Source organism: Macaca mulatta, chromosome 11 (genome assembly GCF_049350105.2).
Source record: "Macaca mulatta isolate MMU2019108-1 chromosome 11, T2T-MMU8v2.0, whole genome shotgun sequence".
Lineage (NCBI taxonomy): Eukaryota > Metazoa > Chordata > Mammalia > Primates > Cercopithecidae > Macaca > Macaca mulatta.
Window position 1 is genome coordinate 135,477,580 of NC_133416.1, and position 72,089 is coordinate 135,549,668.

A 72,089-nucleotide genomic window follows, 5' to 3' on the forward strand; every position below is an offset into this window, starting at 1 on the left:
CTTGGTTTGGCAACTAGAACACAAGCTAGATTTCATTTCCACTTACCCCTTGAGCTGAGAACTCTTGTGCAGTGCACAACCTTCACAACTGTATGTAGCAGCCCTTTTCTTATGTTCACTTGGATCCAGGTTGAGCGGGTTCCTGTATCTATTCCAGACCCCAAAGAATCCCACATAGGGACCCTTCTGAGGTCTTTTGAAATAAAAAAATGATCAAGAAATGAGGTTTATTTGTCTCACAGTCCTCTAGGCTGTATAAACCTGGCAACAGCATCTGCTTCCGGTGAAGACTTAAGGAAGCTCCTAACCGTGGTGGAAGGCAAAGGGGGAGCAGGCACGTCAGATAGCGAGAGAGGCCCTTCTGAGGTCTGGCTCAGGCAAAGGGGGAGCAGGCATGTCTGATAGCGAGAGAGGCCCTTCTGAGGTCTGGCTCAGTCTCTGTGGTGGGGCACAGAAGAGTCCTGGGTGTTCTAGGCACATCAAGCTTAAGCCCTGGCTTCTCTATATGCGTCTCCGGCTAGCTCACTCCCCAATTTCCTTCCAGGCACTCCTCTCTCTGCCAACCCTCACCAGCATAGTGACATCACCTCTTCAACAAACCAGCACTCCATCAAAATGGAAAGGTTATGTTTTTTGTTTGTTTGTTTTTTGTTTGTTTGTTTGTTTGAGACAGAGTCTCTCTCTGTCACCCAGGCTGGAGAGCAGTAGTGCAATTTCAGCTCACTGCAACCTCTGCCTCCCAGGTTCACGCCGTTCTCCTGCCTCGGCCTCCCTAGTAGCTGGGACTACAGGCACCCGCCACCACACCCAGCTTATTTTTGTATTTTTAGTGGAGATGGGTTTTCACTGTGTTAAGCCAGGATGGTTCAATCTCCTGACCTCGTGATCCACCCACCTCAGCCTCCCAAAGTGCTGGGATTGCAGGCGTGAGCCACCACGCCTGGCAGAAAGGTTATGTGTTTAAGACAATTCTTTATCCCAGAAAATTTCCTTATCAAGGAAATGAAGGAGGCTTGAAGTTGGCAAGAAGCATAAGGTCCCAGGAGAGCCAGCGAGTCAACATTTCTTGGAATTACTTGACCACATCAAAATGCGTCTTGGATCTCTTATTTGCTTTTTGCTTTGGCGTATCACATTCAGCAAAACCAGGGAGGCTGGACTGGAATTCCAGGAAATATCAGTCCCTCAATAGAAAATAAATGCACCCAGTGGCTGACAACAGGAAGATGTCACCCAGCATCAGGCTAGTTCCTTAACTATGTCACATTTCATGTGCAATAGCTGTGCTCACCTGTCCTTGCACTGGTTCTGAGGATGGCATCCTGGTGCACATTGGGAGTGACGGTGCATGTTAATGAATCCTGCTTCATTCATTCCTGCTTTCCCGCTTGCTGGCCATGTGACCCTCTGCAGCCTGCTTCATTCATTCCTGCTTTCCTACTCACTGGCCGTGTGACCCTCTGCAAGTTATTGACCACTCTGTGACTCCCTGTCCTCATCTGCAAAGCAGGAGTAATAATATCACCCACCTGCTTGGGATGTTGGGAGGATCTGAATGAGTAAAAATGTATTAGCACCCTATGACAACAGGCTCTGCACCGAAGTGAGTTCAGAGCTAAAGTGATTTATGACTCATCACCATTGGATTCCAACAAGAACATGGCAGTGTTTTCTGTACATGTAAAATATTAAAAGGGATTTCAGGAGTGGCCAGCTTACTACAATTTTCAGACACACAGCTACTGATGTGGTTGTGTGTGACCCTCCCTCTGTTGATAATGTCTGCTCCACAAATCCAGTGCTTTGTGTCCTCTGCATGTGTTTACATTTGCTGGAAAAGCTCTGTGATCCCCATTATCTGGAACCAAGCCACTGGCTGAAGGAGTCCAGTGGAATTTACAAAGCTAATGGGGGTTTGTCCCGCCTGCCCACTGGAAACAACAAGCAGATGAAAATAGGGCATCGGTGGAGAATGGCCTTCAGATAGAAAGTCATAGTTCAGTGCTCGATGCAGCCGCGAATGCCTCCCGGGACCTGGAAAATCCCCTCGTGTTCTAACTGGGCTCCTGTACGTCATTTCAGAGAGCAGAAAGCAGCATTAGGAAGGTGCTTTTTGTACCAGTTCAAATCTTCCATCCTCTTCATTATTCACAGAAAGGCCTGGGACACTGGACTACTTCCAGCTTGGGGTTTTACACATAAAGCTTCTGTGAGCAATTGTGCACAGGTTTTTGTGTAGCTCAATATGGTTTTAGTTAATGTTTTTTTCTCTACTTTGTTGCTAAACCCGGGATGCAATCTCTTGTTTCTGTGCTGCACATGCAGATGGGTGGGAACTGAAGGGGTCTGTTTGTTGACTGATGATTGGTGTTTTTCTCTTCTTTCTTTTTTTTGAGACAGAGTCTTGCTCTGTCACCCAGGCTGGAGTATAGTGGTGTGATCTTGGCTCACTGCAACCTCCACCTCCCGGGTTCAAGTGATTCTCCTGCCTCAGCTTCCTGTGTAGCTGGGATTACAGGTGCATACCACCACACCCAGCTAATTTTTGTATTTTTAGTAGAGACAGGGTTTCACCATGTTGGCCAGGCTGGTCTCGAACTCCTGACCTCGTGATCTGCCCACCTCGGCCTCCCGAAGTACTGGGATTACAGGCGTGAGCCACCGCGCCCGGCCAACTGGTGTTTCTTCACTAGGCTGGTTTCTGTCACTGCACGACGCCTGACTACGACGGCAGGCTGGGTAATGTTTTTCCAAACTGGAGCAGCCCAGGTGTTCTTCAACAGATGAGTAGTTACGCAAACTGTGGTATCCCCTCCATGAAATTCGACTTAGCGATGAAAAGGATGGAACTCTTGGCACAACAGCTTGGATGGATCTCAAAGGCATTAGGCTGAGTGAAAACAGCCAGTCCCCGAAGGTCACACCCTGAGTGATTCACTGATACGACGTTCTTGAAAGCATAGAGAGGGACAGGTGAGTGGCTGCCAGGAGTCCAGAACGATGGGGAGCAGGAGAGACGTGAGGACAGCTTTGTGTGCGTGATTCAGTGCTGTGTCCTGGATGTGGTGCTGGTTACATGAACTCACATGCAGGGAATGTAAGCCAAAATTAAAATGCAAAGGCCCCTCAAGCAATTGACTAAATCCCTTCTCTCAGCCAAGGGTGTTCCTAAGTCAACCCTTGTTCCTAAGTTAACATCAATATTAATATTTCTTAATGTTCCCAAGTTAATCTTAATATTGCATATTGATGTTTGTGAGTTAAGTGCTGCTGATTTGCTTAGTACGAAGTTAAGTTATACATACTTTCAAATATGCCATGGCCACCAGGATTGAGAATGAGCTCAACCAAATTTTTGAAACACTAATTCAGGCCATGATGGGAATTAGGGGGTCAGACTCACCTCACTAAACCCTCCTCCCTTTGGAATTCAGGCACAGCTGATTGGCATTAACTTTAAAACACACCTTCAGACTGACAAAGCAGACTCTTTGTGGCAATAAAATACCCACATGACAGATAGCAAGCCCTAAAAGAAAGCAAAATATTGCACCCCAAAATAGATTTATTTGACGTATTTTGAAATGGCCCTGCAAAGCTGTCTCTTGCGGGAAAAAATCTACATTTTGTAGAGAATCCCCTTCCCTTTCCAGGACTTTTTCCTGATCCAGGAGAGAATCAGCTAAGATTCTGGTACCTTTGTAAGTCTGATAATAAACTTTTAAATCTGCTCTCTCTGAAGCCTGCTACCTGGAGGCAGCATCTACACCACAAGAACCTTGGCCTCCACAACCCCTTATCTGAACCCAGATGTTCCTTTCTATCGATTCCAGGTCTTTAGATAAACAATTTCAACCAACTACCAGTCAGAAAATCTTTGAATCCACTTATGACCTGGAACACCGCCGCCTCCCACTTTGAGCTGTCCTGAATTTTTGGTGGGAACTGATGTACATCTTACACATATTGGTTGATGTCTTGCGTCTCCCTAAAATATTTAAAACCAAAAGCTGTAGCCCAACCACCTTGGACACATGTTCTCAGGACCTCCTGAGGCTGTCACGGGTATATCCTCAACCTTGGCAAAATAAACTTCTAAACTGATTAAGACCAGTCTCAGACACTTTCTGGTTTACAGATAAAATGACTGAACTTCACACACACGTTGCATCAATGCCAGTTTCCTTGCATTGATATCATACTATCATTCCGGAAGATGGAACCCCCTGGGAACCAGAGTAATGGGTACACAGGACCTCTCTCTACCACTTTGCAACTTCCTGTAAATCTATCGTTATTGACCGGGCGCGGTGGCTCAAGCCTGTAATCCCAGCACTTTGGGAGGCCGAGACGGGCGGATCACGAGGTCAGCAGATCGAGACCATCCTGGCTAACCCGGTGAAACCCCGTCTCTACTAAAAAATACAAAAAACTAGCCGGGCGAGGTGGCGGGCGCCTGTAGTCCCAGCTACTCGGGAGGCTGAGGCAGGAGAATGGCGTAAACCCGGGAGGCTGAGCTTGCAGTGAACTGAGATCCGGCCACTGCACTCCAGCCTGGGCGACATAGCGAGACTCTGTCTCAAAAAAAAAAAAATCTATCGTTATTTTTAAGTATTAATAAAAAGCTTTTTAAAAAAGAACATATTGAACTACTCCAAATATCCTCAACCATATTTTTTTTCTTTTTTCTTTTCTTTTCTTTTTTTTTTTTTTTTTTGAGATGCAGTCTCATTCTATCACCCTGGCTGGAGTGCAGTGGTGCGGTCTCAGCTCACTGCAACCTCTGCCTCCTGGGTTCAAGCGATTCTCCTTCCTCAGCCTCCCAAGTAGCTGGGACTACAGGTGCACGCCACCACACCCGGCTAATTTTTGTATTTTTAGTAGAGACAGGGTTTCATCATATTGGCCAGGATGTTCTCGATCTCTTGACCTCGTGATTCCACCACCTCAGCCTCCCAAAGTGCTGAGATTACAGGCATGAGCCACCATGCCAGGCCCCTCAACCGTATTTCTTTGGCATGCCAAAGGACTTTAGACTCTTAGCAGGTTTATCACTAATGCTAGTGTTGTGTAATTTTGTAACAACTTAGCATACTGTTGTTAGCAAGAATGACAACCTCTAATGTCCACAGCAGCCCAGCCTGGCAACATAAATAAGTGAAGTAGCCTGCTCATGCAGTAACTGTAGCTTAGTGTTGACAGCCTGCGATATAGTCCAGATAATCCCAATATTTAGATTCTTCATTAACACAAAAACTCATACATTAATGGAAAATCTCCCATTAAAAACACTTGCCACATGTGACTCAAATAAAGCATGGTCATTGGCTGTATCTTGTCCACAAACCAACAGAGGTGATTCCATTTGACCAGCAACTTCTGCCAGAAAGAATACATGCAAGGCTGCCGAGTTGCAGGTCCCAGTGTAGAAGAGATGCAACTTGCTACCTGCAAGAGGTTGGAGACGTTGGTAAATAAAGTCAGGATAGCACAATAGAAGGATTGTTTCTTTCCTGGACCATGACAAGCCTTGACCTCCTGAGAAGTAAAGAACAAGGCTAGGGAAGTCTCCCGTTCAACTGAAACAGGTAGCAACATGAGCAAAGCGGGAGGTGGTAATGCTTATAGAGACGCCGTGAGACATTAATACTCCCTAGTGATGTTTATTAGGTAAGAGCTGCAGATTTGCTTAGTGTGAATTTAAGTTACACATACGTTCAAATATGTCATGGCCTGTAAGGTTGAAGATGAGCTCAATCAGATTTTTTAACAGACACACACACACACACTCACAATATGATACTATTGAAACTGCCTTGGCAAAATTATGACAGACTCAGTGAAAGAGATCTAACTTAACCGACCCCATCTTGCTTCCAACCTCCAAGCTGTCCTTGTTCATTCCTGGGCATAGGCTGAACTAACTTGGGGAGAAACTTAATTTATAGGACTTAACAGTCCTTTCTCAAAGCAGACCTCCTTCTTGCCTGAGGACTAGATTGCTTTTGTAGGACTCACATTAGCCACAAGATTAGAAATTATGGTTTAGGAATCATGCAGCTGGAGGCTACAAGATTCGGACCCTCCCTAAACTGCCCCTAAGGTCGGTGCTTGAGACATTTTGCAGACCCTGCACTTGATGGATCAGCTGGCACCACCCAGATTGATAAACTGGCTCATCTGATCTTGTGACCCCCACCCAGGAACTGACTCAGCCCAAGAAGACAGCTCCGACTCCCTGTGATTTCATCCCTGACCAATCAGCACTCCTGGCTCATTGTGATTTCATCCCTGACCAGTCAGCACTCCTGGCTCACTGTGATTTCATCCCCGACCAATCAGCACTCCTGGCTCACTGTGATTTCATCCCTGACCAATCAGCACTCCTGGCTCACTGGCTTCCCCCCACCCACCAAGTTATCCTTAAAAACTCTACTCCCTGAATACCTGGGGAGTAATACTGATCTGAGCAATAATACAACTTAGGTCTCCACACAGCTGGCTCTGCATGAATTACTCTTTCTCTATTGTAATTCCCCTGTCTTGATGAATCAGCTCTGTCTAGGCAAGGTGGACCCCTTGGGTGGTTACACTATGATACAGTACTGTTATGCATTATTATAGATCTATCTAAAATATTACCTTATGTGGATATGCTCCGGTCATAAGAAAGTAGCTTTATGTTCTGTGGAGAGTTTTCCTCAATACTCTGTATATACAAGGTCACTTGGAGATCGTCAAGAGTCTCAATGTGAAGCCATTTATAAGTGACCTTGTCTGTAATGAATGCTAGGTTCCCAAATATGCGTAGGTTCCTGGATAAGTCAAACCACAAAAAAGAATATGAAAGAACACCAGGGCTACACAATCCTTTTAGGGCAATCCTACCTGTTGTTATTATTTTTTCCTTGAAACTTTACAGACCAAGATACGTGTCCTATCACCCATCACCTGCTTCATTGCAACCATAAAGCATTTGATTGCAGGCCAGGCACGGTGGCTCATGCCTGAAATCTGAGGCAGGCAGATCACCTGAGGTCAGGAGTTCAAGACCAGCCTGGCCAACATGGTGAAACCCCATCTCTACTAAAAATGCAAAAATTAGCCAGGCATGGTGGTGCAAGCCTGTAATTCCAGCTACTCAGGAGGCTCAGGCAGGCGATTTGCTTGAATCTGGGAGGGGGAGGTTGCAATAAGCCGAGATCACATCGCTACACTACAGCCTGGATAGCAGAGTGAGACTCTGTCTCAAAAAAAAAAAAAAAAAAAAAAAAAAAAAAAAAATTTATTGCATTTCTTAATGCCTGCTCTCAGCTGACTAAATTCTTTCCTTAGATTAAAAAATCAGAAACAACAAAACTAAAGAAAAAACAACAGAAAAACCCACCTCCTTTGAGATAGAGGAGTAAAAAGTTGCTCAGAATTTATCAGTTCTATTAAATAATCAGACCTCACCCTTCTGTTTCCATTATCTATTTGCAATGCTAAGTTAAAGCATTCAGTGCCCTTTTACCTGGGCTTTCAAAAACCTTAAGGTACTGAGAAAATGGTATTTTTTTAACCATATATGTATATATTTTTTCAAGATGGAGTCTCGCTCTGTCGCCCAGGCTGAAGTGCAGTGGCATGATCTCAGCTCACTGCAAGCTCCACCTCCCGGGTTCACACCATTCTCCTGCCTCAGCCTCCTGAGTAGCTGGGACTACAGGCACCTGCCAGCACGCCCGGCTAACTTTTTGTATTTTTAGTAGAGACAGGGTTTCACCATGTTAGCCAGGATGATCTCGATCTCCTGACCTCGTGATCTCCCCACCTTGGCCTCCCAAAGTGCTGGGATCACAGGCATGAGACACCGCGCCCAGCCTAACCTTCTATATTAACCCTAAAGCAACTACATTTAAAAAATAACAGGTAACTAAATTGGAATACCAATTTCTTTAATCACAGATCAGGTACATACCTTTATGGGAACATTTCCTTCAAAGCGTGACAAGGAAGACTGGTCTGATCCTGTATTTTATTTATGAATTTATTTCTTGAATTAACTGAACATGAATCTATGTCAAAGTCAAACTTGTATCTGAAAGAATCCAAATAATGAGCAGCTTTCTTTCTATACTTTTTCCCTTAAGAATAAAAAGGTTGGGCAAAATGCGTTTCCAACGACAATCTGCAAACAAGATGAGAAGAGTCTGGGTGAATACATTTTTAAACGACTGCCTGGATCAATTGGAATTGTCATTGGTTTCTTTATTTACTGTTATTTTACCATCATCTATAATAATCTTGTTCAATAATATTTTGTAAATAAATATGTGAATGAATCAAGAAGTAAGTAGAAAATGTGTCTAGGAGATACTTCATTGGGAAACAAAGCTGATTAAAAGGATTAAGTATTCATGATTCCATTTTTGTAAGATACCTGCATGCATCTGTGTGTAGATGATTTGATCAGAAAGAATTGTTTTGCTGTGTTAACAAACAAACTCAAAGTTTTAGAGTCAAAAATGGAAATAAATCTCCCTTTTTTATATAGCCAGAAAGATGCAATTCATCACATTCATATTAATTGTCTTTATCCAAAGCCGGGACTGGGGAGAATCGGGGGCAGGCAGGAGATTGCATTTTTGTGAAAAGCAGGAAGTTACTTCTGGCAGCCATGCACCTAGGTCAATACCCTCAGATACCAGGACACAAGGTGACAGCTGTGAATGAATGTTCAGATCCCAAAAAGATGACCACAACCCCTCCAAGACTCATGCCTAGAATATTTAAATAAAGAGGCTCACTTGGCCTTTAAAAAGGTTGGCACACATCTCCAATAGGTAGGAAAATAATTTACAAATACTAGTTTTCTAAAAGAAATCCTGCAAGGGGTGGCGGGGTTGGGGGGAAATGGGTAGGCGTTCTCTTTCCCTCTGGCCACCAAAGAAAGTTTATTTTATTATTATTTCATTGATATTTATCCTCCCAGTGTTTATGTTCTTCCAGGCGTTGTGTCGGTGGAAAGGGATTCAGTGATGATGATGACATTCTGGGAGAATTTGGCGTAGATGAATTGGAATTAGCAGACCTCAGTCAATCAGGATCCCCTGTTGGGCGAATTCTGTTCAGGTCCAGCAGGTTGGGGCTCACCCAGTGAGGAAGACTTCCTGGGTGAGGAAGACTCCCTTAGGACTCCTTCCAACACTCCCTCTGAAAAGCCTTCCTTACGGGAGCCTCGCTGCCCTAGGAATAAACAAGGCAAGGGGAGGCATTTGCACCCTTTTCCTGGGGTCCTTTGGAACCCGTGCCTCTCAGTCATGCTCATCATATTCTCCCAATTCTTCTCACTGTCCTATTTTACTGTTACCTCCAACAGAATAAATTCTTTTCTATTTTTTTGAGGCAGGAATTGTGGCTCCTAATAAACATTTTTCTAGTGCTCTGACGATTCACTGTTCCTTCCCCAAATTTTAAAAATCAAAGAAACTCCTTTCTCTCTGCTGCAACGTTCCTGGCCTGAGTCAAAACACAGCATATGGCCAGCCCCTGGGATGAGAAAGGGTCCAGGTGAGATGGGATGAACGGGTGCAGATGAGAAACCAAACACCTTTCAACGTGTTGCATAAGCACAGCAGGCTCGCTCATGGCCTGGCAACAGCTCAGAGTGGAGGCAGGGCCTTACCAGCGGTAGGCAAATCCCCACTCAGGCTCCTTGGTTCCTGTCTCCTTTCTTCCCTCCCAGAATCATGTAAAATGCTGACTTCTAGGAGAAAGAAAAAGCAAGCCTCATCTTTCATCCTAAAGCAGCTCCTTAAAAACAAAGAATACACAAGAGTTATTTCAGCCACCTCCAGTATTTATCATCAAGTGATTTTGTATCATTCTCTCCACTTTGCAAAATCTTCATGCTCTGGAAAGGGCTGTTGGGGATAGAATCTCAGGTCAAGGTGGGGGCGGCAGGACTGAGCAAAAGGACCCTGATGCCTTCTTTGGATCTGCTGTTCTATGATTTTAGTAAATCGGAGTGAGGGTCCTCCGCCTCCCACTCACAGCTCCTGCTCTGTTTGTTGGTTGCTTGGTTGGTTTTCGTTAAAATTCTTCCCCAATCCATCTGACATGGTTAGGCTTTGTGTCCCCACCCAAATCTCATCTTGAATTGTAATCCCCAGGAGTTGCGGGAGAGACCTGGTGGGAGATTATATGATCACAGGGGCGGTTTCCCCCATGCTGTTCTTGTGAGACTGAGTGAGTTCTCACAAGATCTGATGGTTTTACAAGTGTTTGACAGTTCCTCCTTCATGCGTTTACTCTCTCTCTTTCTTTCTCTCTCTCTCACCTGCTGCCATGTAAGATGTGCCTGCTTCCCCTTCTTCCATGATTTTTAGTTTCCTGTGGCCTCCTCAGCCATGAAGAACTGCAAGTCAATTACACCTCCTTTGTTTATAAATTACCCAATATTGGATAGTATCTTTATAGTAGCAGGAGAACAGACTACTACACCATCCAATGGAACAACGTTACTCTCAACCAAATATAACTTAAGTACTTATGGCTCAACTGGAGAGAGAACTTAGAACAAGAAATACATAATTTCATTAATGCTCAGTCTTCTGCCCTGGGGAGTGGGATGAGACATCTACATTTGGCTGCAGTTTCTGGGGCCTCTCCTGCTGGTAGCATCATTCTCTGTATTGTGTTATTCTAATATTTAAAGATTTGTATTTTTCATACAGCATGTGCCCTCAACCTGTGCCTACAACAAACATTAGCAGCTGTGCATCCACCTGAGAAGGATGACTCTTCTGTTGGGTTTATTCAGTTTTATTCAGTTATTTTGACCATCTCAGTTTCTCCCTCTGTGCTGTTTGTAGAATCCAAACCCAACATCAGCTGTGACTCTAGTGATCCTTCCTCTGCATCCAAGATTCTCTGTCCATTGACCCCACCAGGAATGAAGCGTCCCTGAGGTCACTGTGAGATATGTCAGAGTCATTTGTGTTACTTTCCTTCCCGTTCCTGCAGATGCTGCATTTGCTTCTAAAGCGGAAATCCAGCCAGGGCAGTGTTGAGGGCAGGCAGCTGCCAATGGTGGGATGCCAGGCATCTGAGCATAAGCCTGAGCCCACAGGGATGAGGATGGCCTGTCGGGACGGTCAACTGCAGAAGACAGTGCTTCTTGGTCAAACAAAACAGTGGCAACTCTTCCTCTTTTTCCCAAAGTTCTTGGAAAGCCATAAACTCCCTGAGGAAGTAGTTTTGAATGTTCATTAATCTGGGAGGGGTTTACATTAAAAAAACAGAATTTAAGGAATCTCATCTAAAACCCAAAGGTCTTCTGAAGAGTCTTGTGTGGGCTCATCAAAAACCATACAATTGGCCAGGCACAGTGGCTCATGCCTGTCATCCCAGCATTCTGGGAGGTCAAGGTAGATGGATAAATGAGGCCAGAAGTTCAAGACCAGCCTGGACAACAGGGTGAAATCCACTCTCTACAACAAAATACAAAAATTAGCTGAGTATGGTGGTGCACGCCTGAAGTCCCAGCTACTCAGGAGACTGAAGTGTGAGGATCATTTGAGACAGGAGCTCGAGTCTCCAGTGAGCCATGATTGCACCACTGCACTTCAGCCTGGGCAACAGAGCAAGACCCTGTCCAAAAAAAAAAAAAAACACAAAGCTACACAATCAGCATAATATAAGTATCAGAGTCACGTGGAATGGCTGTGCTCCTCAGGCCTTTGCCTTGGGCGCCAGAAGCTGAGGGATGGAGGTTCCATGTGAATGTGGGCACAGGAGGGAGGGCTGAGTCCACACTGGAGGGGGGAACCTGGGTTTGGGGGGCTCTAAATGAGGGAATAGTGAAGGTAGCGGCCAACACTTGTTGTGTCAACTGCAGTCAACCCTTATCTCCAGACTCCATGCTCAGCAGCTGCGTGTGGACACTGTCTGTGAACATCCACCTTTCAGACCGGTCCCCTTTGTTGGGCCCTCACTGCCCTGGCTTCCTGTACTCCTGGGGCGGTCAAGGGACCTAAGGGTATAAACTGGACAGTTGCCAGGAAGCTTCTGGGAGAGAACTCCAGGAAACAGGGAAACCTATGGGTTCTCCCCCATTTCTTTTCTCTGTGTGACTCAGTTATGGTGAGGGGACTCTTCAGCCCCCTTGTGACTATGAGGCACCAGCCGTGAAGATGAAGGGCCCCTCCCCAGGGCCCCGAGAGAGTGGAAAAGGGAAGAGTGGTTGGTAAGGATGATAGGGATGTAAGGTGACACAAGAGAGATTTCATTTTAATCATTTTTTTTTAACCAGACAAATAGTTCATGTTACTGCCAAATCATTAGGAAATACTGAAAAAAAGAAAGGGAAAAAAAATACCCTATCCTTTGTAGTTTCACAATGTTCCTGCTCTCTCTCTCTCTCTCTCTCTCTCTCTCTCTCTCTCTCTCTCTCTCCCAAGACAGGGTCTCACTCTGTCACCCAGGCTGGAGTGCAGTGGCATGATCCCAGCTCAAGCAATCCTCCTACTTCAGCCTCCTGACCATAGTCACATACCACCATGCCCAGCTAATTTTTTTATTTTTTGTAGAGACAGGATCTCACCATGTTGCCCAGGCTGGTTGTAAACTCCTGCTCTCAAGAACTCCTCCCACCTCGGCCTCCCAAAGTGCTGGGATTACAGGCATGAGCCATCAAGAGAGAAGCCCAGCATGCTTCTCTCTTGATCCTTCAGATTTTACTTCTTACGAATTCCCTTCCCCAGCACTGAATCAGGGAACACATTTAGTTTTCACTCTCTCTCTCTCTCTCTTCTGTGTCTCTTAGCTTTCTAATTCCCAAATCAGAAAAACCATCAGCTCTGAATGACCTCAAGAGCTTAACTTCTAAGGCCTCCCCTGGGGCAGGCCTCCCATGCGTTGCATTTGTCCTGGTGGTTGCAGGCACCAAGTTACCCCATTGCCGTTGAAGGGATGAACACACAGAGCACTCCGATGTTATTGTTCCTCGGGAGCCTGGATGCAGGCAGCTCGTGTACACTCACAGAAAGTCACTTATTTGCTTATCGCTTCTTGAGTCTCAAGCACAATCTCTTTGGAGGATTGGTGGGCTGATGGGACAGCAATTTAATGCCAAGATAATCCAGCCACAATAACAGGCAAGCCTTCAGAAGCACTGAAATAATTGCATGGTCTAAGAGTTGGTTCCGAACAGTAATTAACACAGGAGCAGCAGCCTTTTCGGGGACCCTCACTGCCCGCACAAAAGAAACAGGCTCTGTGCTGATAAAGGAGTGTTTCCAGCCAGTGCAGCTGATAATTAAGTGGCCTCGTCAGAAGGCTTCGATGTTTACCGATTCAGTGGGAAGATGTGATTGAAAAAACACATCTAAAAGGAGAGGAAAAGAATATTAAGAATTGCCTTTAAAACCACTTTGATGTCAACAAACTTAAAAACATGCTGCAAAAATAAGACGCACAATCCTTTACTGAAGGCACCATTATAAAAATGTGGCTGAGCTTGACAGAAGCCTGAAGGGTACTTTTGTGGGATTTCTAATGCTTATGTATGTGCACTATTGAATTTTTAGGTATGTAAATCATGGCTTAGTGAGGATGGAGGTTGTTTATTTAACAAAGGCACAGACAGGGCTCTAATGCACTTAGAGTAAAGAGGCTCAGGCTTGGCCAGGATGCCTCCATGTCTATGACAAAATTGCTTTGCCATTAGACCAGATTGAGCCAGTGACAAGCAAAGTTAATGCACACACATCATCCTCTTCACAACGAATAATCCTAAGCAGCCTGGAATCAGCTCCTTGTTTATTACAAGCCACGCAACCTTTATCAGCACGCTCATTTATGCACACCATGATTACTAAACAGCAATCAATAGATTATGATTCCAGTATCCGATCAGGTGAATGGGGGTATCCGTCAGCAGCCGCCGGGTTATCTGGAGATGGGGCAGTGCCGTCCCTCAGAACTCCAGCTTCGATACAGGGTTGCCTGTGCTCAGGTCCTAGCTGGGCAGCTACTAGCTGTGCAAACTTGAGCAAGTTCCTTTCTCCCTCTCCGTGTCAATTTCATCTGCAGTATGAGGATGATAGGGTTGAAGACTGAATATAAAAATGGACAGTGGCAGGACCACATATGACATTAGAATGGTGACCCACTTCCTCTGCAAAGACCAGCCCAGGAAAGCAAGCTACAGTCTCAGCCATCAGTGCAGGATAGTCAGGACTTGGTCATGTTTGCCCTCACTTTCTACTCAAGATCAACCAGAGGCAGCACCCAAATATGGACCCCAGAATAATCCTGGAATATGTGCTGCTTCTAATTATATCCCACACCTAGCTTTGCAGGCTGGTAGCCTCCAATCTGGGCACGCCGGAAGTCTTCCTTTTTTTCTCTATAAATCTTTCCCTCTTGTCTGCCTGCCTTTGCATCTCTGCCCAACATGAACCATGGTGGCTGACTCCCTTGTTTTAGTGAGATCTGGATAAAGGACCTGTGTCTTTGGTCTTTGTCTACTTCCACATAGTAAGAGTACTTCTTTTAATGTTGTGAAAATGTGATTAGTTAATAAACATAAAGGGCTTAGAGCTGTGCCCAGCACTTTGCAAGTGTTGGCTACTCATATGGTTAAGGTCTCCTAAGCCCTAGACTGGGGGTGTCCAATATTTTGGCTTCTCAGGGGCGTAATGGAACGAGAATTTTTGGGGGCCACACATAACATATACAGTAACACCGACCATAGCCAATGAGCTAAAAAAAAAAAAAAAGTCATCGTGTTTTCAGAAAGTTTACGAATTTCTGTTGGGCCATGGGTTGGCTTAGCTTGCCCTAGACTCTTTAACCATGTTATTAAGAGTTGAAGGGCACCTCTGTTTTCCTCCCTGTTTCATAATCTCCTGAAGCAATGAACAGACAGCTGTGTTTCTGCTGCGATGAGGAGAAGGAAGATAGGCAATAAGACAATAACTAAAAGTTATTCCCCAGAGTATAATTTTAGTCATATACATGAAAACAGCCTGAAGCCATTTCTATTCAGGAGAGGGTTGGCCTGTTAGGACCGTCAACTGCAGAAGGCGGCTCTGCCTGGTGAATCAACAGTGATAACGTTTCCTGTTTTTCCCAAAGTTCTTGGAAAGCCAGAAACTCTCTGGGGAATTAGCTTTGAATGTTCATTTCTCCAGGAGGGGTGTTCTCAAGGTTAAAAAATATTAAGAAATCTCCTCTAAAACCCAAAGTTCTTCTGATAATATAGCCTATGTTGTCGGCTATATTATCGTCCACAAAACCCAACCTAATGGGAAAGAGTCTTACAGGACCTATTTTTGTATAGATGGAAAAGGGGAGACACGCTTCTGTTGGGCGTGCACAGAGGGACTGAGCAGTTCTTTGGGGACTCTTTGGCTGTTATCATTCAGTTCCCTCCAGAATCAGCCAGGCCTAGGATACTGCTAGACATGTCTATAAATAGATAGCCGCAAATGGATGCTTTGGCCCAAGAGATGATAAATTGAGTTGCTCCCCTCTGTGTAAACCAGAAATGGAAAGGAATGAAGCAAGCCCAGAGCAACATCATAGCACAGGAGTCTGGATGCCTTGCAGAGTTTGTGCTCATTTGAGAGATGGAGGTGGGGGCAGGGGGTGTCCTTAGTTCTCTATGCAGAGATAAGAACTAGGGTTTGTATCTCTACAGTTGCACAGAAGATACTAAGCATTCCTTTCTAATAACATGATCATCCAAACCTGCATTATTCTTCTATTAACTTGCATGTTCTTTGATATTTTAGGTTAAAAAAAGTGCGTACATATCACATTTTAAATCTTAAATCTATTCATCCGTAAGATATCTTTTTTCTTTTCTTTTTTTTTTTTTTTTTTTTTGAGACAGGATTTTACACCCAACAGCCAGGTTGGAGTACAATGGCACAATCTTAGCTCACTGCAACCTCCCCCTCCCAGACTCAAGCGGATTTCCTGCCTTGGCCTCTCAAGTAGCCGGTACTACAGGTGTGTGCCACCATGCCTGGCTAATTTTCTGTACTTACTGTAGAGACAGAGTTTAACCATGTTGGCCAGGCTGACCCTGAATTCCTGAGCTCAAGTGGTCCACCTGCCTTGGCCTCCCAAAGTGCTGGGATTACAGGCATGAGCCGCCATGCCCGGCCATATGGCATCATTGTTTTTAATAGGTAATACATTATTAAAGTAAATATCTATTTAAAGTCTTGCCATTTTAGGTAAAAGAAAAAAATAATCATTTGAGCTGGTTCCAGAGAATCCCTGAAAAGTCAAGCAAAAGAAGGCTTTCCCCTTAGCAAACAGCTGAAAAAATACTTCCCAAGTGTTTGATAAAAATTCTTTGACAGTGTAGATGCCAGGTCAATTTTTGATTAGCAGTATGCTGCGTAAGTGCCTACTCTGTTTCAACCCAGTGCTGGGATCCCGTGGCCAAAACCCAATGGAGATGATCACTTGAGACATAACACTCCCAAATGCCTCCCCACCACTGTGTCTGTTTGCGGCATCAGCGAGGGATAATGATTGAAATGTTTCTGGTGCTCCCGGCATCCCTTAATCATCCCACTGATCACTTTTTGGAACTGATAGGAGAAAACGTTAAGAAACAATTGGTGTGCTGGCCAAAAGAATCAAAGTCAGCAACTGAACTGAAAGAGTCTCTATTACAGCCGGATGCAGTGGCTCAAGCCTGTAATCACAGCATTTTGGGAGGCCAAGGTGGGCGGATCACGAGGTCAGGAGATCGAGACCATCTTGGCTAACACGGTGAAACCCTGTCTCTACTAAAAGACACAAAAAATTAGCCTGGTGGCAGGCGCCTGTAGTCCCAGCTATTCAGGAGGCTGAGGCAGGAGAATTGGTTGAACCCGGGAGGTGGAGCTTGCAGTGAGCCGAGATCGCGCCACTGCACTCCAGCCTGGGCAACAGAGCAAGACTCCGTCTCAAAAAAAAAAAAAAAGAGTCTCTATTACTTAGAAACCAAAGCCTTGGTTCCAATTCTGTAAAATGAGACAAACAATCAAAACCAGATATAGACATAGATATAGATATAGATATAGATATAGACATATAGATATAGATATAGACATAGATATAGATATATAGATATAGACATAGATATAGATATAGACATAGACATAGATATAGACATAGACATAGATATAGATATAGATATAGATATAGACATAGACATAGATATAGACATAGATATAGACATAGATATAGATATAGACATAGATATAGATATATAGATATAGATATAGATATAGACATAGACATAGATATAGACATAGACATAGATATAGATATAGATATAGACATAGATATAGACATAGACATAGACATAGATATAGACATAGACATAGATATAGATATAGACATAGATATAGATATAGACATAGACATAGATATAGACATAGATATAGATATAGACATAGATATAGACAGACATAGATATAGATATAGACATAGATATAGATATAGACAGACATAGATATAGATATAGATATAGACATAGATATAGATACAGACAGATATAGACATAGATATAGATATAGACAGACATAGATATAGATATAGATATAGACATAGATATAGATACAGACAGATATAGACATAGATATAGATATAGACATAGATATAGATATAGATATAGACATAGATATAGATATAGACATAGACATAGATATAGATATAGATATAGGCATAGATATAGACATAGATATAGATATAGACATAGATATAGACATAGACATAGATATAGACATAGACATACATATATAAATATAGACATAGACATAGATATAGATATATAGATATAGATATACATATACATATACATATACATATACATATACATATACATATATACATATATATATATGGTGGGAAGTTTATTTCCCACTGAGAAATTTCAAAGCCAATGCCCTTGGTGAATGGCTTTCCTCCAGGAGATATTTGGGGGACAGGCTCTCCCATCTTTGGCTCCTTCATTCTAACATATGGCTTCTGAGGTTCCAGGGTTGCTGGGCACTGAGCAAGTGGAGGAGGATGGAACACGCAGGATCATGGATGGGAGCTTCACACAGGTTGGTCTAGGATGGCAGTGCCACCGTGTCTGCTCCCCTGCCGCTGGCTGGAAACCAGTCCCATGACCACAGTGAACTTCATGGGGACTGGAAATAAAACATAACCAGGAAGGAAGGCAAGTGGGTTTGGGGAACAAGGATCCAGTCTGTGCTTCCATCTTTAAGAATCCATGCAGATTGCAGATTTAGCTAGGTGTGGTGGCACACTCCTATAGTCCCAGCTACTCAGGAGGCTGAGGCAGGGCAATCGCTTGAACCCAGGAGGCGGAGGTTGCAGTGAGCCGAGATCATGCCACTGCACTCCAGCCTGGACAACAGAGTGAGACTCTGTCTCAAAAAAAAAATAGAATCCATGCAAATACCTGTACCAAAATATCTCATGTACTCCATAACTATACATGCCTACTATGTATCCCCAAAAAATCAAGAACTAAAAATTAATAATGATAATAATACAGAATCCATCAGAGAGGCTTCCGGTATAACTAGGAGAGTGTTGTAATCTTCCAAAGACACAAAGGGTTAGGGCACAAACATCTTCTGCCTGTTTTCTTCCAAAAGTGAAGCAATTTGACATGATATGAGAAAGACTTAATTCATTCATCCATAATTTTAAAAATAAAATGTTCCATGTATCAAAATATATAAATGCCATGAAGTAGATGCCAATGTGTAGAATACAAAATAACCACTTTTTCCCCAATATGAAAGAGAATTGCAAAAATAGAACACAACAAAAACATAGGAGCTGATGGTTTATATACAAGTCTATTTCAGAGAGAAACTTTTGCTCTCCCTTTTATTTCATAGATATGGAAATCAGCAGGCTTTAGATTAGACCATCTTCATTTGAAACCATTTGCACCAGCAAAGACACAAAAAGAAAGCAACATTCTTAAGAACTCACTTGCCACTAGTGGGAAGTCACAGAGCTTACACACGTATTTGCATGGCCAGGCTAATGCCATATAATTGTAAAATAATAGTGAAAATATTAGACACGGTATCATCCATCATCTCACCTACAATAGTGCTTTAATTGAACAAAAACCCCATGAGATAGGTGCTATGAAGTATTTCGCTTTTACAGATGTGAAAATTTAATCACTCAAGATGGGATTTTCAGGCGTCGTTGGGGAGGTTTGTCTTAAAACATCCTCAGGCATAGTAAGATACTAGTTAATGCTAACCCAGGGAGAGAGAAAGAGCTGGCCTGTGTTTCAGGCATGAAACTCTTAGCACATTGTGTAAAATTTCAGTTAACAGGGGAGAGAAACAAAATGTAGTTGTTCACGATCCTATCCACAAATTTCTATCCCAGGATAGGCACAGCACCTCGTCCTCCCACTGACATGTCTACGATGAAGGATAAAGAGGCAGAAGGAGGGGAGAGGGTGCGCAGGTTTGATTCAAGGTGCAGGGATTCTGCAATTGGAGGATACATGTTCTAATGCCTATTAAGGGATCAAGGCAAAGCATGGGGGTGGTTTTCTCAGCGCTTTGAAGTCTTGGGTGGTTGACAGTTGCAGCTCATGTATGCCAGAGACACTGCCTTCACACCGGGAGAGCCTCCTGTTGCATTTTGGAAGCCCAGGTTCAATCACCATCCAACAGCTACGATGAGTCTCCATTTCTAAGATGCACATTGTGGTGCTGAGAGTTCCTTGTACAGAAAGTGGGAGAAAAGTGAAGCCAAAGGTATTGAAATATAAAGCTCTTTCCTTTAAAAACATATTACCTGTAAAACATATATATATATATATATATATGCACACACACATATATATATGTGTGTATATATATACACGCACACATATATATGGTGTTGGCCAGGCGTGGTGGCTCATGCCTGTAATCCAAGTACTTTGGAAGGCTGAGGAGGGCAAATCACCTGAGGTCAGGAGATCGAGACTAGCCTGACCAATATGGTGAAACCCTGTCTCTTCTAAAAATACTAAAAATACAAAAATTAGCCGGGCGTGGTGGCAGGTGCCTGTAATCCCAGCTACTTGGGAGGCTGAGGCAGGAGAATCACTTGAACCCAGGAGGCAGCCATTGCAATGAACCGAGATCACGCTACTGCACTCCAGCCTGGGCAACACAGCGAGACTCCATTTCAGGGAAAAAAAGGTGTCATATGGATGAATAAATTTAAAATATGATACGTATACTCAATATGTATACAATATGACACAGCCTTTAATAAAAGGGTATTATGTCATTTGTAACAACATGGATGGATGGAAAGAACATTATTTTAAGTGATATTAAGCCAGGCACAGAAAAACAAATACTGCCTCACTTACATGTGAAATCTAAAAAAGTCGATCTCATAAAGAGAGAGAAGAAAGATGGTTGCTGGAGGCTGGGGCAGGGCAGGAATGAAGAAAGGAGAGATGGTGATCTAAGGGTATGAGTTTCAGTTAGACTGGAAGAATAGATTTAATGGTCTATTACATTGCATGATGACCACAGATAATAATCATGCATATTTCAAAATTGTTAAAATAATAACTTTTCAATGTTCTCACCACAAAAAATTATAAGTTGATAATGTGATGGATATGTTCATGGGTTTGATTGAATCTTTCTACAATGTATACATAGATCAAACTTCACATTGTACTCCAAAACACATACAATTATTAGTTTTCAATTAAATCAATCAGTCAATAAAATAGGATGTCATGACAGCATACAATACAAAAAAATACTTGATAAGATGATATATTGATTGATCATAAATTCTTCTGGTTGCCTTTTTGCAAATTCACTTATTAGATCATCAAAATTTATACTTTTGGCAATTTCATTTTCCATCTATATAATTGAAAGAGATGTCAGTTGCTTTTGGAAAATGCAAATGATTTTTGATAATTTTTAATTTTGAGAAGGATCTTTCTGCTGATGCAGCCGTTACTGGAGCAATTAAGAATACTTTATAGGCTACAACAAATTTGAGATACATTTCTGGAAAATTATTGTGAAATATATGTTTTAGTACATCATGAGCTGATGATACTTGCAGAATGATTTTTCTAAAAAATTTAAATATTTATATACATCGATTTTGTGTCAGTCTGGATTTAATTTTAAATGAGAATTAACGCAATGGCATGTTAATGTTTCCTTAGACATCTCCTGTACCTTACAGGGATCTTAAAAAATGTGAAAAGTGGCTTCATGATTTGTTTATGATTCAAAACATATTCTACTGCTCCATTGTCAGTTAAAAAAACTTTATTTTAAATTGCTTCTTTGTTAATGACTGGTTCATCCAAAGCATCACATGAAAATAGAGTTATTTCCCACTGAATGCAATGATCTTTCAGTTCAATGTCTATATCTAACCTGTGGATATTTACTTTGCAATGTTTAACAGTTTTCAAAACAAGAGGTTCTAACTCAGAAGGCTCCTCTAAGTCCATAATATGCTTTAGTAAAATTTCCATGCAAAGGCTTTTATTTGGTAATAACTACAGATGAGGTTCTATCTTTGTACAGATGTCACAGAAATGGACTCTGTGGACTGACAGGCCAGCTGGCTGCCCATGGCTTGTCCACGTGCTGCTCACATGAGCCCTTTCTCTCTCTTGGGCAGCTGCTGCCTTCACGACTGTTCATCTTTCTGCCGCTGCTCCATCTGCCAATCTGGGCCCAGGTCCTGGACCTGCTGCCCTGTCAGAGCCTCCAGGTTCCCCAGCATGTGTGTGTGGGCAAGGTAGGCCAGCCAACGGCCCAGTACCCCTACTGCGCACTGCTGTAATCCAAACTACAAAGCTGTTTCCTTGGCTCATTTTTCTTCTAGCATTTGTTCAACATATCCCGGAAACCCAAAGAGTAATCCCCTTTTTCCCTTCTCCTTATTGATCACGCAAGTCATTGGTGGCCTTTGTGCATTCCAGAAAGTCTGGAAATGGTTCAGGAAGAAAAATACAACCCAAAATGTCACAGAATCTTTTCTCAGGTAATGACAAGGAGACTCAGAAAGCTCTTTTCCTTTTACAATTTTTAAGTGTGGTGACAGCTGTAAAAGAACCTATAAATGAATGGAATAAAGGTTGCATTAAGCACCTGGTCTCCACCCCATTAAATCAACGTGGCATCATTACTACCTGTGAAGGTCCCTGTGGGATTCCATTGTGATGTGACTCAGGATGAAGAGAATTTTATGTGCAGGGAGAGAAAAGGCTGTTTGCACAACCAAGGCATCACAACCTTTAGTTCACAAATAATACTGTTGATGGAAGACTACCCACTGTGCCTCCCTTCATGACCCCAATCATGATGCAGCTCCTTTTGTAAAATGCCAAACCCAATTTGCATTGAAGCCATGATTCTGAGGCTAAAACAACATGGGCTCTTTGCTCTGGAGAACATCATTCCAAGAAAGTTTTTTTTTTCTTTGCTCACTGTGCAAACTCTTAAGATGAAGAATTGTTCACACGGAACATGGCACTATCTCCCCTCCTCTGCATACGAATGGGAGATAGTCTAAGCCATTCCATCACATTGTGTCCGAATAAGCTGCCGTCTTTTCCATCTAAGTACAAAGGTAGGGAGTTCGGGGATATTGTAAAATGCCTTTCAATCTTGTTTTAAACTCAGGGCCCTGTCTGCTCTAAGCAATTTTTGAAAGGAGGCATCGTCTACACTGCAACTCCTGGAGCCCCAACACTTCCCAGGAGCTTTTTTGTTTCTGTACCTTTCTCCATTTATTTCATCCAAAACCATGCTTTGAGCCAGGCACAGAGCTGGCTGATTTAAAAACAAAAATTAAACATTGTCTCCTGCCATCATGAAATTCAGTCAATCTGGGAGATGATCAGGTAAAACTTTGAGTGTGATACAAATTCAAGGATGCCCTAAAGGAAAGAATACAATGACAGGTAAGTTTTGATTAGTTATCAGAGAATGTTAACAAAGACTTATTGATGTGATTGTGTTAAGTATCTATTGCTGTATTAAAAAATTACTCCAAGCTGGACATGGTGACTCATGCCTGTAATTCCAACACTTTTGTAGGCCAAAGCAGGAGGATCAATGGAGCACAGGAGTTGGAGAATAACCTGGGCCATATAGTGAGACCCCATCTTTAAAAAAAAAATTATCTGAGTGTGGTGGTACATGCCTGTAATCCCAGCTACTTGGGAAGCTGAGGAGACAGGAGGATTGCTTGAGCCCAGGAGTTGGATACTGAAATGAGCTATGATTACCATGGGAAGCAATGAGACTCCATCTCAATAAAAAAGTACCCCCAAAATTTGACAGCCCAAAACACACAATTTCTCTTCTTTTCTTTTCTTTTTTTTTTTTTTCTTGAGACAGAGTCTTACCCTGAAGCTCAGGCTGCAGTGCAGTGGCATGATCTCAGTTCAGACACCAAAATAGCTGGGATTACAGGCATGTACCACCACCAAGCATGGTTAATTTTTGTATCTTTAGTAGGGACGAGGTTTCACCATGTTGGCCAGGCTGGTCTCGAACTCCTGACCTCAATTGATCTGCCCACCTCGGCCTCCAAAGTGCTGGAATTACAGGCGTTAGCCACCATACCTGGCCACAACACTCAATTTCTGATGGCTAAGAATCTAAGGGCAGCAGAACTGGGTGGGCTGGCAGAGGGTATCTCGTGAGGTTCAGTCAGGTTGTGACTGAGGCTGCATCATCTGAAGGCTTGACTGGGGCTGGTTTACTCGTGCGGCTGGCAGTCTCGGCCCCTCCCCATGTGGGCCTCTCTGTAGGGCGGCCTGGGCTTCATGGCAGCTGCTTCCCCAGATTGATGGGGGTTGGGGAGAGAGACAGAAACCAAGATAGGCATCTTTCATGACCAAATCTCAGCAGGGACAGCCCAGCACTCCTACTGTATGATATTCCTCACACAGATCCGCCATGGCCCAGCGTGGCAGTCATCTACATGGGAGGTGACACTGGGGACAGGGACACTGGGGACCATCCTGCTGACTGCCTACTACAGGGACCTTCTTGAGAACATGAGCTCAAGCACATATTCCAGATAACTGTGACATTAAAGAAAAGTTTAGAAAGTGTCAACACGGGGAAAGTTGAGGTCTAAAAGGCCTGATGCCATCTTTAAAATCAGTTACTCTGCTGGATATGCCCCTTTAATCCCTGCATATTGCTCTGCTTCTTCTCCACCTGCTCTCTACCTAGAGAAGGAAACCAATGTAGCCACCACCAAGGCACAGGGTGCTTTCTGGCACTCAGTTGGGATGAACCACCCCAACTGGAGAACCCCAGGGGAAGAGTATGGATTCCTGGCTCCATCTGTGCAGGGTCACTGCAGGCTAGCTGGGATCCACCCCCAATTCACCACTCTTCCGAAGCTGTCCCTCCACCCAGCTGTCTCTCTAGCAGCAACTCCCTACTCTCACCCCTTCACCCTTCACTCACTCGCCTCAGAACTACATCATCACGCATGTATCTCCTAATAGATATAATGAGCTGGTACTCATAGACCATACAATTCACCCACTTAAATATGCAATGCAGTGGTTTTGACCATATTCACAGATGTGTGCAACTATCACCACAACCAACTTTAAGACACTTTTGTCACCTCGAAAATAAATCACACACCTGTGCCCTGCCACCCTCCAATCTATTACCCTGAGTGACCACTGATCTACCTACTGCCTTGTTAGATCTGCTCATTCTGGACATCTAATGAAGTGGAATCATACAAAATTCCCCACACATTGTTAAATTGGTTCTTTATTAAATTTGAAAACCAGCCAGTCTGTTGGGCTACCTCTTTTATCCTGGGGCCTTGACTGACATAGCTACAGATTAAGTCAAATGTAAGTACATTCTTCTGCCTATAGATTAACAGGAAAACATAAAGTTATATGAGTCACAGTAATCTGAAGGTTCAGCCCTTTGTTGATAACCTAAATAACATCAATAAAATCTAAGAAATGGGGAAAGGGGTAGAGAGCCTGAATATGCCTCTGGTTCTCCCAGTCCTTTGTAGAAGAAATAAGTCCATGTTTCATCTTTTAAATCTTTCATTCTTGATGTTCATAATGTGCCCTAGGTTAAAAATAAACTTTTAAGTGTATAGCTAGAAGAAGGAAAGAGAACAATGAAAATCAGAGACGTTGTCTCCCAAGGGACTAGGCATAACAGGGACAGAGGAAGTAATGACGAAATGTTGTCTATCTGTTGGAAAACCAGGAGCCAAAAGGGGCATGGGGGTAAAAATGACAAACAGGCAAAGAAACAGATCATCTGAGAAGCGCAATGGCAACACCTAAGAGTTTAGCCACCAGAGCCCATGCTTTCAGTCATCTTATGTAGTACAGGAAAATACTAATTATGAAAGAATGTAAAAATATATCAATAAATAAAATGTATAATAAAGTCTGTGCCCAACTGTGTTTAAAATTTTAATTAATTAGCTGGGTGCAATGGATCGCATCTGTAATCTCAGCACTTTGGGAAGCTGAAGCAGGAGGATCTCTTCAGCCCAGGAGTTTGAGACCAGCCTAGGCATCATAGTGAGGCACCCTGCCTCCCAGTCCACTAAAAAAATACAAAGATTAGCCAGGCATGGTAGTGCGTGCCTGTGGTCCCAGATACTCCGGAGGCTGAGATGGGAGGATCGCTTGAGCCCAGGAGGTCCAGGCTGCAGTGAGCTGTGATTGCACCACTGCACTCAGCCTGGGCACCAGAGTGAGACTCTGTCTCAGAAAAATAAAATAAAGTGAAATAAAATTTTAATTAATTAATTTTAAGCCTCTACACAGCCAGTATAGGTGTTGTAAGCTCAAGCTATGCAGTGGACATCTGGAGCTAAATGCCAGCGTTCACTCCGGAGGACCTTTGTCAAAATGTGTGACTGCCCTTAGTTTCATCCATAAAATGATAGTAATAATGGTAGCTACTCTATGGTTTTGTGGTGAGGACCAAAAGTGGTGATTTGTGAAAAGCACTTATATCCGGTAATTATTTAAAACTACTTACTCCAGCACTTGGCCCATGGCAAATTTCCTGGTAGCCATATGTACATATACACATACTTTTAAATACATAAAAGTATGTACACATACTTTTACTACTAAGATTTTATACATTTTCTAGTAGTTTGTATGATGAACATGTATATACCTCCCTTTAAAGTTAAACAATAAAAAACCCTTAATTTTTGTACCTTAAAATCTCCTCTCATCACATCACCCAGCGATAGCAGCTGTTAACATCATGTTCCTATTTACTTCTACTTGTTTCTCCAAAGATGTACGTGAGTGGGTAAACACGATATAATTTGACATTGCGGTTTTTAATAGCATATCACAAATATTTTCCCCTTAAAATTTCATTCACAAACATGGTTCTAATAGTTATACAATATTATACCCTATGATCATTTCCTAGTTTACTTAGCTATTTTCTATGGTTGGATATTCTTGGCTTGTTTCCAATATTTTTCTGTTCTAATTCGTCCCCAACAAATGTCTTCATCCGTGAATCTTTCACGGCATATCTAAGTATTTTCTTAGAATAAACTCCTAGAGTGAATCTGTTGGCACATTCGTTTCTTTCTTTTAATTAACAACTGGAAAAAAATGATTATTGCAGACACATTCTCTTCAAGTGAATATTTCTTCTCTGCTGAACTTTGATTTACTGAGTATTTTTCCCCCCCTTGGCTGCATTTTCATTCTTCTTTTGCTGTTTTGTGTTTCACTCCCACCTACAACATGTCCAAGTTCCCCCTCCCAAAGCAAACCCCCTCTTGGATCATGGCAGAGTCAACTTTGTTCAGCTGTCTTTACCCTGCAGGTCCAAAGATCTGTTGTCCAGAGTATTTGTTGAGGGGATAAGAGGTGCCAGGTCCTCATCAGAATAATCTTTGCATCTTCCATTTTAGATGATGAGGTTGAGGCTAAATAACTTTTTGTGACTTGAACAAAGTCACGCCCATCACTTTGGAGCAGAGATTGGACCCAGATCATCTGACTGTCGTGCCCTTGGTCACTACACAACACCCCCGGATGCTGCAACCTGAAGACCTCCAGCCCCACATGAATCATCTTCATCCACCAACTTTCTCCCATCTAGGTTCCCACACTCCTCCCATCACCCGGCGTGGGGGCCCTCATGGTGGTGGTTGACCCTTCCTCTATCTCCACCTGCATATTGGCCACGTTCTCCCCAAGCCTCACTCCAGTCCACTCTCACCTCAACCCCACTGTCTCACTCGTAGGGTTGAGGAAAGACAGAATAAACCGTGGCTGGGAAAAGGCACTTTAGTCAATGTGTGATCAGTTTTACGTGTCAGCTTGGCCAGGCTAGAGTCCCCAGTCATCTAAACACCATCCGAACAGTTGACTGTAAGCAAAGATTATCCTAGATAATTTGGTTGGCCTGAGACATTCAGTTGAAAGACCTTAAGAGCAGAACAGAAAACAGAAAATTCTGTCTGTGGACTGCAGCGCCAGCTCCTGCCTGAGAGTTTCCAGCCTGACCTTCCTGAACTTGCCTAGTAATCCCCCACAATCGCATAAGCCAATCCCTTGCAATAAATAAAATAGATCGAGATGTAGATAGATGGAGATATAGATCCTACTGGTTCCATTTTCCTGGCAGAACCAAGATGGATATGATACATGTCCCAAAAAGAGCCTCCCAGTCATGTCTTTTTGTTTTTGTATAAGATAGTTTTAATCCACAGATTTAAGAGTGATATATATATATTTATTATCATTATAAATATAATATATAATTATATATTATATATAATGATTATCAAATATATATTTATATCTACCTACTTGTGTTATATATTTATATATGCGTGTGTGTGACACATAAAATTTTAAAAATATATCTGTATATCTACTCAATTTGTACTTCTGGCCCCATTTAGTCTAATGACAGAAAATATGACTCATCAAGTCTAAGTAATCTCAAGTAATTCAGGCTGAATTCCTCAATTCATCAATTTCTCCCTCCTCCAGCCTCCACAGAATTGATTCTAACTTTCAGGGAGTTGAAGCAGCACTGCCCTGGGGGGCTCTCTTCCAGCTCTCAGGCCCTCCCTGCACAGCTCTGGTGCCCACGGGGATGCGCCCACGGCGATGCAAGGCCCTGTCTGACCATCAGACCTCCTGTCCTCACTTGAGATGTTTACTTCTAGTCCCCAGTCCTGCCCCAACCACAGGATGTAACCCAGACCCTGGTCTCTATCCCGAGGTTTATCCTTGTCAAGAGGTTCTCAGTAGCATGCCTCTGCCACTTCCAGTCACAGAGGACAATATTGGCTCCCCTCTTTATGGGGGGAGGAGAAAAGGGGGCATATCCCAGACCCCTGGGCTTAAGGCTTCCATGTTCCCATCTCTTCTCTTTAATGCCAAGATGACATAAGGTACTTTCTGCAGGCATAGACAACCAGGCAGGAAGAGGGGCCCACATTCCTTCTAATCTCAGATCATGAGTACCCTCTGGGGATCTATCAACCCAAGCTTGGTGCATGGACAAGGGGTACCTTATTCTCTTCCTTTCTTCTAAGACTATGGACTGCTTCTCCCCCAGGCAAATGGAATCTTTGTCAATTCCAAGTGAGCTTGAAAAATATCATTCTTTTTTTACTTATTGTTTAGATCAGAACCTAAAATCAAAAGTTTCAAGAAGCTCAAGTTCTAAAAAGGCTTTTTTCTCTCAAGAGCTTTGGCTCTGTCTTAAGTTTCAATGTTCTACTTTGAAACACAAAAGCTGAGATCAACATTGATTTATTTGTTTTTTATCTGAATGATTGCTATAAGTGACACCTTTTGGAGCAGTATGTCCTAGCTGGTTGAATTGGAGTTGGGAAACACATTGCAAGAAAGGGTAGAAAGAGACATACTTTGCTGAATCTTTTGCAGTAACTTTTGTGTCTGTTACCACAAGCTTATTTATGATAAGATGCTTCCTAACTTTCCTCGCTCACCCTTACCTCATCCCTGGACCAAGCACGAAATTTGTTTTATACGTGCTAGGTTTAGCTGATTTCAGTGTGACTTCCCCAGGGCAGAAGAGACAGTGGTTGAAGGATGAAGAATCAACCTACCCAGGGGAATCAAAGATTGCTCCTAGGGAATGGAGCAGACATAATTAAATGAGTTTTTTCTTTCCCCAGTGTATCTAATATTCATTTTTGTATTTACTTGGAGCAAATGAATTTAAATGAATTTTCAGTTAGAGTTAAATCAACTCATTAAAACACATTGAAGGAATTAGAAATGTAAAATCATTTCCTGCTGCAATTCATTCATCTCTAAGTCTATAACTGACTTGAATCTAGGCGAAGGTCGTTGCTTAAAGGGGACAGTGGCCTTTATTCTTTCAACCTACAAACTTTTACAGTTTGCATGGAGTGTTCACACCCATGAACTCAAACAAGACTGAATAGGCCTGTATGGTGGACAAAACAGAAGTAAATGCCTCCACTATTCAGGGGAGGAAAGTGAGCTCAAAAAAAGTTTAATATTGTTGCCTAAGGAGACTCAACCAGCAAATGGCAATACTGAGACACGAGCAGGTCTTCAGTCCAAACCCACATACCAGAGCTTGCCTAGGAAGCTGGTCACTCTCAGACCACCTTCTCCATCACTGGGCCCACACTCTGCCCTTCTTTACCCAGTTCTGACCTCTGAGATGCTGAACCTGGGGTGCCCTTGGCATTGAACTTGGAGTTGCATTATTTTCCCATTGTTTTACCCACAATTATCTTGTCTTCCTTTTTTTTTTTTCTTTGAGATGGAGTCTCGCTCTGTCGCCCAGGCTGGAGTGCAGTGGCCTGATCTCAGCTCACTGCAAGCTCCGCCTCCCGGATTCACGCCATTCTCCTGCCTCAACGTCCCGAGTAGCTGGGACTACAGGCACCTGCCACCACGCCTGGCTAATTTTTTTGTATTTTTAGTAGAGACGGAGTTTCACCATGTTAGCCAGGATGGTCTCCATCTCCTGACCTTGGGATCCGCCCACCTCAGCCTTCCAAAGTGCTGGGATTCCAGGCATGAGCCACAGCGCCCGTCCTATCTTGTCTTGTTTTTAAAAGTATGGCTCACTCTAATTTTCTTCTATAACTAACAGTTTCATGAGTAACATTTAAAAATTTAATCAATCTGATTTGTGCTAGGTGACATGGATAAAGTAAGAAGCCAGCTTTTTGTTCTCTAAATATATAGTTGATAATTAGATAACCACCTACCTTTTCTTCAAAGCGATTTAATTTCCATAATGTTCCAAATTTGCATATATATTTGGAGTGGTTTCATGGCTATATTCTTCTTGATGGACTTGTCCGTATCTGCATGAGTACAATCTTGGTTAAATTTCTCTAATTCCTATTTAAGTGGCTAACCAGGCTGACCCCTTGATTTTTTTTTTTTTTTTTTTTTTTTTGTAGTTGTTTAAAATTTTCTGGGACTTCCTCACTTGTATTTTTTCAGCACCAAAAATCTTATTATCCATACAAGTACTTTTCTTAAAAAAATTCACTTTAACCAAAATTTAAAACTACACAAATTAACAATCCCACCCATGGAAAGGCATGGTCATTCTCAGAAGAACAAAAGATCCTGTGCCACAGTGAAAATACATCAACTGTTTGCATGTTTGAGTGTGTGCTATGGTTCCAGTGCATCTTGGTGCTTGATCCATTTGTCCCTCAGTGGCCTTACATCGTGGGTACTGTCATATCTCCATCTTACGATGAGGACAGTGAATGTTCCACTTTTATCTTATACCAAGTAAACTTTTGAAAATTTTTGTGAAAATCCAATAAATATCCAACTAGAATGCTAGTAGAGTTCATCTCACATATTTAGATTAATGTGGGGGAAAGGAGTTCTCCCTGATGTTGAATCATACCCAAAGAAGATATATCTCATTGGGCAGCCCTTCTATAAGACTCTTTAATAGAGTTCTACTGTTTTCATCATGCAATTCATGCACGTGTTTAGCTCATTCTCAAAATTTCTGCATATTTTATGATTTTTGTCACTATTGTAGAGGAAATCTTTTCTTCACTATACTTTTTTGTAAAACAAAATATATAAATATTGCCTAAGAAAAGAAAGCAAAATTATTATTTTGCAGACAATGTAATAACTTTTAAGAAAACCCAACAGAATCTACAAAGTATAGTATTAAAAACAATAAAACAATTAAAGCATGTGGATGATACCAAAAAATATAAAACTCAGTAGTTTCCTGTAAAATAATTACTTCACCTTAAAAATTACTTTCCTGTGGAAAGGAAGTTGTATATATATTTTACATAAAAGCCTAATAAAAATCACAAATTTTATGTTGAAAAATGTTCCCTTCTAGTTCAGGCATTATTCGCATCTATAAAATTTTAATTGCTTCTATCAATATGTAGTATTTTACTTATTAGGATATTTTAAAGTATTATTTTTTAAAATTGCATTATGCCCAGCAAGTCACAAAGTGCATCTGACAGTATCCTATGCACCCTCTTCCACCGGCGTACAGATGTGCAGCCCCACAAGCAACTTGTCACCACTTCAAATGTTTGTGAGGATAGTGGAGCTGAAGAACACTAGAAACTACTATGGAGTTAGCATGACTAATGTTTAATTGATTGGGTTGTAGAAAGACCAGAAGATGTTGCACTGTTTTCCCCGGTCACAATTTATACTCCCTGTTCCAAGAATGTGTCTCCCACAGCATCCTCCCCCATCGGTCCGCACTAGCTCTGCAGCTTTATTTCGTCAGGCTGGAGTCTCCTTTCCTCTCCCCTGCTATAGTTCGTGAACAAATGCTGTGGATGCCATCAGGGCCAGCTTCCTGGTCATACGGTCCATGCGGTGACAAAGGGTCCCTTGTTTGGAAGGGGCTCCATGCTCTGCTATCACTATCATGAACTTCATGGTTTTAAAACAAGAGGCCCCACATGTTCATTTTGCACTATACCTTGCAAATGATGCCATTATGTCCTGTCCAGGCTCTGATCATGTCTCGCTGTTGCCTCTGTTGACATCAGGTCCTGGCCACCATTGCCTGTATCTTAGGGCAAGGCCCTTCAAGGGCTCTCTGCAGATGTCCTTACTCCAGCTGACTGTGGGATCTCAACCAACAGCCAGACAGAGCCTCCTAAGCACCTGTCCAGATAGTGTCACTCCTCTGCTGACCCCTCCCCTGGGGGACCAGCTTATCAGAGTCAAGGCCAGGGTCATGTCATCGGCCTCCCAGGTTCATCCCATCAGGGCCCACAGTTCCCCCTTTCCCCAGCCCTCTTCCTCACTCCTCAGTCACAGCAGGATGGCCGCTGCTGTTCCTCAAGCACACAAAGACTCTTCTGCCCAGGCCCTGGCATTGTTCACAAATCCTCCTCCCCAGGGGACCACAGGACTCCTGCACCTGCCTCCTTCCAGTGTCTTTACTCAAAAGGCACAGTGAGGCCTTCCCCAACCAAGGTCATTAAAGTATTAACATTAGAAGGTTGTCAGCATTAGAGAGTAAAATTACAAGACCTGATTAAATGTGAATTTCAGATTAACAATAAATATTTTTAGTATAAGCATATCCCCAGTGGTTCGTGGGAAATACTTATGCTAAATATATATACAAAGTGTATGTATGTGTGTATATATGCATAGTATACATAGTGTATATATATGTTTAGTGTATACATATATATGCCATGCATATATAAATTTAGTATAAGTATGCTAAATATAAGTGACTATATGTATTTAGTAAAAGCATATTAAATATAAGTGGCATTGGAATTTATGCACAGTAGTCAGCAAAAATAGTGAAAATTATGGTATAAATATACATATATGATATAAGTATGCTATATATGTATGGTATATTAGTATATATATTTAGCTTATATTAAATATATACATAGTATATATAGTATTACATATACACAGTATATATAGTAATACATATACATAGTATATATAGTTTTAAATATGTAGCGTATATATAGTATTTTATATACATAGTGTATATTTAGTATATACACATAGTGTGTATACATAGACTATTTATATATATAGTATAGGTAGACTAAATATATATACTAATATAACATACATATATATCATATTTATACCATATAAACTTATATTTATATCATTTTTGTCACTATTTTCACTGATCCCTGTGCATAAAGTCCAATACCACGTCCACCACTAGTGGCCCTATAGTCCTCCCATGTATTATTTTTCAATCGGATGTGTTGCCACCTGGCGTGCTATATATTTGACTTACTTATCCTTTTAAAGAAATTATCTGGCTATCTCCTCTGATCGACGGCCATAGGTGGGTGAGTCACCTTCATTCTCCCAGGTTTAGCTGGAAACCAGGGATAGTGTCTGCTCGGATGGCAACTGAAGAACGCCTAATTATCAACCAGGCATTCTTGGGACACCCACCCTCTCCTTTGTGCCCAGAGAGATCAGGTAGATCAGTGCACAGAGGGAGTGAGCAGAGGGGAGACACATGGACAAGCCAGCCCCTTAATCTGGCTCCAGGTCCTTTCTGGGGCTGGCCGTGTACCTGCCCTGGGTCTCCCCCAAACACAGCTCTTTAATAAAAATCTCCGTTTTCCATAAGCTGACTCAAGCTGGTTAATGTTACTCACAACTAAAGAAGTCTTTTTAGCGATATCCTAGAATGAGGCATTATAGAAGCTTCTCTAATTAAGTCCCAAAAGTTCTTCCCTCACTCTGACACCAACCTCCATGAGGTGCATCTCTTTCCTTATGCCCAGGGGATGATGACAGCTATTATTGCAGCATTCTGTAGCTTCAGGTGTAGCGCCAGAGCTGCTCTAGAGAACTGCCGGGGTGACAAAGCAGAGTTCCAGCGGTGGGGGTCTGACGTCGGCACTCTCTCAAGCTCTCCGTTCTAACCGCAGAGGGCTGAGAACCACTCATCTAGACAGGATTGATTGGAGGTCACACAAAGGGTGGCCATGTTGGGCCTGGATCCCAGGCTTCTGCACCCTGTGGCTGTATTCTATCTAGTGAAGCATCCTTGATGATAATTTTCTTCTGCACTTGCTAAGGCTGCCTGTTCCTGTCATCGATGACTCAGTTCCAGTTGTGATTTTCCAAGAAACATCTGCTTTAGTGAGGATGTTCACGGCGTATGGGCCTGAGAACGCGTGTCTTCTTGCTCACAGGGATGGATGCTCACACTCAAGAGTCATTCACAAATCCACTTTCTTCCTATCTTTGGAATCTGTTCACTTTCTCACTTCTGCAATTTCCCTCTTTCAAGCCCTGAGCACTCCCCGGTTGTCTGTGCATCCACTTCTGTATCCCCCACCCTATCTGTGACCATCCATTTCATGTCTGCCTTCTCTGCAAGCTCTGTCAGAAAAGGGAGGCCCTCAGAGGCACTGGCGTCTCCACCTCCAGCATGCAGAACAGCTCCCTGCAGAGGCTGGGGGCACCATCCCACCCTGTGGAATGAATTAATGAGGAAATTACCCAAGGGAGTGCCTGCCCCAGGGCACAGGTAAATTCCTGACTCCTGGGGACTCTTCTCATAGCAGTGTATGGCTTTCTCTCTCTCATGATGCTAGCAACCACTAGATCATATACACATATACACTCCACATATACACAGGGAGTGCAGGGACCACCCTGCAGTCTGCAGTAGTAATTTCCAGGCTTGAAATGAGACCAGCCTCCGAGAACTTGAAGTGGGTTATTTTGTTTGTTTGTTTGTTTGTTTGTTTTCATGTCGTCTTTTCATCTGCTTCACTCTCTCACTGGAACTCTCCTCTCCTTGCACAGAGAAAATATGTTTCAAGTGACTTTGTCTGTCAGTTCCCGCTGCTCTGTGCCAGCTCTGCGTGAGTTTCAGGAGCTCTGAGGCTCACACTGCCCTGCTCCCCTGTTTGCTAAGGGAGATGCCTTTGGCTGCCTGTAAGGTTGGTGGGGTAGGTATCCTGCTAATTGCCCTGCTAACAAACACTGGGGACAAAGGAGCCAGCTGTCAGTTGGTACAGAGGAGAGCAAAATTGAAATGGTGTGACTTGTACTTGCCCCTCAGAGACATCACTCACCTCTGCCTGTTTCTGGTTGGGAGAAACAGGAAGTTTCATCCCTGGCTGCAATCAGTCCTGTTATTTGGCCCAGAGTGAGCCAGGGCCTCCCTGCAGACAACTGCCCGCTCCAGCATTGCCTCCGGATGGCAAGATGTACCCTGCAAAGGATGTGCAGGGCGTAATTAATCCCCAAGCTGTTACACTCTGTCCAAATCACACGCAGCTGAGACATATAAATGGAGAAGGAAACTGTGGGTGCAATTCTGTGTATAAGTCATTGCATTTCTTTTCTTTTCCTTAATGCTGGGAGTAAAGGCTTACGTAATTGGTAGAATTGAGACTGCTTTTTGTAAAGGCAGAATTCCCTTTCTTCATATAAGGCACAAAATTGCCTGGAATTTCAGAAATTTAGGGGGATGATTCCCAAATAGTTGTGCCTCTTGTGTCCATTACAAAAAATACTCAAGTGAAAGGCAACAATTTGCATAAGTCAGTAAGGTTTCTAAGCATGGAGTTTGCATGAGCCAGTAAGGTTTCCAAGCATGGAGTTTGCATGAGCCAGTAAGGTTTCTAAGCATGGAGTTTGCATGAGCCAGTAAGGTTTCCAAGCATGGAGTTTGCATGAGCCAGTAAGGTTTCCAGGCATGGAGTTTGCATGAGCCAGTAAGGTTTCTAAGCATGGAGTTTGCATGAGTCAGTAAGGTTTCCAGGCATGGAGTTTGCATGAGCCAGTAAGGTTTCTAAGCATGGAGTTTGCATGAGTCAGTAAGGTTTCCAGGCATGGAGTTTGCATGAGCCAGTAAGGTTTCCAGGCATGGAGCTTGCATGAGTCAGCAAGGTTTCAAAGCATGGAGCTTGCATGAGTCAGCAAGGTTTCCAAGCATGGAGTTTGCATGAGTCAGCAAGGTTTCCAAGCATGGAGCTTACATGAGTCAGTAAGGTTTCCAAAGCATGGAGCTTACATGAGTCAGTAAGGTTTCTGAAGCATGGAGCTTGACTTGGAAATAGGTTGGGAGGGTTTGTAGGAAGATAATTTCTTTTCCTTTTTTTTTTCTTTGAGACGGAGTCTCAGTCTCTTGCCCAGGCTAGAGTGCAATGGCACCATCTCAGCTCACTGCAACCTCTGCCTCCTGGGATTACAGGTGTGCACCACCACGCCAGGCCAAGTTTTGTATTTTTAATAGAGACAGGGTCTCACCATATTGGTCAGGCTGGTCTCAAACTCCTGACCTCAGGTGATCTGCCCTCCTCGGCCTCCCAAATTGCTGGGATTACAGGTGTGAGCCATCGTGCCTGGCATCTTCTAGCTATTTTGAAAAATAAAATAGATGATGGTAAATTATAGTCACCTTGCTGATTTACCTAACACTAGGTCTTATTTCTTCTATCAAACCATATATTTGTACCCATTAATCAACTTCTCTTTATCCACCTTTGTCCTTATCTTTCCTGGGCTCTTGTAACCACCAATTTTCTCTCTATCTTCATGAGATGCCTGTTTTTAGCCCCCACATATGAATGAGAGCATGCGATATTTGTCTTTCTGTGTCTGGCTTATTTCACTGAACATAATAACCTCCAGTTCCATCCATGTGGCTGCCCATGACTGGATCAGTCTTTTCTACGGCTAATATTCCATCCTGCACCTATACCACAGTTTCTGTATCTATTCATTCACTGATGGGCACTTAGGTTGATTCCATATTTTGGCTACTGTGAAAAATGCCACAATCAACACGGGAGTGCAGGTATCTTTTTCATGTACTGATCGTTCTTTTGGATACCTCACTCGGTAGTAAAATTACTGGGTCATACTGTAGTTCTGCTTTTAGCGTTTTTTGAGGAACCTCTGTATTGCTCTTCATAGTGGCTGCACTAACGTATGTTCCGCCTGTGGTGGACCAGGGTTCCCCTTTTCTCCCATCCTCACCAGTATCTGCTATGGCCTGTCCTTCAAATACAAGCCATTTTAACTGGGGCGACATGATGTCCCATTGAAGTTTTGAATTGTATTTCTTTGATGCATAGAAATGTTGACCATTTTTTCCTTTTCTTTGTTTTCTTGAGACAGGGTTTCACTCTGTCACCCAGGCTGGGGTGCAGTGGCACAATCTCAGCTCATTGCAACCTCCACTTCCCGGGCTCAAGGGATCCTCCTACCTCAGACCCCTGAGTACCTGGGACTACAGGTGTGAGCCACTATGTCCAGCTGGTTTTTGTAATTTTTGGTAGTGACAGATTTCACCATGTTGCCCAGGTTGGTCTCGAACTCCTAAGCTCAAGTGATCCACCTGCTTCAGCCTCCCAAAGTACTGGGATTACAGGCATGAGCCACCACACTCAGCCCATTTCTTCATATAACTTTTGGCTGTTTGCGTCTTTTTTGAAAAATGTCTATTCAGATCTTTTGCCTCCCTTAGACCATCACTCTTCTTACTCTCCGTGTGACTACCATTAGCATCCTCTCCTAATTTACAGCTTAGCAGCTGCTGAGAACTAAAAAATCAGATAACCAAGATGGTTGGTGTCGAGTATAAATAGATCCTGAAGTCTTTGCATGAAAATATTGTGAAACACATTTTCATTTTTGGAGTCATTTTTTATTAGTAACATCCTGATAGTTGAATCTGGTAGATAAGTGACTTCCAGTTACCAATTCAGACTGGCTCAAGGTCACAGATACAGGCTGGGGGGTTGGATCTGGCTCCTGGATGCCATAGATCCAGGTGCTGAAACTTTGTCATCTCTTGCTTGCCTGGGTGGGCTGCATTCTCAGGCAACCTCAGCAAGTTCCAGGCTGCAACCTTCCAGCTCCGTGGCATCTAGAGAGAGCTGCCCCTTGTCAGCAGGTACAGAAAGAACCCCAGGAAGATCTCACCTATTAGCAGAAGACAAAGCAAACAGAAAAAAATAAAACCAAATAAACATCCTGGGAAGTGTAACCAGCTCTGGAGCCAGGAAAGGTGGATGAGTGAGCATCCTGTAGGCCCCACCACACAGACTGGGAGGGAGGGAGGCTGGGTCCTCAAAGGAAATTGAGCAGCTTCTACCAGAATAGTAGAGGGGTTGCTGATTAAACAAAAAACATATATTCATAACTGCATTTAATTTTTAATGCAGTTTCTTTTTCCTCTTTAAAAATTTTACTTTAATTTTTGGGATACATGTGCAGAATGTGCAGGTTTGCTACACAAGTATACATGAGCCATGGTGGTTTGCTGCACCTAGCAACCCGTCATCTAAGTTTTAAGCCCCACATGCATTAGGTATTTGTCCTAATGCTCTCTCTCCCCTTCCTCCCCAACCCTCCTTCCTGACAAGCCCTGGTGTGAACCAACCCAAACGCCCATCAGTGGTAGACTGAATAAAGAAAATGTGACATGTATATACCATGGAATACTATGCAGCCACAAAAAAGAATAAGTTCATGTCCTTTGCAGGGATGTGGATGAATCGGGAAACCATCATTCTCAGCAAACTAACACAGGAGCAAAAAACCAAATACCACATGTTCTCACTCAGAAGTGGGAGTTGAACAATGAGAACACATGGACACAGTGAGGGGAACATCATTCCTTTCCTTTATCTTGTATTTGTATGTTGAGAAGCTAAGAACGATTCTAATTTAGAATCATTTAGAAACGCTGCTTGCAGTTCAAGCAGCATTTTTGAATCAATTCTACTCTACTTTATGTTGGATGTCTCCATAATGGAAGATATTAGAGGAATAATGGAGAATAAGGTGGTGAGGCAATAGAGATTGCTGTCGGCCATTGAAGACAGGCTAGGGCACGACCCTTTTTGTTTCTGAAATCACTCTGGGTGCTGTAGCAACGAATCCCCTGATAGAGACATTATCTTCACAATCTCACTATATCTGCCTCCTCTCATCTCCGAAGGCCACAGTGGCTGAGGGCAGAAAGGTACACCAGCAGGTCACACCTCATTCCACACTGAAGTCCCCTCCACCACAACCATACCACCCAGTCATCCAGCCCATGACCTCTCAGAGGACTCCCAGTAACTCTCATTTATTTTTTTTTATTTTTATTATTTTTGAGACAGAGTTTTATTCTTGTTGTCCAGACTGGAGTGCAATGACATGACCTCGGCTCTGCAACCTCCACATCCGGGGTTCAAGTGATTCTCCTGCCTCAGCCTCCCAAGTAATTGGGACTACAGGAGCCTGCCACCATGCCTGGCTAATTTTTTGTATTTTTTTTTAGTAGAGATAGGGTTTCACCATGTTGGCCAGGCTGGTCTCAAACTCCTGACCTCAGATGATCCACCTGCCTCAGCCTCCCAAAGTGCTGGGATTACAGGCATGAGGCATTGCACCCAGCCCCCAATAACTTTTTAAGGCTCTAAGAAAACTTCTTTTTTTAACAAAGGAAGTCCAAAACAGGCTTTGAAGTAATGTAGAATATACTTATATATTTACAAGTTGACGTGGGGACACACTCCCACAGGGTACACATTAATGTGAGTGTAGTAACTTAATGTGGTAAGATTACATCACCCCTGCACATGATGAAGTCTGGCCATGAGCCCTATGGGAGGAGATTTCTGATAAATATCTTCCTTCAATCATTTCAGTGTCTGTGTCCTGGTTCTGAACTTCAGAAGCTGCATGTGAAGTCTCTCGTGAATATGAGACTCGGGCCATGTAGCCGATCTCGCTCACCCATCACACACCTTCCTGGGCTCTGATCTGCTCTGTTCTTGCTTTTCTCCGGGACAGGTGGCTCAGTACCTCACAGAAGCATGTCCTGCCTTTGCAAAGGAAGTTCTTTACTATTTTGATATGAAATATGCCTGCTTAGTTCTCAGAGCAAGAGTGTCAAAAGTGAGCAGCCCAAGAGGCCCAGTGGAAGCTGCAACCTTCTTATGATGGAGAGGGGGAAACCCCAGAAATGTCCCTTCCACAGCATTCTGTGGTCAGCAGGTCACCAAGCCAACCTGGATTCCGGGGACCAGAAGGAGAGTTTCCTTCCACCTCCCTAATGCCATGGAATGGGGAAGGGTACAACTTTAGGATTAGACCCAAAGGGAACTGTTGTGAATCTTGATTTTGCTACTTATTACCTATTGCATTTGGGCCAAATATTTGACATCTCTGTACCTTAATCTACTCATCTGTGAAAGAAGGACTAAAAATACCTATCATAGGAGAAGACAATATGTAAGCCACTTGGCAATGCGCCTAGGACCTAGTGAGCGATTCTTCTCACTTATTATTGTTGTTTTCTTCATCATCGACATCACTGTCACCATTACTTTTTGTTGTCATTGGAAATTTGGACACAGAGACCACAGGCAGATGTGGTGCCACATTTCCACAGGGCTGGAGCAGCGGGTGTGTTTTTCTGTGATAACAGAGCTTCCTGGAACCAGCAGGGTACAGGTTATTTGACCTGAATGGTGAGGGAGTTCAGAGCCTACAGTGATGAGAGAAAGCCCTGAGTGAACGTTTCCTTTCAGCTTCCTGAGAGGAAGAGTCTAAATATGGGAGCCATCCCCAAAACCTGACCATGAGCAGGGATGCAAAACGAAACACAGTCTCTTCACATATCTAGACAGAAGTATGCTCATCCTTCAGAGCATGCAGGTGGGCAATACCCAGTGTGTGTGTGCATGTGTGATTCATGTGCGTATGAGCTTCTGTGTATGTGTGTGAGCGTGTGCATGTGTTAGTATGTGTAAATGTGTGGTGGAGTGAGCATGTGAGTGTGTAAAAGTGTGTGTACAGGAACAAAAGTATGTATGTGTACAGCATATGCATGTGTGAGTCTGTGTGGCATATGTGTATGTGAACATGTGTTTGTAGTGTGTATCCACGTGTGTGTACCTGCATGTATGTGTTGCAGGAAGTCAGAGACCCCAAACGGAGGGACAGGCTGGAGCTGTGGCAGAGGAACATAAATTGTGAAGATTTTGTAGACATTTATCAGTTCCCAAAATTAATACTTTTATAATTTCTTATGCCTGTCTTTACTGCAATCTCTGAACATAAATTGTGAAGATTTCACAGGCATTTATCAGTTCCCAAATAATACTCTTATAATTTCTTATGCCTGTCTTTAATCTCTCAATTCCGTTATCTTCATAAACTGGGAATTTATGTCACCTTAGGACCACTATTGTACAAATTGATTGTAAAACATGGGTGTTTGAACAATATGAAATCAGTGCACCTTGAAAATGAACAGAATAACAGTGATTTTAGGGAACAAGGGAAGACAACCAAAGGTCTGACTGCCTGCAGGGTCGAGAAGAATAGCCATATTTTTCTTCTTGCAGAGAGCCTATAAACGAATGTGCAAGTAGGAGAGATATTGCTGAATTCTTTTTCCAGCAAGGAATATTAATAATTAATACCCTGGGGAAGGAATGCATTCTTGGGGAGAGGTCTATAAACAGCCGCTCTGGGAGTGTCGGTCTTATGCAGTTGAGATAAGGACCGAAATATGCCCTGGTCTCCTACAGTACCCTCAGGCTTATTAGGGTGGGGAAAAGATCCCACCCTGGTAAATTTGAGGTCAGATCGGTTCTCTGCTCTCGAACCCTGTTTTCTGTTGTTTAAGATGTTTATCAAGACAATACGTACATAGCTGAACATGGACCCTCATCAGTAATTCTAATTTTGCCCTTTGCCTTGTGATCTCTGCTTTGCCCTTTGCCTTGTGATCTTTATTGCCCTTTAAAGCATGTGATCTTTGCAACTTACTCCCTGTTCATACACCCCCTCCCCTTTTAAAGTCCTTAATAAAAGCCTGCTGGTTTTACAGCTCAAGCGGACATGATGGACCTACCGATATATGATGTCACCCACGGAAGTCCAGCTGTAAAATTCCTCGCTTTGTACTCTTTATCTTTATTTCTCAGACTGACTGACAATTAGGGAAAATAGAAAGGACCTATGTTGAAATATTGGGGTGGGTTCCCCCAATATGTATGTTTGTGTTTATGTGTGAGTGGTATGTAGTATCTGGTATGTAGTATCTGTACATGTGTGTGTACATTGTGTGAGTCGTATGTATATGTGTGATGACTGTATGTGTGTTTGTGAGTGTGTGTGCTGCATGTACCTGAATGTGTGTATCTGTGTATGTGAGGGTTTATGGGTGAGTGCAATGTGTATGTGGGCATGTATATCATGTGAGTTATGAATATGGGTGCAATGTATAAATGTATCTTTATGAGTGTGTTGTGCTTGTATCTATACATGTGTGCATCTGTGTGTATGCATACATTTATGGGTGAGATGTGTGTGTCTGTCTGTGGGTGTGTATGTTGTGTGAGTTGTGTGTATGTGTGTGATGAATGCATATGTATGTTTGTGCATGCGTGCATCTGTGTCTACACATATCTTTATGGGTGAGAGGTATGTGTCTGTATGTGCATGTGTACACTGTGTGAGTCATGTGTACATGTGTGATGAATGCATGTGTATGTGAGTGTATGGTTCATGTATCTGTACATGTGTGCATCTGTGTGTATGCATGTTTGTGGGTGAAAGATATGTGTCTGTATGTGCATGTAGACATTGTGTGAGTCATGTGTACATGTGTGATGAATGCATGTGTATGTGAATATATGGTTCATGTATCTGTACATGTGTGCATCTGTGTGTATGCATGTTTGTGGGTGAGAGGTATGTGACTGTATGTGGGTGTGTATGTTGTATGAGCCATGTGTATGTGTGTGAATAATGCACATGTATGTTTGTGCATATGTGATGCATGTATCTGTGCATGTGTACATCTGTGTGCACACATATATTTATGGGTGAGAGGTGTGTGTCTTTATGTGGGTGTGTATGTCATGTGAGTCGTGTGTGCATGGGTAATGAATGCATGTGTATGTGAGTGTGTGGTGCCTGTATCTGTGCATGCATACATCTGTGGGTGAGACGTGTGTCTCTGTATGTGGGTGTGTATATTGTGTGAGTCATGGGTACATGTGTGATGAATATATGTGTATGTGCATGTGTGGTGCATGTACCTGTACATGTGTACATCTGTGTGTATGCATATATTTATGGGTGAGATGTGTGTCTCTGTATGTGGGTGTGTACACTGAGTGAGTTGTGTGTACATGTGTGATGAATGAATGTGTATGTGTATGTGTGGTGCATGTATCTCTGCATGCGTGCATCTGTGTGTACACATACATTTATGAGTGAGGGGTGTGTGTCTGTATGTGGGTGTGTATGTTGTGTGAGTCATGTGTATGTGTGTGATGGATGTACGTGTATGTTTTGCTTTGTGATGGGTGTATCTATGCACGGGTGAACCTGTGTGTTTCTCCCTTGTTGAAAGGTAGGATGACGTGGCAGTCAGGAGCATCTCTGGGGTCTTTAGGCAGACGGTCTGGGTTATATTCTGGCTATGCCTTTTCCCCAGCTCTGCCTGCAGCCCTGCACATCTTCTCTACCTCCAGCGGCTTCTCCTTGTCACATCCAACCTCTGCAAAAGCATAGATAGCAGCACCTCCCTATTGTATTCTATGAGGTGATAATTACATGAGGTGGCAGAGCCTGGAGCACAGGAACTCCTTGGTGACTCAGCCATACTCATTCCAAGGAGTTCAGGGTCCTTGCAGTCTGCAAACCTTTCCCCTTCTTTTCAAGATCCTTGAGTCAGACTGTCAAGAAGTAACATTCCAGCCTCACCTACAACAATATTTGTAAATGGTAAGAAACATTGAGACAGAGGAGAATTTCTTAGAGAAGGTCAGGGTCTTGGATTCCTTCATACAAAAGAAAACACGGCCAATTTATGTTCTTTGCTAACTCAAGGCCTGATTTAAAACCATAACCCATGGGTAAAAATGTAGAAACGCTCAATCACAAAAGCATTTATGGGGACTTGTACCCTGCCTGGGGAGGGCTACAGAGCTGGGTGCCGTGAGGTTCGTGTACAATGAAGAGTGGGAATTTCTCTATGTGGGGCCAGCCACAAGCCGGACCCCATGCACAGCATCTCATCTAAGTTTCTCCACCTACCCATAGAATGGAGCTTCCACTGCCTCTGTGTCACTGATGAGGGACTTCAGGCAGAGAAAGCTCATCCTTTGCCCAAGGTCACACCACTGGTAAAAAGCAGATGAGGTTCAAGCTGACCTTCTCATCCCTGTCCTTGTCCTCTCAACAGACTCCTCACAGGTGGAAAAATCAGTCCCTACAGCAAACTCATTATTTTTTTGACCTCTCCTAAAATTAAAATCCAAGACCCCTCATGAGCTCTGTGATCTTGGGTAAGTTTTTTTTTTCCACCTCTATGAGTTCCAGTTTCCTCCAAAGAAAAACCAAGGGTTTTGCGAACATTTAATTGTAAGTGCACATCATGCCAGTTTCATGTCCTTGACCTTGGGAGAAGGTTAGCCAGTGGCCAGAGCCGTCCTCTATGCTCTGAGGCTGAGAGACGTCAAAGCAAAGCTCTGTGACACACGTCACCTTTGAGTCCCCAAAGAACATGAAGGAGCCCAGCCTGGGGGGTGCTTCTACTCTCTCCCTCCCAGCCCAGACTCTGGCTACTTCCCCTAAAGAGGAGGGCCATGCTGAGTGTCTCCAGCTGAGGACGTATTACTCCAAGACTTATCTCCTTTGAGGTCTGGTCTCGTTAGCGGCTGCGTTGGCATAGGTGCTGATTGGGTTAACTCCATTAATATTCTCCTTCTTACTCACCTACTTTGCTATTTAATAATGTAACACATGTTCTTGTATCTTTCGCTGGTGGTTTCTATTTTGTATTATAAAATCCCCCTGGATTCCTTTGAGTCTGTTTAGTCAGAACATAACAAAGCAACTATCCTGCCATTTACCTCTTTCAATTTTACTACTCAGCATGATCTTGAATCAGTCTAATATTTTGCATTTATGACAAAAAATATACAAAAGGTGACAGATGAAATGTAGGTCATGCCAAGTTTTTTTCTGGCCCAATAAAAGGGCAAGTCCTCTAAAGAGATCTTTCCTGGCAATTATGAATATGGCAAAGGAATGTAAAAGGAAGGATTTGAGACTGAGGCCATAGTAATCATTTTAAAGCAGTTACAAGCACATTTGCAAGTAAATACATCCATTTATAGGTGCTACCTAAAGCTGATGTTGGCAAATACAATTCTGAGAAGCCCTCAGAGAAGAAAAGCATTGTTTGCTAAGCAAGTTGCCAAGATGAGATCAGTGGAATAGAAAAATATTATTTTTGATGACGTGAATCTAAATGAGTTATGGGGAGAGGTAGGAACTAGGAGTGGGGACGTCTCTTCCAAAAATAAAATCCTGAGATTCTAGAATGTGATCTGCCCAGTTTATGCAGTACTTTGATTTTACACTTAGCACCAAGGTAGGTTTAAAAAAAAATTAGAGCATTTAAACTGTAATTAATCAAAAGAAGTTTCTCTATGGGTGAATTTCACCTTGTAGGTTAATCCTTTGTTCTACATGAGTTATAACACTTTGGCCTTCCAGGATCAGTAACCCAAGAAATCACATTCCCAAGTACTTGGAATTAAATCTTTAACCTATCTTTCCTGGGACACAATTCAACCAACAGCCATAAGTATCATTGGTATGATTAGAATCAAGATTTCTTGTCTCTCTTGAAACGTTCGAATGCCTGTCTGCACTGGACTTGCCTGTCTGCAGCAGTGACGGACCGGGGCCGAGTGACGTTGACTCCATCATCCTGGACATTGACACATGGCTCTTCCTAGCTACCAATCTAGCCACGCTCCTCACCCAAATTACCCAATGACCCTTCCAGCCTGAGAGGCCATCCAACTGAGAACTATTATGGTAATCCACATTTGGGGGTCTTCACATTTTATATCCATGAGTTTAAAATAAAACTTCAATGACCACCACAATGAAAAACTATGGACACAATATTTGAAAAAGATACTCTAACATATGAGTATTTACATTAACTGTAAATGCGCAAGTCAGACCTGATTCAGCCACCGCTGCACATACTGTTTTTGATTTGATTTGATTGATTTGATTTGGGAATGGAGTCGTGCAAGTGCGATCTGTTTCGTTCAGCCTGAAACACAGCTCAGCTCTCCACACGGCACTACACCGCCGTCTGCTGTCACCCTTCTGCTTCCCTCCCTCTGCCGGGCCCTGGGGTCACTGGATTTAAAACCCAGATCCCGGACCTACCTTCAACCAGACTTTAGGTTCTGCAATTAGAGACATTCTCACTGATGCACCCACCAATATCTATTCTACGTTTTAAAGCAATAGAACCTCACATTTTCACCGGGTAAAATGCAACTGATACCTTTTTTTAAAACACACGCACATTTTTTTCTATCTTCCTTTGTATATCTGTATGGCTGGCCACATGACTGACTTCAGCTCTGTGAGGTACAATGAAAATGTCATAAAGAATGCTTGGTAAGTCTCTGTAGAAAGGAACTAATTCAGTTAGAAGGAATCTTTTTTGTCTTTCCCATTCAGTTTTTATGCCAGCCTAAAAACCAGATGGGATGGCTAGAGCTTCCATAGCCACTGTGGGCCCTGAAGTGACATTGAGTATGAATTCGTGTTCACTAATGAATAATGGTGGCTAAGAAGCAGCCAAGAGCACAAGTCCTTGTAACAGCATGGAGCCGCCTTATCTGCTGTGGATTTCCCTAACCTAGACCACTTTTACAGAAAAGAAAATAAATGCCTATCTTATTTAAGCCATCATTATCTTGCAGACTCTCTGGGTCCTCTCTTAGAGATAAAGCAAATCTTAGAAGTGTCGCAAAGCATGTAGGATGCTGATAACCTTACTGCATGTAGGGTTGTGGGACATTTCTCAAAGCAGGAGTTATGGGCCACACAACACAGGAGTTATTAATACCTACAAGGTCCAAGTCCTATCATTTATGCTCACCAATTCTCACCAGAACCCTAAGACATCACCATTACTATCATTGATTTTCAAATGAGGAAGAAAAGTGTAAAGAGTTTGCATGAAATTATCCAAGTCACACAGCTCGTAAAGAATGGAGGTGGGTTCATTCTTTCATTTCTTCTGTTGGGTACCATCAGTCTACCAACTGTTGGGCTGAACACCGAGTATGGAAAGATGGACACACTCCTGGCCCTGGGAGAGTTCACCCTAGACAGGGGTCAGAGGCACACCAAGAGATACATCCAAACCTACATGGAGCATTCCACGCTATCCAGTCCCTCAACTGCAGGTTTCCTGAGGGCAGGACCTGGGTCTGTCGACTTACCCAGTGCTTGGTGTACTGAGAACTCAAGAAATATGTGAACTGTCATGTAATGAAAAAATACATGTGTATATTAGAACAAATAAGATACACCTAGTGCATTCTCAGAACAAATAGTTAGAATAAGGTTAAAGCAGAGTGAACTAAACACCACTCTACTGAGGTGATGGATAACCTCAGTCCCTTGACTCGAACATGATGTATTTTATGCATGTATCAAAATATCACAAGTACCTATAAATAGTTGCAAATGTTATATATCAAGAAAAAAAAATATTACTCAAAAGCTCCTCCATGTTATGTGATCAGGGTTGATAGCGCTGTCCATTGTCTACTGGGAAATCAGAGACCATGAATGACACCTTCCTCCACCTGCCCAGGCCAGAGGTGTGTCAGAGGAGAAGCAATAAGACAGGAGTGGAGAGCTGAAAATATTCCTCATCATTTTCAGTTAATTGGCTCCCCTAGGAGCACCAATACCAAAATGCCTTTATTTTAAAAGATGATCTTTATTTAGTATTTTTGTACATTACTGATGGATGTTTCTAAATATTGGAACAAATGACAAGCAAAAGCAATGCTGTTTATTTTTAAACATGCACATGGCCTAATGCACCAAGCCAAGGGCCTTTCTCCAAGATCCGGGAATGGCAAAAAGGAAGACAAGACGTGCCAAAACAAACTTACAAAAAGTGGAACATCGATAGAATGTTTATATTTAACAAAATAACTCCTGTGATAGGAAAATAAAGTGCTGTCTAATCATGAAATTCTAAAAATAAATAAAAGATTGTAAAGAGTTATTCATCATAGATCCCAGGAACTATGTGGATGAACGTGTGAAGATCTGTGTGGATGCTTTCGTCAGTCCTGTGATTGTATTTCTGAGGCTGAGTGTGTATGAACCATGTGTCAATTATTTCTAGTTTAAGTGGTTAGACGTTTGCTAATGGGGGTCACCAGGATAAGAGACCTTCCATTGTCTTCACGCAGAGACAGGCTTTGCCAAGAAGGAGAAAGCCTTTCTATCCTTTAAAAATCTTAAAGAAAATTAGGTATTTGTTATAGCTGGGCAGCTGAAACAACTGGCATTTCTTTTCTCACAGTTGTGGAGGTTGAAAGTCTGAGATCAAGTTGCTGTCAGGGTTGGTTTCTAATAAAGGTTCTCTTCCTGATTTGCCAATGGTCACCTTCTCCTTGTGTCCTCCCATGGCCTTTGCTCTATGCATGTATGGGGTGAGACCTCTGGTGTCTCTTCCTCTTTTATTTATTTATTTATTTTTTATTTATTTATTTATTTTTGAGACAGGATTTTGCTCTGTCACCAGGCTGGAGTACAGTGATTGGATCTCAGCTCACTGCAATCTCTGCCCCCTGGGTTCAAGTGATTCTCCCACCTCAGCCTCCTGAGTAGCTGGAACTACAGGTGCCCACCACCATGCCCAGCTAATTTTTGTATTTTTAGTAGAGACGGGTTTCACCATGTTGGCCAGGCTGGTCTCCAACTCCTGACCTCAAGTGATCAGCCTGCCTCTGCCTCCCAAAGTGTCTTCCTCTTCTTATAAAGAAACCAATCCTTATTGGATTAGGGCCCCACCCTTAAGACATTAATCAACCTTAATGACCTCCTGAAGGGTCCAAACTCCCAAAACTGTCACACTGGGGGTTAGGGCCTCAACATATGAATTTGGGGGGAACACCATTCAGTCCACAACAAGGTTCACTTACATTTTTTTTATTTTCCCTTTAAATTAGAAAATACAAGTAAATACTCTTTATAAACAGTTCTGCAAATTGTAGGTATCCTGATGGCTTGAATTAGTTCCCAGCCTGGGTAACATAGTGAGACCCCTGTCTCTATCATATTAGTTCACTAGTTCTCAATGAACTAATGAAATTTGCTCATTAGTTCCCAAGAGAAGTGAAATATTAGTTCACTAGAATGATACAAGTCAAAGGGAAAGAAAAGCGCCAGGGTGTCGTGGGCATGATTGGTTTAGGAGACGGAGGACACGCAGGGCTTCTGGCTACGTGAGAGTACACATAGACAGTGAGGAACCTGCAACTTCACTGCCATTGGAATTGCTTGCTCTGTGGCCCCTGACCAAGACCATTGCTCATGAAGGAGTCATGGGGAGATGGAAATACAGGCAATGGGGGTTCAACATAAAAGAGTCTTGTTTCCGTCATTTTGTGTTTTATACTATTTTATCTTTCACATTTTAGAATATTTGTGTTTAGTCACTCCAATACGAAATCTGTACCCACAATCTTCTTGAGCCTTGGTTCGGTAAATATTTCATAGACAAAATACCAAAAGCATGATTTATAAAATAAAAAAATAAGAAATTAACTTTCATCAGAATTCAGTTTTGTGCTCTGAGAGTGACACTGTTAAGAGAATGAAAAGACAAGTCACAGACTGGGAGGAAATATTTGCCAGCGCCTATTTGTAAAGGATTTGTATTCAGAATACATCAAGACCTCTGAAACCTCAATAATAAAAAATCAAAAATCCAAATACAAAGGGGCAAAATATTTGGACACTCTAATAAAATAAGATGCAAATGTGCATATAAAAATGTTGATCGTTGTTAGTCATTAGGGAAAAGCAAGTCACAATCACAAAGAGACACTGCTGCACCTTTGTTAGAATGTCATTGTCATCCTTTAATAGCGGTACCAGGCCTGGTGAGGTGACTCACACCTGTAATCCTGGCACTTTGGAAGGCTGAGGTGGACAGATCACTTGAGGTCAGGAGTTCGAGACCAGCCTGACCAACATGGTGAAAACCCGTCTCTACTAAAAATACAAAAATTAGCGAGGTATGGTGGCACATGCCTGTCATCCCAGCTACTCAGAAGGCTGAGGCGGAGTAATCACTCGAACCCAGGAGGCAGAGGTTGCAGTGAGCTGAGATCAGGCTGCTGCGCTCCAGCCTAGGCGACAGAGTGAGACTTTGTCTCAAAAAAAAAATAAATAAATAACAACAAAAGGCAGCTAGAGCCATATTTGAAAGGAAATTTATATCAATAAATGTATGTATTAGAAAAGAGCTGTCCTGACTCAGGGACTCGGGGTGAGCCCCATTTCAGCAGTGGCAGAGTAGCTGGACTTTCCGGACGCCCCAGCTTCCTATTCCTAGCCAGGGAAGGGCCTGGGTGAAGGAGCAAGACACTGTCTAAAAAAAAAAAAAATTCTGTATCAAGCTCTGGGAAGGATGCAGAGCTATTGGAACCCTCACGCACTGCTGGTTTGTATGAAGAATAACACAGCCACTTTGAAAAATAATTTGACAATTTCCCATATGTTTCAACATCCTGTAACCCAATGATCCAACGATTCCATTCTAGTCAGGTACCCAAAAGAAATGAAAATAAGTGATCACACAAAAAGCCAGGAAGCAAATCTTCATAATGGCTTTATTCGTGATCACAGAGAACTGGAAATCAGCCTTGCTTTCTTCATCTGTGGTATGTGTAGACATGGGATTACTACTCTTCAATAAAATGTAACACATACCTGTGAAAACATAAATCAGAAAGCTTTCTGGCATATGAAAGATGCCAGATTCAAAAAGCTCCATGCTTTATGATTTCATGTATATGACATTCTGGAAAAGGTACATCTCCAGAGACACAAAGTGGACCAGAGGTTGCCAGGGCCTGGCAGTGGGGTTAGAGGTTGAGTTCAAAATGATACGAGAGCATTTGGGGAGAGTGGTGGGGCTTTCTATTTCTTTTCTTTTCTTTCTTTCTTTTTTTTTTTTTTTTTTCAAGGACAGGGTCTTGACCTGTCACCCAGACTAGAGTGAGGTGGTGTGATCACATCTCACCACAGCCTTGACCTCCCAAGGTCAAGGAATCCTCCCACCTCAGCCTCCTAAATAGCTTGGACTATTGGGTGTGTGCCACCACACCCAGCTATATTTTTTTGTAGAAACGCCGTCTCACCGTGTTGGCCAGGCAGGTCTCAAACTCCCAGCCTCGGGCAATCTTTCGATCTTGTCCTCAAAGCACTGGGATTACAGGCATGAGCCGCCGTGCCCATCCATTTTCTGTTTCTTGATTGTGGTAGTGATCACCCGGTGAAAACTCAGGCCTGCACATCAGAAAGAGTGACCCTTACAGAGTGTAATTTAAACTACAAAAAAAATGTAATACGACTTCCAAAAACAGAAATATAGAGACAGACCTCAGGCGGGGGTAGGGTAAAGAAATAAGAGGCAGAAATGAGCATAGTGTCTTTATTGATAAAAACAAAGAAAAAAAGAGAAAAGAGAAAAAAGAAAAGAAATGAAAGTAGGGGGAAAAGAAAAAAAAAACAAAACAAGAAAAGAAGAGTCCTTGAGAGCTACAGAGGAAGAGCGCGGTCGGTAACATTTCATGGCCCCAGGTGCAGCAGACTCAGTCACCCTTACCCAATGTTCTGAATCCTAAAACGATGCTCAAACAAGGTCATTTTGCATAAAGCCAGCACCACAAGCTCCTGGAAAACCTCTTCAATCTTCAATCTTTCCAATGTCTGTGAATGAGCATTATTTTGATTGCTTTTATTTTCTATCCTTTTAATAATTTGTAACTTTTTAATCATTTCAGACACTAAAACATCATACCATACATTTCACTATTTGCATTACTGATTTCTGGCTTTTTTTTTTTTTGAGACGGAGTCTGGCTCTGTCGCCCAGGCTAGAGCGCAGTGGCGTGATCTCCACTCACTGCAAGCTCCGCCTCCCGGGTTCACACCATTCTCCTGCCTCAGCCTCCCCTGTAGCTGGGACTAGAGGTGCCCGCCACCCCACCCGGCTAATTTTTGTATTTTTAGTAAAGACGGGGTTTCACCGTGTTAGCCAGGATGGTCTCGATCACCTGACCTTGTGATCCGCCTATCTCGGCCTCCCAAAGTGCTGGGATTACAGGCCTGAGCCACCGCGCCCGGCTGATTTCTGGCTTTTAATTGTCCTATAAAATGATTACAACTAATCCTGTACACCACCCCCCTCCACACACACACACACACACACACACACACACACACACACACTCAGACTTTGGCTTAGTTGAACTTTTTTTTTTACTGAAGAACCTACAGGGCCATGGTGGATTGCTGTCAGAAGGATCTTGGGCTTTGTCCACACCTGAATATGCCCCCTAGGTGAATGTCCTGGTTCTCGGCATGGCTGGGATTCCTGAGCCTGCTGTGTCTTCAGGCAGACCCTTGAGTCATCAGATTCTCCCCAGCTAACAAGGGCCAGCTGCACATGGATCAGATTCGTGTCTCCGGTTCCAACCAGTCAGTGACCCAACATTTTTCCAATGCCTGTGTACCCTCTTAGATGGTGAGGGAAGTCAAGTCAAGGGACATAAGAATTCCATCACTCAAGGCAATCCTAACATCACTGGGAAAATGAGATTTCACACTGAACACGCAAACAAGCACAGATGATGATTAAATGATGCAGACCCAACTCACAGTGCTGGAGGGTTCTAGGGAAAGGAGGGAAGCCGGGAACCAGGGTTTGCTTTCTGTAGACTCTGGGGCTAGAAATGAGATGCTGAGTAGTTGGATTTGTGGGAAGGAGAAGGAAGGACATTCCAAAAAAGAAAAGTTGATTGAGATGGATTCTTACTCTAGTTCCATCGTTTTGGAAAATCATGGCTTAAAAGCACAAGATTAAGAAAGCATAGACCTGCTAGGTGACATGGCACATGCCTGTGATCCCAGCGCTTTCAGAGGCCAAAGCAGGAGGATCACTTAAGCCTAGGAGAGCAAGACCAGCCTGGGTAACATAGTGAGACCCCCGTCTCTATCAGAACATTATTTGGGCACGGTGGGATGCACCTGTAGTCCTGACTACTCGGGAGGCTACCCCTGAGCCCAGCAGTTTGGGGCTGCAGTGAACAGTAATCACAACACCCTGACTCAAAAAAAAAAAGGGGGGGGAATAAAAGAAAAGAAAACATCGACTAATCCTGCACTTTCCCACAAATCATGTACATACACACAGGCTGTTCCCCGGCCCCTTCCTCCACAGCCAAAGAGAAAGATCAACAGTGCAAGATGCAGAGGCAGAGCATTTAAGGAAAACACCATGTCTTATTTTTCTTTCTGCCCCTGACCACAGCTCAGCACTACTCTGACTCTGAGCCTCCGGCCTGCCTCACACGCCTAGTTACACCCTGGATGGAAAAGCAAAGGATGATGGTAACTTTTGAGACACATACTCAGGAAATGATCTTATCCCTGCCCTTTCAAATGCCCAGGTGGAAATGATGTCTTACAAAGACTTTCATGGCTAAAACCAACCTATGTACCTAACCAGATTTTTGGCATTTCTCGGACTGAGACATGATCATCTTATTTCTGGGGAACACACCACTGCAACTTAGCAGCCCGGTTTTCAAATGCAGATGTCGGGTGAAACACATCAGTTATCTTGCCTGCCAAAATCATCTGCTCAGAGATTATCCTCCCAATGGAATGCAGCTCAAATCAATCAAAATCTTTGGGGGTGGAGGAATAATGAGAAAATATTGCATGACGTTTTGACTATTAAATCTATGATATAAATATCTCTAAAATAGTGGGGGTTTTTTCATTCCAGTATTCCTAGCAAAACCAAGGTCTTAGAATTTACATTTAGCTCCTGCTGTGTATAAAGCTGGATTTAATGTACTTATTTTGGTAGGTATTGATAATCATTATTGATATACCTTTTTCTTATACTTCTGATAGTTTGTAATTTAGTTCATAAGTCACACAGTGAAACCAAGTGCTCACATTGTGACATCATGGAAAAAAAATTACTGAATTTTCTAAGTTCATTACTGATACTAATCTTCATGAATACTATATCGAGATCCAGAAGACACAGAGAGGTAAAGAGAGAGAGAGAGAGAGAGGAGAGAGATTTTTACATATAAAGAGTAAATTTTTCATTCTTTGACATTTAAAAGAATAGTTGCAGTATTTATGTCCGTAGTATGCTTCAAATCAGAATGCTCTTTGAGGAAAACTCAGAAATGACATTTACTTATTTGTACTTTTAAGTTCTGTAGCTTACACAGATGATGCATAATTCATGCCAGAAAGCATTTGGCTCAACAGAAACTAATTTAGTTTATCCCCTTCCAGTGCAACTTCAAACACGTGCATGAGAAAATGTGTGGATTTGGGGCTGGGATGTGGACATGTGTAAGAATATAGTAGATTTCGATTTAATAATTTTATTCTGGTGCCTTTGGAGGTCTTCCAATAATGCTTTTAATCATTGTATTAGAGTCTTGATTTATTTTCCTTGGATTATACCCATTTGATATCAGCAAAGTTAGACATTGGCATTATCAGAGTTAAGAGAAAATGAACTAGGATATTTTCCTTGTGTTCTGGAATTCCTATGCTCATCATGGCATAAAAGTGTAGACGAATTAGTATTGACTCACTATAATGACAATTTCTTGTAATCGAACACTAGGTGTGTTTGAACCACTTACAGACAGAGAATCTTGCATCTTCAAAGGTGTGTGCTATGTTCCCGTTTGGAAATTTTTCTTCTCAGCACAATAGACAGCTCTCCAGTTACAGGGCAGCCATGCATTTGGACAGAGTCAAACCATCAAATGTTTAAAAACGACAGAGCACCCGCCAGCACCCCTGTATGCATCAGTGAGTTCCTGGACAGCACTTCCGGTAAGTCCAGCCTGCCAAATTCCACAGGCTTAACAACTGAATTTACAGTACTCGGAGAGTCAATAATTTCATCACCCATGTCCAGCCTGTCCCACCCATCCAGGTGTGTCCCTATACCTACACAGACCTTTGGCAAGGGCGTGTTTTTGGAACATTCACTTACATGACAAACGCACAGATTGGAAACAGTCTGTAGCACAGTTTTACCTAAGACAGCCTCCGATAAAGACCCTGATGTCATTCATGCCCCCGAAGCAGAAAACAAAACCAAAACCCTGGCTTCAGGGAAGTCACAGCGACTTGCTGAATGGGCCAGTCCTCTCCCTGTGGCTCTCCTGCTACATAGAGCCAGAACCCTGGCTCACCCTGCAGAAGTTGGGAGGGAGAGTTTTACTCTCAAAGCAGTATATATTTTTTTCTAAAAAAATAAATAAAGAAAGAAGAGCTCCAATAATAAAGCTGATTTTAAGAGCTAGGGGCCTCTAATATTATTAAACAAAATTCTCTTTTGATAATAACGATCTCAAACCTAGTTTGAAAGAAGCACAGCCACAGTTCTTGCCATCCAAGCACTGCTCAGAGCCCCTTACCAAGGTTAACTTCGCTATAATTAAGGCATTATAATTAAATTCATTCTATAGATGGATAAACGGACTCAAAGAGGTTATGTGGCCTGTCCAAGATCACCACATAGCTTAGGAGTGGGAAGCCGGGACTCAAGTCCAAGCATCTGCTGTAGGGATTCGTGTTCCCACCTGCTGTGGTCTGTCTGCCTCGCGGGAGAGGTGGACCTGTGGTTCCTGGGGTTCCTGGGGCAGGGGCTTCCTGCTGCAGTCTGTCTGCCTCGCGGGAGAGGTGGACCTGTGGTTCCTGGGGTTCCTGGGGCAGGGGCTTCCTGCTGCAGTCTGTCTGCCTCGCGGGAGAGGTGGACCTGTGGTTCCTGGGGTTCCTGGGGCAGGGGCTTCCTGCTGCAGTCTGTCTGCCTCGCGGGAGAGGTGGACCTGTGGTTCCTGGGGCAGGGGCTTCCTTGTGAGCTTCCTGTCTCATCCCACCACCACCAGTTCTTCCCACTCTTTTATACATTTTATTATGAGCAAAATATAATGCTGGTCTTTTGTGTGAACAACTTCTAACAGTGTTCTCTTGCGTTTTGTGCTATTTCCCCAGGAAATAGACAAGGAGCCTTTGAATTCCAAAGAACTTTTGAAGCAAAGACTGAATTTCAAAGAGAGAAAAGGTTCTGGTGTCCAGTTGGCCAGTGGCCCAATTTGAAGGAAGATGGAGGAGTATGGCTTCTCCCCACTTGTTTCCAGCACCTGAGGACATTCAATGGGTGCAGTTGGCCACCTGCTTAGGTAGGTGGGCTTCAGGTCCCTCCGCAGAGGTCTCCGTCTCTATCTTGGCTTGAAAGGAGGAGAGGCGGTTGTGTCTGAGTGGACCCTGTGGACCTAGGACGGAGTGCCCAGGAGTGGCAGCCATGAAGGACCATGGATCCAAGGCTTCGTCTGTTGTGCTGGACACTGAACACCCAGGGTGGCAGAGCCTGTCACGAGAGTGAGGAAAGACAGTCCTCCAAACCCCCCAGACTGGATTTCCTGCCAACCACTATGAAGGAAGCTGAACTAGACTGGCTTGCCTTTAAAAATATAAAGAAATTGACATTTGTTGCATGTGAATGCATCTTGCTTGTATATTAGATTATTTGAGGGAGTGTAATAGGCAGAATGCCCTGCCTCATACAAAAGATGTTTATTCCTTAATCCCCAGAACCCAGGAATAGTAGATGTGTTCAATGTCGAATACAGACCCTGCAGATGTAGCTACAGGTTCATACCTTGGGACGCGGAGACTATCCAGGTGGGATCAATCCAATCGCATGAACCCTTGAAAGCAACTTTTTCCAGCTGGACACAGAACAGAGGCAGCAGAAGTCAGAAAGATTCGAAGAAGGGAGGGACGCAATATGTTATTCCTGGTATGAAGGTGAATGGACAAGAAATGGAGGTGCTTTAATAAACAGAGAGGGGCTCCCGGCTGACAGCCAATGGTGAAATGGGGACCCCAGCCCTACAGCCACAGAGAGCTGAATTCCACCAATAATGCAAACAAGTTAGAAGCAGATTCTCTCCCAGAGCCCCCAGGCAGGAGTGCAGGCCAGCAACACAGGGGAACCAGCAAAGTCCCCCAGGACTCCTGACCTACTGAACTGTGAGGCGATCAATTCATGTTGTTTTAAGTCACTAAGCTTACAGCAGAGATAGAAAATCAACACAGAGAGAGAAACTGACCAAGCTTTACAACTACTACACAGGGCGTGAAGAGAGAGAGGCAGCAGGCTAAGCACTCCTAGGAGTGTGTGTGATAATATGGAAAATCACACTTGAATGGACTCTGAGCAGCAGAGAGCTTTCCAAAGAGCACCCAGGCAGGTTTTCCTGGAGGAAGCAAGGGGACAGCGGGCTCTTAAGTCCCTGGTTGGATGATTGGACTCCGATGGAGAGGAGAGGAGTGGATGAATGAATACAGGTGCAAACACAGAAATAAAGTGCAGAGAAAATAATCACCTTCTTGGCTTCTTTTTATTTGTCTAGCATTTAGTAAGGAAGGTTTTCACTGAGGTCCACTCTCTCATGCAGCAATTCTTTGGGACAAAACTTCATTTTCATTTTTTAAATAGGAAGAAGAAAATCAATCTGCATGACAAGGACATTTTAAAAGGCTAATTTAGTGAAAATTGTTTGAAAAACGTAGAAAATCATTTTTCCCTAGTAGTCTAGGTCTGAGTTCTTTTCTATTTATATGCAAATGTTGGATGTCTGAGCCTATTTTACGTTTTACAATTTTGAAATATTACCTGTTTCATAAACCTTAGATTAACGAAGTCCTGATATGATAGTGAGGCCTTCTGGAAAACAGTTTTAGAATATGCATCCTGGAATGTAATTTTTTTAACAGGTATTCCTTTACTGTGCATAAACCCACAATGAACATTTTAATTTTTAGCTACAATGTATTCAATTTTTTTTCTCACATTACTCTAAGAACATGTTGATCCTTTTTTTTTTTTTTTTGAAGATAAGCAATTAAATGTTTAATTTTAAAAATACACACACGAGATTCTTGAAAGCAAATCCAAGTGACCAAAACTCTAACTTTTCCTGGAATTATCTGCGAACGTCTACCCATTTAGTAATATTCTGCTTCAGAATCTTTTCATAGTTACTCAATGTTTCCCTGGGTTTTATCTGATTGCTTGTGTTTTCACTATATTTAATGTCCCCTCTGGAAGAGAAGCTTATCATTCAGATTTGTCCTGATTATCTGTTCTTTAATTCACTGTTGCATAATGAGAAATTATAAAACACTTTGGCTCATGTAGAAAGATGGGTTACCAGAGAGCATTTGCTATTTGGAGAAAGTTTTTTCTTATTTTTAACCACCTTCCTGTGGGGGAAAGGAAAAAAGCTCAACTGAATATAGCTTTATTTCTATGGCCCAGGAATGTGACTGGAATATCAGCCGGAGAGAAAGCAAGGCAGTGCGCCTTCGCCTGGTGTTACTTCCCATGTCTTCAATTTCAGAAAGGGTCTAGGGCAGGGATCCCCAACCCTCAGGCCGTGGACCGTACCAGCCTGAGTCCTGTCAGGAGCCGGGCTGCAGAGCAGGAGGTGAGCGGCTGGGGAGTGAGGGAAGCTTCGTCTGTATTTACCACCGCTCCCCTTGCATTCCCACCTGAGCTCTGCCTCCTATCGGATCAGCGATGCCAGTAGACTCTCATTGGAGCACACACCCTATTGTGAACTCCGTATGTGAGGGATCCAGGTTACGTACTTCTTATGAGAATCTAAGCAATGCCTGACAATCTGAGGTGGAACAGGTTTTTCCTGAAACCATCCCCACCACCCTGCTTCACCTGTGAAAAATTGTCTTCCACAAAACCAGTCCCAGGTGCCTAAAAAGGTTGGGGACCGCTGGTCCAGGGAAACCAGAGAGAAGGACCTCGTTGCAGAGACTTCGAGTGCTCTGAAAATCCAGTCTGGCCAGCTCAATGCAAATGGAAATTCTACAAATTCTTCAGGTGGTTGCCTCTGCTGGGTTTTAGTATTTTCCCCTGTCTGCAAAAAAATCAGTTTTGTTCCTCTTAGTTTCCTATTCCGAAGTCCCATCTCTCATTAGCTTGGTTTCCTCCTGCAAGATGATCTCAAGACAAGAATACATCAGAATGAGCAATAATAAGACATGCATGCTTAGCAGCTTGCCTGAAAACATCTTATCTGGGTGTGCAATGCCTTCATCAGAGACCAAATTTCAATTTATTTTAATCAAAACAGGAAAGTCACCCCACTTGTAAAAGGCAAAGGGAGATTGTTGATGGAAATGACAATGCATGTATGAAGGCCCTTGTGAGTGACTCTCTAGAGGGTTTTCTCCACTACATCCCTTGCTTTTACATGTGTTTATTACAGAGTAACACACAGCTTTCCATTCCGTTACACTATCCCTTGAACTTGCACCTTAAAGAGATTCTATGGTTGGCCTTTGAACAATGCAGAAGTTATGGGTCCTGGCCTCTAATGCAGACAAAAATCCTCCTAGAAATTCTGAATCCCTCAAAATTTGACTCCTTATAGCCTACTGTTGACTGAAAGCCTTACCAATACCACAAACAGCCAATTAACTCATACTGTGTATGTTACGTATTACATGTTGTGTTGTTTTGTTTTTGAGGTGGAGTTTTGCTCTCATTGCCCAGGCTGGAGTGCAGTGGCATAGTCTCAGCTCACAGCAACCTCCACCTCCTGAGTTCAAGCAATTCTCCTGCCTCAGCCTCCCGAGTGGCTGAGATTACAGGCACGCACCACCACACCCAGCTAATTTTTGCATTTTTAGTAGAGACGGGGTTTCACCATGTTGGCCAGGCGGGTCTCGACCTCCTGACCTCAGGTGATCCACCCGCCTCAGCCTCCCAAAGTGCTGGGATTACCAGTGTGAGCCACCCCACCCAGCCAGTATATACTGTCTTGTAATAAAGTAAGCTAGAGAAAAGAAAATGTGATTAAGAAAATCACAAGGAAGAGGAGATAAGTTTACTATTCATTAAGTGCAGGTGGATTGTTGTGAAGGTCTCCGTCCTTACTGGCTTCCCATTGGGTAGCATGAGGAGGAGGAGGAGGAGGAACAAGAGGAGGGGTTTGCCTTACTGCCTCACGGGGGGCAGAGGTGGGAGAAAACCTGTGTAGTAGAGCGGCAGTCCCCAACCTTTTTGGCACCAGGGACCGGTTTCATGGAAGACGATTTTTCCACGTTTGGTGGGGCATGGGGCGTGGAGATGGTTTCAGGATGATTCGAGCGCATTACATTTCATTGTGTACTTTATTTCTATTATTACTACATTGTAATATATAATGAAATAATTATACAACTTATGATACTGTGTAATCAGTGGGAGCCCTGAGCTTGGTTTCCTGTAGCTAGACGGTCCAGTCTGGGGTGACAGGAGACAGTGACAGATCATCAGGCATTGGATTCTCATAAGGAGAATGTTGGCCAGGCTGGTCTCGAACACAGCCACTTATACCCAAGAGATGAGACCCAAGAGAATCACAACCTTGGAAACCACTGTTGCCATACGGTAGAGCTACTGAACAGCCCTCGCACCACTCCCCTCCATGCTTACAAATTCGAGCCATTATCAGTGAGGGCTGCTTTGAGGAACTGAATATACGAATATACAAAATATGTGGTTTAGCCTGGAAGAGAATAGAACTCTGACCCTGTAGCTTAGAACTGGAAGCCAAACCACACCTTCTGCAGGAATCGGGCCCAGAATGGTCAGAATCTGAACAGTGACTCCCAGCTCCCCACCTTTTTGGAAGCACAATTTATGAGTGTCTTTTATTAATTGTGATTTTAGTGTCGTACCTGAAAACATTTTCCCCACCCAAAGTCACAAGGATGTTCTTTTTTTTTTTTTTTTTTCATGGTAAGTGACTAAAATGTTTATTATTTAGATATAATCTTGATAGAAAAGACTTGAAGAACTGGAAGAAAAACCCTCCAAATGTGTTAATTTCCTCGAGAGTCAAGGATCCCTTATGTTTATCAAACAAATCATTTCATGCTAAGATGTCGGTGATTGGTTAAAGCTTTATATCATTGTATCCAGCTTCCCTGTCTAATTGTCCCTGTTTACAACTCAAAAACAACCAGACAAAACAAAACGCGCTCTCCAAACCCGTGACAAGAGATATCCCACTTCTAGTTAGCCCTCCCCCAGCATCCCCATGACGACCACCTCCCATCCCATCCTTGCACACCCAGGACAACCACCTCCCATCCCATCCTTGCACACCCAGGACAACCGCCTCCCATCCCATCCTTGCACACCCAGGGCTACCACCTTCTATCCCATCCTTGCACACCCAGGGCCTTCCCTTTTGTCCACCCTAAGCTTTCCCACTGTTCAGCCTGGCTTCGAGTTTCTGCCAAATGCAAGCCATGGCGGCTGACGTCCTCGGCGTAGGAGCTCTGGGAAGTAGCAGGCGCTGTGCTCACCTGCGTGGGCTTCACTTCTAGACCTGCTGCTTTCAGTCGGATGCATCCCTGCTGAACACACCTTTCTTCCTCTACATCACACAAAGACGTGCAGATTTTGTAGATCAGTTTCCCCCATTGAATGTAGTCGTATTACCTGGTTCTTCTGCCTGGTAGCTCTCCCTACAGTGGTACCTGCATGAGAAATTGTGAAATGCATTAGTTACTGTTTGCTTGCCTTCCTTGATTCCCTAGGGGACAAGGAGCTGAGTCTATCTGGCTGATTTCCATACCACAATCCTCTAATGTGGCCTCTGGCACACAGACAATATTTTTAAAGTATTTGCCAAATAAAAGGTGAAAGAATAAACTAAATATTGTTTCGCTTTTCTATTAAGATACCAAATGGTTACTAAAATTTATTTCTAGCCATATTGAAGTCCTAAGCCATGGGCACCTTACCAGTAACTAGTAAAATTACTTCTGAGAACTAAAATAACTTCTAAAACATTATAAAAAAGTCTCTGCACAGATTCCTCCAAACTTTGGATTCTTTTTTTTTTTTTTTTTTTTTTTTTTTTGAGACAGAATCTCACTCAGTCGCCCAGGCTGGAGTGTAGTGGCGCAATCTCTGCTCACTGCAAGCTCCACTTCCCGGGTGCCCGCCATTCTCCTGCCTCAACCTCCCAAGTAGCTGGGACTACAGGGGCCCGCCACCACACCTGGTTAATTTTTTTGCATTTTTAGTAGAGACGGGGTTTCATCGTGTTAGCCAGGATGGTCTGGATCTCCTGACCTTGTGATCCACCCACCTCGGCCTCCCAAAGTGCTGGGATTACAGGCGTGAGCCACCACGCCCAGCCCAAACTTTGGATTCTTAAGAAACAAATTGCCAATGCATGCTTTGGCAATCACTCACATTTGATTGGTTGTGTACCTTTGGAGGTGAATATGTACAAAGCCTGCAAAAGATGAGCATACTGTACAGCTATTGCTTCCTTTATGTGGCTGAGCTGGGCACACTGGTCTGCACCTGTAGTCCCAATTATTCAGGAGATGGCTGAGTCCAGGGGTTCGGGGCTCTACTGCACTGCTGATTGGGTGTTTGCACTAAATTTGACATCACGTGGTTACCTCACAGGAGCAGGGGACCAACAGGTCGGAAGAACCAGCCCAGGTGGGAGTCAGGCCAGGTCCAAACTCCTGTGTTGATTACGGAGGTGGCCTCTGGCAGGCTTGGCCCTAAGTCAGGTAGGATTGTGGAGGTTGGTCTCTCCTCTGGGAGCAGAAACCCAGTGTCACATGGCTCCTTGTTCACAGTTTCTACCAGTCTCTCATGAGTAACTTATACTGAATTAGCCTTGTTTTCCTAATCACGGCCCGTTGATGTTTTCCATTGGCTCCTGTAGTAAAAGTTGTGCTCAAAACTAGTTCATGGGAGGAAGGTGTCTCATTGCTGGATAAGGCAGAGCTTTCAAGGTTAGGCTGCGTAGAGAAAGTCAGAGTTAGGGTTACTCCTCATTTGATCATGAGGGATGATACAGTAAGAGAACCCAAAGATCCCCCTCAGTGTAGGCAGGACATCCATTGGAAAGAGGACCAAGGAAACCCTGTACTGATCACTGCTGAGAGTTAGGCTCCTCTGCAGCGTGCATTTAACTCTATTTAATTTTCAGAGGTGGCCGGGCTCGGTGGCTCACGCCTGTAGTCACAGCACTTTGGGAGGCCAAGGCAGCTGGATCACGCAGTCAGGAGATTGAGACCATCCTGGCTAACATGGTGAAACCCCGCCTCTACTAAAAATACAAAAATTGCTCAGGCATGGTGGCAACAGAAGTTGCTCAACAGCTGCTGCCAGGATACTAACCAGAAAAGCAAACTGGAGTTCTCGACTTAGACACGTTGTTTATCTTTAAGTGCATTTATTAATTGAGGTGACAATTGTGTAACACAAAACAAACCATTTTGAAGTGAACAACTCAGTGGCATTTAGTACATGTACAATGTTGTGCAAACTACCACCTCTATCTAGTTTTCAAATATTCACATCACTCCAAAAGGAAACCCAGTACCTATGATGCAGTCACTCTCCAAGACTACCTCTCCCAGCCACTAGCAACCACCTGATCTGCTTGCTTTCTCTATTGATAAGTTATTATGTCTTAAACTTTAGGGTATTTTGTTGCAGAGCTAGAGATACCTCAAAAACTAGGTACTTGCTATTCCTAAACCAAACCATATCGTAGCTCCCAAATGAGCTAACTCCCTTCTACAGATTATATTTTATTCCTTCAGACAAGAGACTCTCAAAAACGTGGTCCCTGAACCAGCAGCATCAGCATCACTTGGCCTCTTGGAAATGCAATATGTTTGGTCCCACCCTAGATCTATGGAATCAAAAACACTAGAGGCCCAACAATCTGTCTTCTACAAAGACCTGTAGGTGAAGATATTTTTATGAATGCAATACTTGTGCATTTGGAGAAGCTAAACCAGTCAGTACAGACATGAAGATAAATAAGCACAAACACATCTCCTTAGCATACCTCCGATTTCAGATGCAACTGTAAGGGATTCTCTCAGGCAGCTCAGACTTACACAGAAAGCACCGCGCCCGGCAGGGCAGGCATGCCAGGAGTCATTCCACTTCCTGCTTCAGAGCCTTCTCCAAAGCAGCTAAAGTATATTTACCAGGCAGAAGGAAGTGCTATCTGGAAGGATGGAGAGTTGATACCCCTGGGGCAACCTCCATTCATAGCGGATGAGAGCCATTGGTTAACACCCCAGCCTCCTACCTCACAGACAGACCTGTCCATGCTTCTCAGGGGCCCCAGTGAAATTGAGCCCTGGCTGCGTAGAGCAAGAATGTTGAAAATGCACCATTATATTGGCCTTCTCTCCTTCCCTCTGTCATCCTTCCTGCTCTAATTCTGATTCTTCTGGGAACACTTTCCTGAATCAATTTCCTGCACCCAGCAATTCACTGATATCGTCTCCAGTGTTTGGACTACATATCACTGAGCAATGCTTCATGTGGGACCAGCTCTGCTGGGAAGACCAGTGTTTGAGCTAGGACTAAGATGGATTTGATTGTGTTTGAGATGGCAGAGTGTCATAGGAAAGGTGTCTGGATCCAGACCCCAAGATAGGTTCTTGGATCTTGCGCGAGAAAAAATTCAGGGTGAGTTCACAGAGTAAAGTGAAAGCAAATTTTTTAGGAAAGTAAAGAAATAAAAGAACGGCTACTTCCTAGACAGAGCAGTCCTGAGAGCTGCTGGTTGCCTATTTCTATGGTTATTTTTTAATGATACGCCAAACAAAAGGTGGGTTATTCATGCCTCCCCCTTTTTAGACCATCTAAGGTAACTTCCTGATGTTGCCATGGCATTTTTAAACTGTCATGGCGCTAATAGGAGTGTAGCAGTGAGGACGATCAGAGGTCACTCTCATAGCTATCTTGGTTTTGGTGGCTTTTGGACAGCTTCCTTACAGAAACTTGTTTGTTAGCAAGGTCTTTATGACCTTTATCTTGTGCCAACCTCCTACCTCATCCTGTGACTTAAAATGCCTTAGACATCTGGGAATGCAGCCCAGTAGGTCTCAGCCTCATTTTACCCAGCTCCTACTCAAGATGGAGTTGCTCTGGTTTAAATGCCTTTGACAATAGGAATAAACCATCAATACAGAGGGAACCACGTGGTGATAGGAAAGCACGGGATAAGAGCAACACATGGTGAGCGTCTAGACAGCCTGGAGCAGGTGTTTGAATAATGAACCACGAGCCACACCTGCAAGGGTAAGCTAAGTTCTTAAAAGCTAGGGAGAGATGCCTGTGCCTTATTTTATTTTATATTTTACTTCAACAGTGGGAAAGTGTATAGGTTTCGGAGTAAGTAGAAGAAGAATTAGAATAAAAACTGAAAGACTAATTTGGCTGTACTGTGAAGGGACCTTGAGTTTGAGCTAGAACAGGTGAAGAAAACAGGTAGTGAAAGAGCAAGGACTGGGCGTGGTGGCTCACACCTGTAATCCCAGCACTTTGGGAGGCCGAGGCCAGTGGATCACTTGAGGTCAGGAGTTCAAGACTAGCCTGGCCAACATGTTGAAACCCTGTCTCTAATAAAAACTACAAAAAATTACCTGGGCGTGGTGGCAGGCTCCTGTAATCCCAGCTACTCAGGAGACTGAGGCAGGAGACTCACTTGAACCCGGGAGGCAGATGTTGCAGTGAGCGGAGATCGCGCCATTGCACTCCAGCCTGGGCAACAAGAGCAAAACTCCATCTCAAAAAAAGAAAGAGCAAGACCACATTAAAGGGGATTGCAAATGACCTTCCATGGATCTTGCTTCTACTAATAGCAACTATAAGATAAAATTTTTGAAACTGATGAGAACATTTGAAAATAGACTGAGTTTTAAATTATCTTGAAGATTTTGACTTTTGTTAGGTATAATCATTGTTTGTGTCTTATATGAATGACCTCGTGTTTTTGAGATGAGTGCTGAAGTATTTTAAGATGAAGCATCGTGATGTCTATAATTCACTTTGAAACGGTTCAGTGACCATTGTACACATCACCAAATGAAGTAAACATGGCAAAATACCTACAACTATTGAATCTAAGTGATGGGCACGTGGTACTCTTTGTATTCTTTTTTAAAACTTTTTGCAGGATTGAATATTTGTAAGAAGTGTATTTATAATAAAGAGAAATGAAAGGGAACATTTCACAGTAAGCACACTCAGACTCTCTTTTCCTTTGTGCTGTGTTTTCTTATCTGGAATATTTTCTGTGGCAGAAATTGCTGACTATCGTTCTTACTAACAGGCATTCTTCCTGTGCCCCTGCTGACAAAACCCTGCTCTGATTCACACATGCCAGGCCTGGGGAAAGAAACTGGAGTTGCCCAGGCCGGGCGCGGTGGCTCAAGCCTGTAATCCCACCACATTGGGAGGCCGAGATGGGTGGATCATGAGGTCAGGAGATCGAGACCATCCTGGCTAACACGGTGAAACCCTGTCTCTACTAAAAAAAAAAATGCAAAAAACTAGCCGGGCAAGGTGGCGGGTGCCTGTAGTCCCAGCTACTCGGGAGGCTGAGGCAGAAGAATGGCATAAACCCGGGAGGCGGAGCTTGCAGTGAGCTGAGATCCAGCCACTGCACTCCAGCCTGGGCGACAGAGCGAGACTCCATCTCAAAAAAAAAAAAAAAAAAGAAACTGGAGTTGCTCTAAACCACTCATGGGAACACCATCCTCCTTTGGCTGATACTCACTTTCCCATCCTCCCTTGCAGCTAGGGGTGACCACGTGATGCAGTCCTGGCCAAAGATATATGAGAGTAAGTCTGCTGGAAGTTTGTAGTTGTTTTTGCTCATATTTTACTCACCAATGAAAAGTGGTAAGGATAAAACACAGCTCTCTTCCTGAATGCTTTCATATGAGAGTATGACTCACAGAGCAATTGCAGCCATCTTGCCCCCATGAGGAAGAGTCCGAGAGGATTCCAAGTTCCTCATCCAAGGCCCTGTTGTCACTGTGTAGCCCAAACGACCCTGAATCCATCTCTGGAGTTTTTGTCATGTGAGGTCATTAGTTGTCTTTCTCATGTAAGCCACCATTGATCAACATGATGTCAGCGGCAGCTAGCAACCCCATGTATCATAATCTGCTTACCTTCCTAAAGTTGAAGGAAAATAATTAAGTATAAGATTTATTTAATGTGATACCTAAAAAATGGAACTGAAATTCCAAATCAAGATCATCACAATTCACTGATGTTCACTGTCTACAGAAGAGGATAAATGAGAACTCCTGGGAATTCTTCTAAACTCAGGTTTGCCAACAAGTTTACCTGAAGTTGCCCATTTCCCCAGAATATCAAAAGCTTGGTGGGTGCCATCTCTTCTGTTCTTTTAGTGGTGGCAGCTAGAATCGTTCTTTGCTGTACTGATCCCCACTTTGATGATGGTTTTGAGAAGATACAATCGAACTTCAGTTTGCCAGATGGGCAAGTTCTTGGTTCAGGCCTTGTTCTGAGGAGCTTTCAGGACCCACTTTTTCATATCTCATATAAGTGATTGGAGAAGAGAGAAGATTTCAAGACTGAAGTCACTGGTAGTCAGGTATTTATTCCCAGCAAGAGAATCACATGCTTTAGCTTGGCTTTGAGGAATGCGAATGCCCTCAGTGGGTGTGAGGTGCAAGTGTGCAAATGCAGTGTCGTTTTGTGGTTGTTGTCATTTTTGTTTGCTTGTTTGTTTTTACAGTAAGGGCCCTGAGTGCAGGTTTTGGGGGCAGACTGCCTAGGTACTGCCCACAACTCTGCCCTGCAGTGGCCAGCCAAGTCTAGGCAAAGTAGGTTTTTTGTGAAGCTCTCTGATACTCACAGAACCTACTCACACATAAGGCAGTCTTGAGACTAAAATGAGATAATACATGCAAATCACATCCTGGGTTTGCCAGGGATTCTCAGTAAATATTATGATGATGATGATGATGATGATGATGATGATGATGATGATGAATAAAGATAGTTTTTCTAAGAGAGGTTAGAAATCCGCCCAACTAACAAGCAAGAGAGCTGAATGTTTTTTTTTTTTTTTTTTCTAGCAGCTACTATTCAAAATTGGTGTCAAACTTGTATCTTGAAACTTTACTGGGAATGGCTCACAGTGTTTGGGCAACACGTATCAGGCACCTTGTAGAAAGCTGTCAGCACCACTTCTTTGGACCTGGGCTTACTTGGTTCTAAGATTGACTTTAAATGCCATTTGCTGTCAGTTCTCTTCCTGTTCTCTTTCTCAATTTTCTTCTTCCCCATATTAAAAAAAATCTACACAGGAAAGTATCTGACTCAGGAACTCAGCCACTGAATCACACCCTTTGCATGGATGATGCCATTTAATCCTGAAACTATTTTGTTTCTCCTCTTCTTTCTTTCTTCCTTCCTTCCTTCCTTCCTTCCTTCCTTCCTTCCTTTCTTTCTTTCTTTCTTTCTCTCTTTCATTCTTTTTTCTTTCTTTCTTTCTTTCTTTCATCTTTCTTTCTCTCTTTCTTTCTTTCATTCTTTCTCTTTCTCTTTCTTCCTTCCTTTCTTTCTTTTCTCTTTCTTTCCTTCTTTCTTTCTTTTCTTTCTTTCCTTCTTTCTTTCTTTCTCTCTTTCTTTCTTTCTTCCTTTCCTTCTTTCCTTCCTTCCTTCCTTCCTTCCTTTCCTTTTCTTTCCTTTCTACCTTTCTTCCTTTATTTTGATAGAGTCTCACTCTGCAGTCTGTCGCCCAGGCTAGAGTGCAGTGGTGTGATCTCGGGTCACTGCAAACTCTGCCTCTTGGGCTCAAGCGATTCTCCATAGAAATGGGGTTTCACCATGTTAGTCAGGCTGGTCTCTAACTCCTGACCTCAAGTGATCCTCATACTTTGGCTTCCTGCAGTGCTGGGATTACAGATGTATCCAGCCTGAAACAGATTTTCCGGGTACTGACAATAAAAATGAGACTGAGTTTAATTAAAATATCCAGGGTCACACAGTTAAAAAATGTCTAAGCTGATCTTGACCCTTGATCTTCTGAGCTCAGTGAAGATTATGATCTTTACTAATCTGCTCCATCAACAAATAATTCTTGGTATGTTAATAGAAACCTTTATAGTGCATTGAGATGCAATTATCATGATAGAAGATTAAATAGTAGAACCTCCGATGACTACTTTGATTAGACGGAGACTACCAAAAAGGAATGAGGAAGAAACATACCCAGGAGCCTCACCCACTAATCTTTCACACAGCCTGATAATACCCCAGGGATGAAAAATAAAGGAGCGTGGATTTCACTTTCCCATCCGAAGCTCACATGACCCTATTTTTACCCACACAGAGCACTTGAGCTGATGAGATGTGGCTGTTGATGGATCAGGTCACTTCTCTGTGGAATAAACACCCTGGTTTGTGCACTTCTCTCTCCTCTCCCAGTAAACGAGAAAGCCTTGTGCCATTCAGAACAATTATAAAAATGTTGCACATAATCCCAATGCTCGATTTTCTTATTATGCTTGATTTTGTAATGTCATGCCTTACCCACCCCCAAATTATAAGTACATTTAAATTTAAAACAAATTTTTGAGCATTTTTGAAAGAATTTCAGAGTATAGTAGTTTCTTCATTAAGGACTCCATGGAATGCTTCAAATTGGATTTTGGAATCTGTTGGAAAACTTCCCCTTGAACCATGGTGGTGTGGCATCTCACGAAGAGGTTAGATTCTATATAGCTTATGAGGTTAAAATCTGAGTCAATATTACTCTTGAAAAGTTCTTTTATTGATTGTAATATCCAGGAAACTTGTTTTGTATATACAAACTGAGGAAATTGTATATATAGTGTCCACACTAATAAATGTTATGGAATAAAGAATGCATATGAGAAATACATTTTACAGGCCAGGTGTGGTGGCTCACACCTGTAATCCCAGCACTTTGGGAGGCCAAGGCGGGCGGATCACAAGGTCAGGAGATCGAGACCATCCTGGCTAACATAGTGAAACGCCGTCTCTACTAAAAATACAAAAAGTTAGCCAGGCGTTATGGTGGGTGCCTGTAGTCCCAGCTACTCAGGAGGGTAAGGCAGGAGAATGGCATGAACCCAGGAGGCGGAGCTTGCAGTGAGCAGAGATTGCGCCACTGCACTCCAGCCTGGGCAGCACAGTGAGACTCCGTTAAAAAAAAAAAGAAATACATTTTACAGCAGGATTTTTGTATTATTGACTAAACTAACACACACTGTTGAACTGACTTAATTAATAATAATATAAGTTAAATCCTTTTTAGTTAGCCTACAGTCTCAGGGCAGTAGTCATAGTTTAAAGCACAAAAAGTCAATATTCTCATTACCTTTCGTTTGACTGTGAGGGAGAGTTGGGAGACGATATTGTAGAGAAAACGCCCTGTGATCAGATCACTTTCTGATTGTCTAGTTGAACGGCGTCCTTCCTACCAAATGGACACCGTGTCAATAGCCACAAAGTCAAGTCTACTGCAGTCGACAAATTTAGACTTTCATCTCAGCTTCAGAATCGAGCTTCAGGGAATGCCCCAAAGGCCCAAATGCACATCCCTTCATCTTTGAAAAAGAAAGATTCATTCCATTCACTTCCTGTATTCAAGTGATATGAGAAATTGCACGTGGGTAGGGGATTATTACTGGAAATCCTCAGAAAACTCCTTAAATAGAGTATATAACCCACCTTGCAGTGATTTTCGCATCTCAGGAAAGAAAGGACCACACATGACATCAACAGCTTCTGCTCCACGAAAATGATTTCTTAAAAAGGTCATCCTTCCCCCCATCTGCTGCAAGCTCATCTGTTAGTTCCTACAGGGAGTAAAGCCCCCAGTCTGTGAGATGCAGGTGCAGACACGTGAGAAATGGGAGCCGGCAACCGAACCCAGGGCTGCCCAGGCAGGGCCAATGTCCTCCCAGCCCCTGCTCCAGCCCTGCAAGGACAAAGGACCTGAGGGGGGAGGCGAGGGCATGGCCACAGAAGAGCGTCATAGAATGGTGTCAGGGACATCATCAGACACAGTACTGAAATCAGTACAGAAATTTAAAATTCCCCAGAGGACAGTATGCTGAGTGAAATGAGCCCATCATAGAAAGACAAATGGCACAAGATCTCGCTCATAGGCAAAATCTGAAATAGTCGAACTCATAGAAGCAGAGTAGCATGGTGGTTGCCAGGACTGGAGGATGGGAGAAATGGGGAGATGTTTGTCACAAGGTGCAAAGCTTCAGTTATGTAAAATGAGTAAGTTCTGAAGATTGAACTCTCAGCAATGTCACTGCTGTCAATACTGTATTGTATACAGCACTTGACGTTTGCTAAGAGACTAGACCTTAAATCTCCTCACCAAACACACAAAAGATAACCATTTGAGGTGATGGATACGTTAATTAGCTTTAGCGTGGTGGTTATTTCACGTATTCATATAGCAAATCAAATTGTACATTTTAAATATATATAATTATTATTTGTCAGTTATGCCTCAAAAGAGCTGAAAAAATTAAAATTTCAACACAGAATGTATGCTCCCTTGCTTCATTAAGATAATAATAACTACCATATATTATTATTTCCAAAAACAGTCTAACTTAATCCTCATGTTAACCCGAAGTGGCAAATTCTATTACTATCTTTATTTGACAGGGGAGAAAAGGGAGGTTGAGAGAAGTTCGTGTGTCCAAGATTGCAAAGTTGATTCACAGGGCATTGAGAGCCTGGACTCCAGGCTGAATCCACCCTGGGAACCCAAATGCTACTCTATTGCCCCTGAAAGAGGGAATGAAAGGCCTGTAGTGTGTGTGTGTGCCTGTGTGCATATAGTTTGAAACATGTATCCATATTTAGCTTTAAATTCAAAATGGAAACAAAGAAAACATTTGCAAAATCTTTTCTGGAGGTTGGTTTCTCTCCTACTCTTACCAGGATAAC

General features: G+C 43.0%; 1 long non-coding RNA gene across 1 annotated transcript; it reads right to left on the minus strand.

Annotated features, from left to right (window-relative positions):
- Nucleotides 1–8,911: 8,911 nt before the first annotated feature.
- LOC106992512 (uncharacterized) lies at nt 8,912–40,045 on the minus strand. The gene is made up of 5 exons (XR_001438470.3): nt 40,030–40,045; nt 39,833–39,921; nt 35,167–35,306; nt 9,668–9,795; nt 8,912–9,228 (listed from the first exon to the last, which is right to left on the minus strand). It is a non-coding gene; the product is annotated as an uncharacterized LOC106992512 (long non-coding RNA).
- Between the last annotated feature and the right edge of the window lie 32,044 nt (nt 40,046–72,089).